Source organism: Erpetoichthys calabaricus, chromosome 6 (assembly GCF_900747795.2).
Source record: "Erpetoichthys calabaricus chromosome 6, fErpCal1.3, whole genome shotgun sequence".
NCBI lineage: Eukaryota > Metazoa > Chordata > Cladistia > Polypteriformes > Polypteridae > Erpetoichthys > Erpetoichthys calabaricus.
In genome coordinates, this window is record NC_041399.2 from 194,767,229 (window position 1) to 194,839,317 (window position 72,089).

Genomic DNA, 72,089 nt, shown 5'->3' on the forward strand with positions numbered 1-72,089 from the left:
GTGCTCTTCAGAGTATGGCAGCAGGACCAAACAGCTCCAGTTCATTATAGTCTTTCTCGATTGCTTAAATGCATTTTCTGAAATGCTCAAAAGTCTTAGTGCAGTTCTTAAGTCTACAAAGGCAGTAATGACAACACTTCATCACTGGTGCAAAAGAGCTGGGGGTCCTTCATACCAGCAGGAATAGAAATTTATGGTGTCTCACTGTGACTGTCAACGCTTCTTTTTCTTTGCTTTCTTTAGTAAGTCTACTGTGTATTTGTTTATTATAATACTTCTTGAACTTCTGTAAAAAGCTACATCTCTACCTTGGGACTAATGAAGTGCTATCTATCTATCTATCTATCTATCTATCATACAGTCAGTCATCTTCCAACCCGCTATATCCTAACACAGGGTCACGGGGGTCTGCTGGAGCCAATCCCAGCCAACACAGGGAGCAAGGCGAGAACAAATCCCAGGCAGGGTGCCAGCCCACCACAGTCTACCATACAGTGTCTTTGATATCTATCTATTGTGGAAAGCAGCCTGGATACAGACAGACGGACATTGTTCATTCACCCACAACACGTTTATTTACAAAGTCCATTATTTACAGTGCACACACAACCCCCCAAACTCCCCCAAAGGTCCAGGCCTCACAAATGCCTCACTATTCATGGCCGCTTCCTTTTCTCCTCCAAGACTTTGTCTTCCTTCGCTCCCAACTCCAGCCATCGAATGGATGGAGGTGTTAGTGTCTTTGATATTGTCTATCTCATCTATCTATTATGTAGTGTCTTTGATATCTATCTATCTATCTATCTATCTATCTATCTATTGTGATGAAATAAATAGACAGAGAGCACAGATTAAGGGTTGGGGGAATTCCCCATATAATGTTTGAGGATCCAAGTAGTCTTTGAAGACTGAAATTACGATCAAAGCGAATAAATTGGTCACTTGACAAACAAACAAAGTTCCGTGGGATTTTTATGAATATATGGCAGGAAGTGAAGTAAGGAGGAAATTAAAGGACGTTGATGGTGAGGGACAGAGATGACATCGTAATCAGAAGCCGGAAATGAGGTCATCGGTAAGGGACCAGGAGTCATCAGTTTGGGACGGAAGTGACATCGATTGAAAGGGACCCGGAAGTGGAGTCATCTAATGGAGCCTGAGCGGACGTTACCCTGGTGGACCTCCCAAGGGGCGCACTTTAATATTTGTTTTTTCTGTTGAGGAAGGGAGAAAGGAATTAGTACTCCATTCTAAACCCCCAGCTTTTGTTCTTTCAAGCTCCATTGGGCCATTTGGCTCCCCCCTACTCGCACGTGTGTGACGTTATCTATCTATCTATCTATCTGTCTGTCTGTCTGTCTGTCTGTCTGTCTGTCTATCTATCTATCTATCTATCTATTATATAGTAGCTTCTAATCTATCTATTATATAGTGTCATTCATATCTATCTATCTATCTATCTATTATATAGTAGCTTCTAATCTATCTGTTATATAGTGCCATTCATATCTATCTATCTATCTATCTATCTATCTATCTATCTATCTATCTATCTATCTATCTATCTATCTATCTATCTATCTATCTATCTATCTGTCTATTCACTATTATATAGTGCCTTTCTAATCTATCTATTATATAGTGTCATTCATATCTATCTATCTATCTATCTATCTATCTATCTATCTATCTATCTATCTATCTATCTATCTATCTATCTATCTATCTATCTATCGTAACATTATATAGTAGCTTCTAATCTATCTATTATATAGTGTCATTCATATCTATCTATCTATCTATCTATCTATAGTAACATTATATAGTAGCTTCTAATCTATCTATTATATAGTGTCATTCATATCTATCTATCTATCTATTATATAGTGCCTTTCTAATCTATCTATTATATAGTGTCATTCATATCTATCTATCTATCTATAGTAACATTATATAGTAGCTTCTAATCTATCTATTATATAGTGTCATTCATATCTATCTATCTATCTATCTATCTATCTATCTATCTATCTATCTATCTATCTATCTATCTATAGTAACATTATATAGTAGCTTCTAATCTATCTATTATATAGTGTCATTCATATCTATCTATCTATCTATCTATAGTAACATTATATAGTAGCTTCTAATCTATCTATTATATAGTGTCATTCATATCTATCTATCTATCTATCTATAGTAACATTATATAGTAGCTTCTAATCTATCTATTATATAGTGTCATTCATATCTATCTATCTATTATATAGTAGCTTCTAATCTATCTATTATATAGTGTCATTCATATCTATCTATCTATCTATCTATTATATAGTAGCTTCTAATCTATCTGTTATATAGTGCCATTCATATCTATCTATCTATCTATCTATCTATCTATCTATCTATCTATCTATCTATCTATCTATCTATCTATCTATCTATCTATCTGTCTATTCACTATTATATAGTGCCTTTCTAATCTATCTATTATATAGTGTCATTCATATCTATCTATCTATCTATCTATCTATCTATCTATCTATCTATCTATCTATCTATCTATCTATCTATCTATCTATCTATCTATCTATCTATTCACTATTATATAGTAGCTTTCTAATCTATGTGTTATATAGTGCCATTCATATCTATCTATCTATTGTGAAGCCCAGGGGTGCGTACAGCCACCCTAACCCGACACAGACAGGCAGAGACACAAGTTTTCCACACTGCACACATTCATCTAAGTCTTGGCCCTTAACAGAAATAGTTTTAGTGTTTTCACAAATCAGAAAAACATGACACGTTGTGTAAAGTGTGTAAAAAGTGTAAATTAATCTAACATGCTTTAATTTGAGTTGTTCATCAGAAATGTAATGATTTTCTTCATGAGGTAGACATACAGTACATAATAAACAAGAATAGTTGCTTCATATATTTCAAATATTAAAACGTGTGCTGCAATTTAAACATAAACATCTAAATATTATCAGTTGTAATAGAAGTGTGTCATTTTTCACCCTCTGATAGACGTACATCGATAGATAAATCTCTAGCAAAGGATCACAAGTCACATCAGATCCATAATCATTGACTGTCTAAAATGATCCCCCCACATCCTCATGATTAAAATTTGTCATTTTGAACCTTCTGGAAGTGGCTGTTATAGGGACCACTGGTAAAGAATCAAATATCAAAAATATTATCAAATTCATGATCAGCAATCTCAAAATAGCTTTAAACGACACTTCACGAGCTTATGAGGGGGAGACCCACAAATTCCTAAAATTGTTAAAAAAAAAAACTTATTAAATTAACAGCAATTCCCTTTTAGTCACCATCAAAACTCAAGGGGAGTACTTGAGATGAAATACACAACAAGCAAACCTTGTGTCTCACCTTAGGATAAATTATGTCCATTAATTCAGAGATGGACTCTGCACCTTTATCATCCTAACCAGAAATAATGAGGTTTATGAAAATCCATATTTTGCAATTTGTGTATTTATGGAACTTTTCCCAAATAGCTAAAAGCAGTAAATAAAAAGACTTGGGATAAAGAGATGTAATGGTAATCACAACAGAGAGAAGACCCACTTTATCAGACTTTTGTTAGTCCTTTACATGCAATGCAAACAGCTCAGTGCTAGTAACATTATGACTTTATCGCTCTTATTTTTTAAATATTCATTTATATGGCATGCCTCACATACACTAGAACCCTGCTAAAAGAATGCAAGTGAACCTTTCACAGGAGCTAACGGTTTAGGACCCCCTGCTTCTGTGAAGGATGCTGTATCTTAGGGCTCCTTTATTGTGTGAAAAACCACACGCTGAAAGCAAGCAGCCTAAATAATTCTTCAGAAACAAAAAGACCTTTCTCTTGTGGGAATTTAATTCTTTGTTTGACCTAATGGAGTAAAGCAGTGGATCTCTTGTGCACTGAAAAAAAAATGCTTGATAGGCATTTATGTCGGCCAATACAAATAGATTAACGAGCTAAAGATCTTGCAAATGGCACTTAATTTGATTATGCACAATTCCCGCCGTCTTTGGAAAATGGGATTAGAGGGGATGTTTTAATCAAGGGATGAAGATTAATACACGGACTGATGATGCTGGCAGGATGGTTGCAATGGCTTTAATTTATAGTTTGTGTTGCCATATAGTCAATGTGTCTTTAATTTCTTCTATTTCTTGAGACCCCCTGACCCTCCCCCATCTCTTTATTATCACAAAGTTTAATGGAAATCAAATAATAAGAGACCATTCCTTTGGCTTTTTTCATTGTTAATAGCCTAAGTGTTAATTTAGCCCAGAGAGTTTATTTAATGCCCGTCACGATAAATGAGAGCACAGCAGAGCCTAATTATGGAAAACAAAGTGTTTCTTTCTGTAATCCATGGTCACCAGGCTTCCAAACATTCCTTAAGTGTGCTCATCCACAAAAAGAAAGATTTTTTTTTCGTCTAAAAAATAAATAAATTGCTACCCGTTGTATTAATGTCACCCTCATCATCTGGTTTCAGGTTTAGTCTACCAGTTGCCTCCCAGCAGACAAGTTACACAATAACCGAATGTTGTCCTGTGTGACCACGAGGGGGCATTGCAGCACCCCAGACACAACCTCTCAGACAGAAGTCCCTGTACAATAGAAAGGTTTATTTTGATAAATACCTTACAAAGAAGGCATTTAAATGACAAATAAGACAACTTCAATGCAATTCTTTTCCTTCGCTACTCTTCCCTTCTTCCACCCGACTCGAGGTCGCCGGGATGAGGTCGAGTGGTTTCTTTTATGTTGGGCCCAGGAGTACTTCCAGGTCAATCAACAGGGTCCAGCTGCAGTCAGGACAGTTTTAGGCCCTTGGACAGATTCAGCGATCTGAGACATTCTGAGGCCTGTAAGGTGACGCCCCTGTCAGCTGCATCTCTTTTGACTCCACCCACTTTCCACGCCCCCTGACCCCTGTGTTTGCGGTAAAGTTTTGTGTTTAAAGTACTGTTATAGTAATGGTGGCAAACTGAACGCACGTGCAAAAAAATATCTTCCTATATAATACGCTACCATGGCTGTCCGTTTGTCTGTCCAGCATTTTAAATCACCTGTAGCTTGCAAACTGTTTGAACAATTGACCTGAAAATTGGTATACATATACTAATCTCCAAGGTTATTCCTCTTTTTATTTTATTTTATTGTAGAATCAACTCTCGGTTGCAGGGCGGCCGTGCAGCGCATGCGTATGGGTGCCGTTCTCATTCCTACCACCTTCGCCATCACTTCCTCTACCTCTTCATATCTTAAATCATTTTTGAGTCAGATTGAAGACTTAAGTGCCAGCCTAAGTGAAAAATTAAAGAAAACGTACTAAGTAATTGCAACACAAACACTGACTTAATCAGTTTTAATGTGAAAAGATGCCGACGAAGGAAGAGAAGAAGCGGGCCGCTAGGGTGGAGAAAAGAAGAAGAGCTGCTCAGGAAACAGCAAGCACATCAACCTCTGAGAAAGCGAATGCTAAACGTACAGAGAACGAGGATGTCAAGTGTATTCATCATGCAGTGTGCCGTTACTGGTTTATTATAAATAAAACTGTTGTGCTAATGTAATAAACATCTCTTCATAATTGCTGTGAGGTTGTGAGCCGTCATCCCCAATGGGTGCACAATGCCGCTCGGCTAACAAAGAAGGTCTCAGCTGGGCAACTCAAATGACTACTTTATACTTCTTCGTGCTTCTGAGTGTGAGTGCATCAATCCTTTCGAGCACAGGCTCTGGCACAATTAATGCATCGTTAATATAAATATTCAAAATTTGTACACCAGTAACAATACAGTACTAATGATATAACACAGAGAGTACCACAAGACTGTACTCCTAAACGTTTTTACATATTTTGACTGTTTACACAAATTCTATGACTTATTCAATTCAGAGTCTATAAGAATATGTAGTGTTAATTGTAGTTGAGTGCAGCCTATAATTTATTTTTCTTCGTCTTCTTCCTTAGCATTTCCCATTTTTATTTGGGGTCAGCCTTCTGAATGCCAGTGTAGATCCTTAGCCACAGAGCCACTACTCCGTTGAGTGCAGCATACAACTAACGTAGTAAAAGTGCAGCCTTGTGAATGAGACATGGCAAACGCAGATATAAAATGTATATTATAAAATACAAAAAGTTTTCTTCAATCTGTTTCTAATATATGACGCCAGAACAACTGCTTCTGATGCAGAACTGAGAGATCTCGATAGTTTAGAAGTTTAATAAATGCTGAATCCACATTTGAGTGCAGGAACTAAAGCTTAACATACATCTGACTTCATACATGTGTTAATTCACCTATTGATTTTGTGAGCTCACTGAGTACAAAACAATATTGAGAGGTGTTATGGCACATCCTGGCAGGACCGGGTCGAGAGAGGAACCACACCTGAATGAAACTCACACGCAGACAAAAAAAATAAACCCATTCCCTTACTGAACAGAACATAACAGAGCATCCTCCACTGTCATGGACAGGGCGTCAGTCCACCACAGCTAACTGCTTAATCCAATATGAGGGTCTCGAGGGGCCACAACCCATCCAGACATCACTTACTGCCAAGCAGGAATCGGCTTGTCCTGACCACGGCAACTCCATGCTGTCCATACACGCTCAGGAGCAGGCCAAGTCAGACAGACCTGCCAAATCACCTAATATAGAGGGCCTGTACAAACCTCCTTAGAAGCTTTCATGTTTTATTTTTATACAGTGGACTTAATTTAGCTTTTTTGACAGAAAATGACTCAACAAGTGTAAATGGATCTCAGCAAAGTTAACTGCCAAAAATATAAACCACAAAATATTTGATGGCATAAGTGTTCACCCCTTTAAATCATCACCGGTGCTGCCAATTGACTTTAGACGTCCCCTTAGAACACAGCCTGAGTCTTCAATTGAGTGTAGTTTGAATGCTTCTTATCTGGAAATGTCAGCTTGTAGCGAGTCAGTATGGTGGCCTAACCCACAAAATGAAGACAAAGAACACTCCAAGCTACTCCTTGACAAGGCAATTGACAAGCACAAGACAGGAGATGGAGACAAGAAAATATCCAAGTAATGGAATATCCCATGGAGTCCAGTTAAATTGATCATCATGGAAGCGGAGAAAGAACAAGAAGCAGGAAAGGCTTTTGTGCTGGACTGTATTTGGTGCTTTATGGAGTGTGCTGTGGGGAGCAGAGAAAAAGTGATTCCTCACGTGAATAAACGTGTGCAGTGTGGCAAACTCGTGTCTCTGCTTGTCTGTGTCAGTTAGGGCAGCTGTACGCGACACTGGGCTTCACAATAGATAGATAGATAGATAGATAGATAGATAGATAGATAGATAGATAGATAGATAGATAGATAGATAGATAGATAGATAGATAGATAGATAGTAGGCAAGATTAAAAATTTATAGTTATATATATTACAGTTATATCCATCCATCCATTATCCAACCCACTATATCCTAACTACAGGGTCATGGGGGTCTGCAGCAGCCAACACAGGGCGCAAGGCAGGAAACAAACCCCAGGCAGGGCACCAGCCCACCGCAGGGCACACATACACACCAACACACACACCAAGCACACACTAGGGACAATTTAGAATTGCCAATGCACCTAACCTGCATGTCTTTGGACTGTGGGAGGAAACCGGAGCACCCAGAGGAAACCCATGCTGACACGGGGAGAACTTTATTTGACCCCTGGGGAAATTTACCCATCTACATGAATACTGAGAGAACATGCAAACAGTCATTGACCAAGCTGGGGCTGAACTCCAGTCTCAGAAGCTGTAAAGCAGCCATGCTATCCAATGCTCAACTGTAACACCAAAAAGGAATCTAGACCCACATAGTGCACTACATAGTCACTGAGGGCTTGACTGCATTTGGAATGGGACACTAATCCACTACAGTAGACCCCTGAAGTCACTCACCCCATGCTCGCATGTAGAGAGTGTGACTAGTGAAGGAACTGAACCCAAATCCCAGGAGCCTCCAGGCAGCACCACTGAGCACCATGCCACCCATATAGTGTTTAATGAACTGCACTGTATGTTACCTTTCCACATGTCTAGTATCTTCAGTCAGAGAATGCAATGTGTCGAGCATTTCAAAGTCCATTAAGAGAGAAAAAAATAACCGTGCACAGCTGAAGAATGCCACCATCTAGACTGAGATTTCATTGGAAAAGCAATATGCTGTCATTAGTGTTATGAAGGCCCCTGCCTGATTGTTTCTTTAAATATAGAGTGTCATTTAATTAGTGCTTTATGTAGGCTGAAATGATTGTAATAGCATTTAGTATAATTATTTTTTATGAGTTCAATCCAAAAGCTTGATGAAATGTTCCCAGGACGTGCCGTGTGGCTGAAAGTTGCTGTTTTATTATTCTTTAACAGACTCTCGAGCTTATCCTGAATTTAAAAAAAAAAGCCACACGAAGAGTCCAGATGTGGGTGTCTCAGATTCGAGAGGAAAGCTGCTGAGTTGTCAATGATTTGACCTCCACACTCCGTTTCCGAAGACTGCCCACCGCATCGCGTCCGTGTTTAATCGCGTTTGCCCAGCTGGCACTCTTATTCAGGATGCATTCAAGCTTGAGGCCATCAATGCATTGGAATGCCTGGTGACAAAATATATGGTTGAACCCAAGTCTTGTCACTGTTTCTGTCTTTTCCAAATAGGATACAATGTGCCATCTAGAATCCCCCAAATCCCACAGAGTCCTCTGGAGGTAGCCATTCTGTGGTGGGGCACGTGTACACGATTGGCACTAGTCACCTTTGTAAAGATGTATTTTAAGGAGGTTAAATGAGTCACCCAGCGTATCAGTGTCTGCGCGGGAGGATGAAATCAGAAGCCTATTGCTTTTCGGCCGCTGGACACTCGTGAAGTAAATTAAGCTTTTTCAATGCTTTTGCTGAAATGCTGAGGTATACAAATGTACTCGGTCGGAAAACACAATGGAGCGGATATGTGTGTGTGTGTGCGTGTGTGTGTGTGTGTGTTTGTGGCGGTGTGGTAGTGGTGGTGGGGGGGTCTATTTATAGCACTGGGGCCCCTAGAGGATGCCTTGACAGCAGAGGCCTGTCTGTCATTGCAGTGTATCTGTGCTATATCAGCTTCACTTATTATTACTGTAATATGTCTCTTTATGAAGCAAGAACCAGCTGTCGTCTGTAAGCATTGTATCTTGGGGTACGGTGCCAACACAGATATTATAATACTCACTACTAACCTTATTTGTTTTAGAAATATTTATGCAAAAACTGTGATGCCTCCTAGGAGGAATGCGTCCATTTTATGCACTCACTGATCTTCAAAGTGGGTGACGTGGAAAGCAGAGCGCACCATCAGGAACTTCTATTGAGCAAGATATGAAAAAATAAGCTCCAAAGTAAAAAATAATGAAAGGAATGGATTAAGTGCACAAAATTAAAACCAAATGGATAAGGCATCAAGGACATGACTGTTGGCACGGCTCACATGGGACTGCTTCTTCTGTTTCTTCTACCGCAATTTGAACGCCACCCAATCCATACACGATATATTGACTCCCAGTTTGGTCACCATGCTACAACAAAGGCATAGCAGCGCTGCAGAGGAGAGCAACCAAGTGCATTTCAGGACTTACGGACTCTGACAGGCTCAGAGAATTAAAACGGTTTAGTCTCGTGCAGAGGAGACTGCATGGTGACCTAATCCACATCTTCAAAACTCTCAAAGGTATTGACTACGTAGATCCAGCAGAATTCTTTCAACTTCACAGTGGCTCACATACTCAAGGACACCAGTGGAAATTATGGAGAAGTGCATTTAAGCCAGGAAGTACTCCTTTACGCAAAGAATTGTGGGAATGTGGAACAAATTACTGAGGCATGTAGTGTAAGTTGAATCCTTGACGACCTTTACGAAGAATCTGGATGAGATATGAGGACAGCTTAGCTATTAGCTAAACAAACAGGCTTGGTAGACTGAATGGTCTCCTCTCGTTTGTCAAATTTCTGATGTTCATACCTGTTTGTTCAACAGACATTATCATCTACACATTGTTAAGGAGTAACGTTTGACTTTTTTGAAAGAGAGATCACAGTCACGTGTGTTTTAGAGGGTAGCAGCTGATTGCCAGAGATATCACAGACATGTGCTTTTCTCTCCCATCAGAGCGGAACACGATCAGATACAGTTCCAATGTTTGATATCCGAGCATACCAACCTTCTGCTTGGCCAGAATTACATTTTTTTTTTTTTTTTTTACTGATTTTCAAACTTTGCCCTGTTTCACTACTACGTGGGTGAAGCCATGGGGGACAGCTAGTCTGTAATAGGTGTGAAATAAAAAAATGCAGGAATTAGTAAGAGGCCTAAGAGAAGGTCTATGGATGTGATGAGAGGGAACGTGCAGGTGATGGGTGTAACAGAACAAGATGCAGAGGACAGAAAGATATGGAAGAAGATGATCCGCTGTGGAAGTTCTGATTGGTCAGTTTGGCTTTGGTGTGATTGGTTAGTGTGGCATTGGTGATGCAATCAAAAAAGGAAGTGCAAGTGCGAGACACACGAAGAGGAGTAAAGCCACACTGAGAAGACGGGAAGCGTACAGTAAAAGCAGACAGGAGATGAGCAAGGTGCCTTGAAAATAACGACAGAGTCTGAGAAGCTGGCTTTATGGGAAGGTGCTCAACAAGAAGGAGCGCCGGTCAAGAGAAGTTCGGACAGAAAAGGGGGTACAGAGGAAAGGCACAGAAGGTACATGTAGGGCAAGAGAGAGCAAATATTTTAAAATGCATTCTATTATCACTCTTCAATGGGTAACATTGCTAGTTAATAAATACATAGAAAAATATATAAAATTATTATGCCCTTATTATCTAAAAATGAAAAAAGCTCAACTGACAGTAAAACATGGCCTTCTGACCCTGTCTAGATGTCTGCTTATTGTCTACCACATGTCATGCTGTGCCCCTTTTATACCAATTGAATCTTTAGTTGCTGACCAACAGTACAGATAGTGTAGTGTTGATACCGTAGCTCAGGTCTCTAGCACTTTCTTGATCCATTATTGTACCAATGACTCTGATTTAAACTGACACCAGGCTGAGACACCCAACCCGACAAAAATAAAAAATCTCAAACGCCCACATCATGATACAAAAGGTATATTCAGACATTGCTATTTGTTTCTCTTGTCTGCTTTGTGTCTCTATCTCTATTAGTCTGCTTTTACCTTGCCCTTCACAATTCTTTTCTCCAGACTTGTGTCTTGATCCGTGGCTTTTGCTAACAAGTGCAGCTCTTTAGGTTGTTGACCACATCCCTTCTGTTTCACATCCTCTTTAAACTTCACTACAGACAGCTATAGCTGCTCATCTTATTCGTGCAGACTGTTGGAGACCCGTGGAGATCCATGAGGGACTGAACTGTTGACCCCACTCAGCCTGAAATGTTCCTCTCTTCCTATCTCTTCTCTTTGTCTCCTGCCTATTATCCAATTTGTAATTCCATTTTCAGAAGTTACCGCTTACTCCAATAGCTGCTAGCTTCAAGACAATATCAAAGGCATTCTGGATCTTACTGTTATCATATCCAATTGTTTGGCACTTTTTACTGAGTGTTTAAGTTCCTTTTCCAAGTGTCATTTCCCATTTTGGGATGTGTGAACCTCACTACTAAGATTGTTGCCCCCTTGACCCAGTCTCAGATAAGTGGTAGAAAATGAATGAATGAATGAATTTCCCATCACGTTTTTTTGAGACACTGAATCTGATTTTTGTATTTATTTTGTTTTTAGAAATCTTTATCAGTTTTTAAAAATGACTTTGAATCTTTTCTGTCTCCAATTTGTTTTTTCGATGGTGCCATCATCATGATGCATGTTGCATGTTGCTATGGAGCACAATTCCAAAAGTCACACTCTTGACCTCACCACACACCACCATAAAAATCAGTATATTGCATTCTTCATTATCTGAGTTTACAAATATTGTGTGTGTGTGTGTGTGTGTGTGCATTGTCAGATAATGAGCATAGGCAGAGATTTGACATAACCAGTAATGATAAAGGCGTACATTTGGAAAGATGAGGAAGTTCTAACAAGAAAGCAACATATTGAAATGAAAATATAAAAATTGACTACAGTAATCAAACTCCAGTAGTGTAAACATGTGTGAATATTTTGAAAAAAAAATAAGGAGAAAAGTAAAAAGCAATAATGCTAAATGCAGGGAATCCAAAAACATAAAAATAGATGAATAAACAGCAACTAGCCGCGTGTGGTATTTGGGACAAAAACCAACCCAAAGACTCCCTGGCAGATTTACTTTATTTGTGAACTTGGAGAGGCGTCCGCGAACTCTTAAGGATGACCCAAAGCAGAGGACATGGACCTACCTTGTGCTTGCTACCCCACTGGCTTTCATAAGAAGACACTGGTGATACCATATCTTAGCCATATCTCTGGTATATGAGTCCTATTAACTCTTTGAGGGCTGAATATTTGTTCCAAAAAAAAACCATAGTTTTCTCAAAAGCAATGGTTTCACACAAAAATCAACATAAAATGTCTGTTGCTGCATGCTGTAGCTGCCAGTTTGCCAAGAATGTGAGGCAGGCTTGCGGCCAGGCTGTCTTTGCATGGCTGGGGCATGGTCACAGTGCATTGCAATAAAAGGAATTTCCTGAGAAAGCAAGGCCAGCCACAGGAGACGGAGTCCCAATACTGAATCTTAAGGAAAAGTCGAAAACAGAGCACAGATTCAAAAAAACAACAGGAAATCACAAAAAAGCACAATAAACACAAGTAACACTCCACGGCTTGTGCATTCAAAATGAAGGCCCTTCAGGATGTAAGGAGGAGGTTGGTTCCTGTCGGTGATTGGCAGGTGGCCCCACCCCTTAAGGAACCACCCACAAAAACAATGGGACACAAAGAATAATGTTCATAATAAACACAAGAAACATTCATAGAAATAAATAGCACAAAATTGGACAAAACAGATAGGAAACACAAGTTTGAACCCCAGCCAGGGGAGAAATCCTGGCTGAAAGCGTAGCTTGTTATCCTTAGAAGGACCTCAAGAAACACTAGTTAGTGACCGAGTGACTGTGGCAAGCTCATCCTTTTTATTTGCTCCCCTGCAGCTGGTCCTGAAGCCCTTATTGGAATAGGGAACGGCACACTGCTGCTGCTGACTCAGCACTCATGTAATCCCAGTCGATGGGAGAGTCCACACTGTGTGCTTTGCGCAGAGGACTTGTGGTAACTTGCAGTCATGAATCACACAGTCACACTTCAATTAGTCTTTTTGAGTAACAACTGAATCCTTGTTAGCGCCAAGAACAACAAAAGAGTAAAACCATCACACATCTGCATGTCTCCACTGCAACTCGAATCACATCCTGCCATTTTACTGCCCCAAACTACTTCTGGTACTTGGTAGGGAGGGTGTCCATAATGGCTCGTATCTCCACATGTTACGATTTGCTTTATTTCTTAATATACAGTAATAAAAGACTGAAGAGGGATGACATTTCATCAGGTGGTCACCAAGAAGTAATGGATGGTAGAACTGCTCAAAAATATAAGATTCTCCAAAAAAAAAAAAAAAAAAAAGAAAAAAGATTTGAGATTTTTGTTTTTTCCAGCCACTTTTATCTGAAATATTCTTCCAAAGAAATCTGGAGTTCATTTGATGACAAAAATATAAAAGGACCAAAATGGTTCAGAAGAAACTTGTAAACTTTTAAAGTTATCTTCAAAATCCTATCAAAAGGGAACTTTTTGGGTCACTTCAATATTAAAAACAAAAAAATCACAATATTTCTTATGTTATACCCAGGGTTTGTTTCCTGGATTATATACAGTAGTTTTGTCTTTTGTAATGTTCTTTTGAATTTTGAATTATCTGTTTTTTAAGAAACGTTTTAACTCTTTCAGGGCCGATGTCGACTTTTGTCAAAGTTCAGGAGTAGAGGACGGTAACTGCAACAAAACTCATCCTTATGTTTTAGTTCAACTCTCTTTGCTAGAAAGAAAGTTACCTAGCTTTGTTGATTGAACCTCGATTCGCTACATGTGCATGAGTAGCGAAGAGCAAACAACTTCTAAAATGGCGATGAAATCTGGCGAGTGACCAAAGCAAATGTGCAGAGCAAAATACTCCATGGACGTTTAATGTAATTTCGTTGAACAGGACTTTGACTTGTCGGACTCTGAGTTGGATGCAAGTGATCTGGAGATGGATATCAAAAACAAAAGTGAGGTACCAGCATCATCTCATCAGTCTCCAGCTGATTATGGTGCTGAACACGTTCGTGTAACTGATGCACCTACAACAGCGTTTGCCTGGGAGGACCACCACTTATGATGATAAGAGGTACAAACCATATTGCGTCACACTGCGACTGCCACCCACCTACTGTGCAAAGACAGCCAGGCAGCTGGCCCACCGTGCATTCCTGCTGACCACTGAGGTGCCCCCCCACAGCCACTGCCACCAGAGATGCCAAACATGTGCCAACAACAGCCACAGCACATAGCAACAGATGTTTTATGTTGACTTATGTGTGAAACCATTGCTTTGTGTGCTTTTCAGAAAACTGAGTTTTTTGCAAAAAATATTCAGCCCTCAAAGAGTTAAAGTATTCATATGTTTTTTTAATTAATATTTTATAGTTAGGCATTGTGTGTTTACTCTGTTTGCTTTATGCTCTTTTTATCTGTGAATGGTACCGTAGGAGGCAGGGCCACCCTTACATCACTGTTGTAATATGCTCAAGTCAGGTCCTGTTTAAAGTGTTGGTTTTTATCTTCTTTGTGCTCTTTTAGTTGTCATTCATTATTCTCTGTATAATGATGTATTTTTAGATTTTTTTTAGTCGTGTCTTTTATGTTAATTTTATTTAACCTTTTGCTAATTTAGTTACTATGAGTGAGAACATTATCTGTCATGTTCCTTTTATTTTGACCTGATGAAAGCCCAGCTTGATTGCTGGTTTTCAATTCTTGACTTACAGCTTTCTCCCAGTCCTTCACAAAACAAAACACATGTGCACTCTACTCGGAAAGATGCGTCTACTAAATGTGCATCGTTCTTTGTTATGTGCATGTTTCTGTTTGATTTCCGATGTACTTCTCAGTTTGTATGCAGTGCATCCGGAAAGTATTCACAGCGCATCACTTTTTCCACCTTTTGTTATGTTACAGCCTTATTCCAAAATGGATTAAATTCATTTTTTTCCTCAGAATTCTACACACAACACCCCATAATGACAACATGAAAAAAGTTTACTTGAGGTTTTTGCAAATTTATTAAAAATAAAAAAACTGAGAAATCCCATGTACATAAGTATTCACAGCCTTTACTCAATACTTTGTCGATGCACCTTTGGCAGCAATTCCAGCCTCAAGTCTTTTTGAATATGATGCCACAAGCTTGGCACATCTATCCTTGGCCAGTTTCGCCCATTCCTCTTTGCAGTACCTCTCAAGCTCCATCAGGTTGGATGGGAAGTGTCGGTGCACAGCCATTTTAAGATCTCTCCAGAGATGTTCAATCGGATTCAAGTCTGGGCTCTGGCTGGGCCACTCAAGGACATTCACAGAGTTGTCCTGAAGCCACTCCTTTGATATCTTGGCTGTGTGCTTAGGGTCGTTGTCCTGCTGAAAGATGAACCGTCGCCCCAGTCTGAGGTCAAGAGTGCTCTGGAGCAGGTTTTCATCCAGGATGTCTCTGTACATTGCTGCAGTCATCTTTCCCTTTATCCTGACTAGTCTCCCAGTCCCTGCTGCTGAAAAACATCCCCACAGCATGATGCTGCCACCACCATGCTTCACTGTAGGGATGGTGCCAGGTTTCCTCCAAACGTGACGCCTGGCATTCACACCAAAGAGTTCAATCTTTGTCTCATCAGACCAGAGAATTTTCTTTCTCATGGTCTGAGAGTCCTTCAGGTGCCTTTTGGCAAACTCCAGGTGGGCTGCCATGTGCCTTTTACTAAGGAGTGGCTTCCATCTGTCCACTCTACCATACAGGCCTGATTGGTGGATTGCTGCAGAGATGGTTGTCCTTCTGGAAGGTTCTCCTCTCTCCACAGAGGACCTCTGGAGTTCTGACAGAGTGACCATCAGGTTCTTGGTCACCTCCCTGACTAAGGCCCTTCTCCTCCGATCGCTCAGTTTAGATGGTCGGCCAGCTCTAGGAAGAGTCCTGGTGGTTTCAAACTTCTTCCACTTACGGATGATGGAGGCCACTGTACTCATTGGGACCTTCAAAGCAGCAGAAATTTTTTTGTAACCTTCCCCAGATTTGTGCCTCGAGACAATCCTGTCTCGGAGGTCTACAGACAATTCCTTTGACTTCATGCTTGGTTTGTGCTCTGACATGAACTGTCAACTGTGGGACCTTATATAGACAGGTGTGTGCCTTTCCAAATCATGTCCAATCAACTGAATTTACCACAGGTGGACTCCAATTAAGCTGCAGAAACATCTCAAGGATGATCAGGGGAAACAGGAGGCACCTGAGCTCAATTTCGAGCTTCACGGCAAAGACTGTGAATACTTATGTACATCCATCCATCCATCCATTTTCCAACCCACTGAATCCGAACACAGGGTCACGGGGGTCTGCTGGAGCCAATCCCAGCCAACACAGGGCACAAGGCAGGAACCAATCCCGGGCAGGGTGCCAACCCACGGCAGGACACACACAAACACACCCACACACCAAGCACACACTATTGCCAATTTAGAATTGCCAATACTTAACGTACATGTGCTTTCTCAATTTTTTTATTTTAAATAAATTTGCAAAAACCTCAAGTAAACTTTTTTCACGTTGATATTATGGGGTGTTGTGTGTAGAATTCTGAGGAAAAAAATGAATTTAATCCATTTTGGAATAAGGCTATAACATAACAAAATGTGGAAAAAGTGATGCGCTGTGAATACTTTCCGGATGCACTGTATTTTGTTGCTCAGTACAGCACCTTGTGATGACTGCTAATTGCACTACACAATATAGATAGAAAGATTGATTGATTGATATTATGATTAGTTTTTAAACTTTCAAAATTGATTAAAGACAGTGCACTTCCAGTTACTTTTCATGAAAAATAAAAATACTTTTTAAAAATGGTAAACTGGACTATATGTGTTCTGTGGTCTACAGAAAATGCCCTCTGAATTAACATGTTTCTTTGAAAAATTGACCCGTCCCTGCTTATTATAACACTGCCCACCCATCCTCCCCCCTACAACCGAGGCCATCAGACCGCATAGTCCTCACAGAAACAGATATTTGGGCTGACAGCTCTCACTAATTCAATGCTCATCACTCTGCAATATCACTCGCCTTGCAGTCTTCTATTTTAGTTAATTGCCTCTACCGAGAACCATTAAGTCACTCACAAGCTCAGCAGTCAGGTTGTGGCACAACTCTAAGGTCGTGGGGATAAAGGTTACAGATCAGTGGCAAAGCATTTTTAGCAAGAAGCCCTTGTTAGCCCGAGCAACGGCAGCAGACGTCGCCTTCAGCATTTAGAGATTAGGGAGGCCTCTTTGACAAGCAGATTGAGGGTGACAAGAGGGTCTGCGATTACTGTCTAAATGTGGGAATCCTGTACAAATAAAGCAAAGCCTTGCACCTAACTGGTTTTGTCAGACAGTTGCCTTCTACTCATTGCCATAGAGAGGAAGAGCTGTAGACAGGATGGAAGCACAAGTCGAAGAGGACATGTTGTTACTGTTATCCTTCATATTGAACTGGCAATGTGTGCTAGAGTTACTAGCATTGTGGCAGAAGCACAGAGTAACTTGTGAGTGGCTATGCATACATATGTATGGCTATACCGTACTTGTGTGGTCTTTACATTGACTCCTATCACTTTATTTCACTTTTTGGTGTGGCTGCATACATCTTTCTGCCACAGTGGCTTCTATTGCCTAAGGAGCAAGCCTGTAAACCAGCTATCTATCTGTCCATCCATCCATCATTACATCTGCAGGGTCAATAATAAAAAAGATTTGTTCATTGAGTTAGAAGACCATATCAGATAACACTTTATTTGAGGCCACTGTCTATGATTAATCAGCATGTTCTTTTGGTACTCAGGTTTTCCTCAGACATCCCAAAGATGAACACCTTGGGCAGTTTGGGAACTCTATATACATGGCCCACTAAAGTGTTCACTCTCGCTCTATAAAAATGCAGCTCCCAAACCTTCCCCACACATATCTGTCTGTAAAATAAAATGTATTATGGTCATCTAAGTAACAGCAGGTCAACCTATTTGTGTGCCAACCCAGCTGTTCCCGCTTACTTGCAGAATATTCAGTTAAAAATAACGCACAATGGCATTCAACAAACCTTCACACAAAACATGGTTGCCCAGTAGCTACTGGGCTAAGCAAAAGTTTTAACAAGTTTCTTTTAGCCTGGCTGTGACTCCGCTTGGCTCGGCTCAGCTCAGTTAGGTTCTCCTCTCCTCTCCTTGGGTCACTTAAGCCATAAGTGATGCCTCCCTCCAGTCAGTCTCGTTTTTAAAGCCCAGGGACTGGAAGGGGTGGAGTTAGTTGCCCTCACTCTTCAGTCTCTCTATTCTGTAGAACAAAAACAAGACCAGATTGTTAGCAGAGGCAGTGCCCCCTTTCGGCTTGTGGTGGTATTACACACCTGTGGAGAACTTGGAAGGTGATCCTCTCACACATATTCGTGACAGTATGGTAAAATTGGGACATCTCTACATAAAACATTTTGCAAATCACAAAACGCAAGATGATATTCAACTGTTTACTTTAACTCCTTAGGGGCCATTTTCAGCAACATATTTGTCAGGGGTACAGCTCAATAAGAGAAGTTTGGAATAAACCATCTGCACCACTCCACTAAACAAAAAAAAAAAAAGAAATCTTAATTGTTTTTTAGCAATGGAGCAAAAGCAACTACTTTTTCAACCTGTGTTTTGATTATTCCATCACCTACAATGTACCTCCTTTCTACCTAGTACAGTTTTCTCAGGGTTAATTACCAAGTAAGCTACTTGTATTCTTTTTAAAATGTCTCGCAAATGAAGAAAGTGTCCTTCCTACAATTTTCAAAAATACCACATCATTAATGATGCTCAGGCATAAGCTTCAGGTCACCTCAGTACTTGTTCCTTGAGGAGCTAAAACCTTGCACTAGCCTTGGTAATCCAAAAGGCAACACAATGCGCTGGTACAGGTCGTTTTGAGCTTTAAGGGTCATTAGAGGCTTCCATTAATACACTAATGGTACCTGCCACCAACTGTTCCAACAACTCATCCACTCAAGGCATTGAGTATGTCTCAAAAGCAGATATTTTGTTTATTTTAGAAAAGAAAATTCAAAACCTCCATTGACCATTTTCTTTGGCACTAGTACAAACAGACTATACCACTCACTGTTTGATGGATCAACAACATCTTGGTTCATCATTTGTCAAAGCTCTTCTCCAGACTTCTCCTGCAGCCTACCTGGAACTCTGCATTCCACTGTTTATATTGACCCTGAAGAGGTAAAATGGATTTCATGCATAATTAGGTTTGTACTAGTAAATATTGCTAAACATACCATCCGAAATAACCTTCAGAATATTTAAAATCTCTGTTCCTTTTCCAATAGATGATCCACCTCTGGCATACTGTAGATGATTGCTCTTCCTGACACTCAGGTAGGTACTGTTCTTCAGAATCGTCTTTGTCTGGGATTCCACAAATATATGGCTGCAGAGAAATGTAATCCTTTCTTGCCATGTCTTTCAAATATTGACATAAAAAAGTTTTTTTGTTTTGTTTTTGGTTTATTATGTATAAAAATTTCACACGTCCAGACCTCTTTTGAGCCACCACCTCCTCAATTGCAGTTGCACCTCCATTCATCGTAATTGCCTGTCCTTCCCTTGTCCATCTCTTCAGGTTCCTTTCCTGGAGTTCAAGGCTCTCTTGCATATTTTCAGGGTGGTGCCATATTACCTGTAAATACATGTAGACCCACTTCAATGCTTCACTGTTCATTCATTGATCCCACCACTGCCACCAAAATGTGACAAAATAAGTCCCAGAGAAAATGGACACTGGGACACTAACAACAAGTAATGGACCAAGGATCAGTGGCACAGTATTAAGAGGCAGACTCCAGACGTCTGGTGGAAGATGGCTCTGCAAATGGAGTGGATGATTTAATCGACATTTATGACCATTTTAATACCATTTTATTGAGCACATCTCTCTCATTTAAAATTGTCCAAAATGTTTCCAGGGCAAGATCCAACCTATGAACGTTGCAATCGAGCTCCAGCTTCACTAGACCTCATGTTTTGGGTCTGCACCAAATTAATATCATTCTGGACCAAAATTTTTAAATGCTTATCAGACAGCCTTGGCGTCACAATCTCTCCTGGCCCACTAGAAGCTGTGTTTGGTGGACCCCCAGATGGGCTTAAAGTGGAGAAGGACAAACAAACTGTAATTGCCTCACTACACTATTGGCATGTGGACATATCTTGCTCAACTGGAAGAATCCTAATCCACCTCCGTTAAGTCAGTGGGTAACTGATGTTATATACTATTTGAAATTGGAAAAAAACACATTCCCTCTTAAAGGATCTGTACAAAACTTTTTTAAAACCTGGCAGGATGTAGTCAATAACATTTTAGAATAAGCATTTAAATTGAAGAGAAGGACTTCTTTCCCTCTATACTACTCTGTAAAGTTTTACTCTGGCTGTTGGCCTCTCTCTCTTTCTCATGGGTGGAAGTTGAATTTAGATTTGTTAAGTTTGACTTGATTGTATGGAATATTACATGCTTTAAAGAAATTCAATAAAAGTTAAAAAATTAAAAAATAAATAACATTTATGACCACCTCACTGTTGAGAAGACTTTACTTAGACTTAGTTCTTCCCGTGCATTTCCACACATTGGGTGACAAGTATCCGCCAACGAGGTCAATCCTCAGAGATAGCATTCATATTTTGCAAACTGATGTCGATGTTCTTGAGATCTTCATGCAGGGTTCTTCTCCAGGTGAGCTTTGGTCGTCCAACATTCCTTAACCCCACCCCCCCCGGGGGAACCCAGTACATCGCGAACTTCGGGTGCCGATTTTCTGGTAGGCGGAGAACATGCCCTGCAAGGTGCATTCGGCGCTCGGTGACAATCGCTTCCAGTCGGCGAGTGTTTGCTCTTCTTAGAACTTCATCGTTTGTGATGCGGTCGTGATAGGAGATTCGAAGAATTTTTCTCAGGCTCCGTTGTTGGAATGTGTTCAGCTTTCCGGCGACCCACTTCATATGTTTCCATGTCTCGTTAGCATAGATGGTCGTCAGAATAACAATGGTGTTGAGGAGGTGTATCTTGATGGGTGTGCTGACCGATGCCGATGCCGAAATTTGGCGGAGGCATTGGAAGACTGCTGAGGCCTTGCCAATTCTATTGAGAAGAACAGGCAGATTATTATCAATCGTGATGTATCAAAATGGAAGTGTATGAATGGCCCCAGTTTCATTCTGTAGTCGAAAAAGTCCATGTCCCATGCTGTGCTGGTGCTGTGGGAATTCGAGGCACTGCTACAACCCACGGGGGCTGCTGTCTTGCACTCTGGGGAAGATAATGCCCTGTGCACACTCTCTCCTCCGGTCCTTTTATCTCATGGGCATCCCGGCTACGTGGGGCTGCTGGCCGTTCCTTACAATGTATATACAGTCTACATTTCGAGGGGTGTATTTACTTTTTCACATGACTGTTAATGTTACAAGGTTAATTGGTAATCTCAGTGGAGAATTCTACAAAAAAAATAATAATAATAATACCCACACTGGTTTGCATTTGCCATTCCTGTTTGGTTTCACTCCCAGCTCTCCATTGCTAAAGCCTTTACTAATTATTGCTCATGACTATGTCTTCTAACATGACCTTTGTGCTACAATGCGCCTGTCCTGCCAGGGTGATGTCTTTTCTGGCAGAGCTGTGCCATTTATAGCTTGCTTTTCAGACCACCTCAGGCTGGTCAGCGGTACTCTCCGTCATTTCTGTGCAGTTTGCAGATGAGCCGTGTCGTCATGTTTTGAGCTGACAAGTGCCATCAAGTTCTCCACAGCTTTCCCTCTGGAGCCTTTCCACTTTGCTGTACGCTCACTTCATGACAAGCTGTATGTTTTGCTGCTGTCTAAACTGAACAGTGCGTCAGTGGGCTTGTGTAATGTCCCTGGTGTGTACAGAGTGCTCCAGACACATGGTGTTTGTGAACAAGGCTGGTGTGCGGTTTCATGCCAAGACCGTCAGGCATTTGGCAGCATGGGAAAAAGAGAGAGAGAGAGGAGCGCGAGTCTCCACGTTTAACTCCACCTCACTTGTTGGCCTGAGACCGCCAAGTTCGTGAAGCAATAGGCCTTGTCACCTACATCATACTTAGCAGCTACTGTTTCAGTGAGCTAGGGGGCGTTAACAGCGACAGGTCCATGCAACTTGGTGGTGTCAGAGCAGATCTGGATTTTCTTTATTTTGGTGAAATTTTATTAAATCCTCATTTAACATTAAAAAGAAATACTTAGGCCTCTTTAATCACCTTATAACTTTCAATATATAAAGCTAAAGGACTGTTAGAATTACTGTTCATGTTTATTTATGTCAGGATGTCTGGGCGCCCCAATGACCAGATATATATGCAGCATGTAAACGACAAGCTGAGGGCACTTAGTAAGGGTCATAAATATCTGCTTTTACCCAGGCAGTTTTCTTTCTTATGGATAGACACTTCATTTTTGTTTTCTTGTACAAGTAAAACAATTAATGATTTGTGAAAAATAAAAAATGAGTAGACGTGTTGTGATTTGGAGTTAGGATTATGATGAAAAAGGGCTGAGGCCTCAAAATAAACCTATAAACAGTCCAGGACCCACCCTTGCCTGCCCAGGAAAGGTTTCACCAAAGGTACCCTGACCTGCCAACTCCACAGGCAGGCTTTTAAACTTCAAAATATTCACGAATATCCAAAATATATCTAAAATATCCAACAAAAGAGGGGATAACCATAAAACCCTGGCTTGTAAACAATACAAGAAAAGGAGGAGCATTTATTCGCAAAAAAAATTTAAAAATTAGTAAAATAATCAGAATATCAAAAAGGAGACAAAATTATTATTATTATTATTAAATTGCAATCTACAGCAACCAAGTCCTAATATAAATTCAGAAAACAAAAACAAACAAAGAAGCATAATCCAGAAATCTAACAAAGCAAAAGAAAGGTGAAACTCACTACAACGAACTCTGAAAACTCTCCTGAGGGCATGCAATGAATGGTAAGGTTGTATCTTTCCACGCCTGGCTTTAAAGGCTGGGTGAAGTCCCTCAGAAATGAGGTAAGGGTGGTCCCACCTACGGGGATTCACCTACAAAGTACAAGGAACTTAGTAGAACATAATTACACACATCAATACTAAATAACAAATAAATAGAATAATGAATTATTATTATTATTATTATTATTATTATTAAAATTAGCATAAAATGCATAATTAGACAAATAATAAATGGACAGAAATAATATTAACAGAAATCACTGAAACCAATGAACAATGGACACTAAAGACACAGAAAATAAATTTTAATTTTTGCCAGGGGAAGAACTCTGGGTAAAGCAAAAAAAACATGAAGTTTGTTAGGGCAGTTTTTCTTCCTAAAATAATATTATGGTAACAGCACCACCTCTTAAATTCAAGGTATTTTATCGTTACACCTCATAAGCTAAAGAAATCCATCCATCCATCCATTTTCCAACCCGCTGAATCCGAACAAAGGTCACGGGGGTCTGCTGGAGCCAATCCCAGCCAACACAGGGCACAAGGCAGGAACCAATCCCGGGCAGGGTGCCAACCCACCGCAGAAGCTAAAGAAATAATGGAGATAATCTTGGGCGGTCTTATGAAGGGCACATGGGCTTATCAAGTGAAATTGATTCCACAAAAGAAAAAAAGATGGCCTCAGTATACTTGTATATTTATTTGTACTTCTCGCACATAGCAGTTATTTTTATTTCCTCATATCTGTTTTTGAACAGAGGGGGCATCTTAATTTTGAGGGCATCTTAAAGGATAAGTTGGGTATTTTTCAAATTGAAGTTATTTCTTCACAAACATGTTATATATGCCTTTGCCATGCAAAATTTTGTTCTGAGGTTAAACACTTTCAAAAAATTAAAAAAATATCTACATCTTGCCCACTCTAGTGCTTTACAATGGAGGGTGTGGGGCACAGAGAAAAGCTTAAAGACTTAACAAATATCTCCATTTTTCAAGCCAAGACAGCACACATTGGGTACAGCTTAAGGGCTCAGGTGATGGTAATCTCCCTCCTGGAACATAGAATGGCGCTAATTACTAACACCTTTTCACTTCCTCCTTCTGCAGAACGGAAGATTGATGGCTTTACCATTCTTGACATCACTTCCGGTGTCCATTCGCCTGGACCCGCCTCTTCCTAGCAGACGTCCATCTTGAGGCAGTCAATATTTAGACTTGCGTCTGTCAAGATGATTCCCTTTCTCAAACCGCATTTTCTTTTTCAGTGTTATGGGGTCTGCCTGTAGGTTCCTCGTCACTTTATGATTTTTCTTAATGTATATATATATTGTGATGGATGCCCCTGGAATGGAAAGATGGGGGAAGGCACCTACTTGCCAACACTGCTTCCCCTAAAACGCTAGATGGCAGCTCCAACAAATGTTGCACAGCACACCTTTATTTTCACTCTCCATAAAAGCACAATATCCACAACAAAACACAGCAGCTTTGTTCTTCTTCCTCCCGACTCTGGCTGTTGAGTAGTGACGATTGGCCCCTTTTATAGGACACCCGGAAGGACTCCAGGTGTCCAGCGACCGTCTTCCGGCAGCACTTCCTGGTGTGATGGAAGTTCTGCCAAACAGGGCCCTGTAAACATCTAGGCGGCCCCTGGTTGTGTCCACGGGCCCCAGCAGGGTTGAGCTTCCATGCTCCAAATCCATGGCCCCACTGTAAGCCAAGGGGGCTGCCCTCTATCGGTCTGGGGGAAAAAATGTCCTGAAAAAGCTCTCTCCCCTGAATGCCTGGCCGGATAAGGGCTTTGGGCTGTCTGCCACACTATATACATATACACAACATATGTAGATATCTTCTTATATAATACACTACCATGGCTGTCCGTTTGTCTGTCCAGGATTTTAAATCACCTGTAGCTTGCAAACCGTTTGACCTATTGACCTGAAATTTGGTACACATATACTACGTGACGTCTACTATCCGCTTTCGGGGTGCTGACTGACCTCCAAGGTTATTCCTCTTTTTATTTTTATTTTATTTTACTGTAGCACAGCAGGGTGGCCATGCGGCGTATGCATGCGGGCGCCGTTCTCATCCCTCCCACCTTCGCCATCACTTCCTCTACCTCTTCATATCTTAAATCATTCTTGAGGCAGATTGAAGACCTAAGTGGCAGCCTAAGTGAAAAATTAAGGAAAACTTACTAAGTAATTACAACACAAACACTGACTCAATCAGTTTTAATGCGAAAAAAGAGAAGAAGCGGGCCGCTAGGGTGGAGAAAAGAAGAGCTGCTCAGGAAGCAGCAAGTGCATCAACGTCTGAGTAAATGAATGGTAAACGTACAGAGAAAGAGTCTGAAAACTATGAATGCTCAAATCAAGTGTATTCACTGCACGTTATTGTGCAGAGCTCCGTTACTGGTATGTATATATTGTCATGCATGACCACCAGAGGTTCATCTTCCAAGTTTCTCCCAGGAACGTAATACCACCATGTGCCGAGCGGGGGCGCTGCTGCTTACTTTTCATCCTCCAGAACTGAGAGACCACACAGTGAAGGCCACTGAGTCAGTCCCTTCTGACCCCTGGACCATAAAAGCCAAGCTACCTGGAAGGAGGTGCCACTTTTTGACACAAAAGCTGGAGAAATGGAGTTTCTTTTTGTCATAATGACAACCCTCGATAGGCAGTATTATCTGCTAAGACTGCCAGAGGGCGACATTTCTTTCTGTAATCGCACTATCGAGCACAGTTTTCCTTTAGATTATTGAAGTACATGAGGACAGCCAGGTTGGAGTCCCAACATTTATTGTTGTCATCAATCCTTTATTGCCTCAGACAACCACTATTTATATGGGAGCTTGTTGCGCTCATAGCACGTTGCCACACCCACCACATGACAGACCACCTGGATTGGGACCCGAGTGCAGCAGGTGACACCTCAGCAACACACTGGAACAGTGTGAGGTTTTTTACTAAATATATATATATTCTCTTCCATATATATAGATATATATATATATATATATATATATATATATATATACAGTAATCCCTCCTCCATCGCGGGGGTTGCGTTCCAGAGCCACCCGCGAAATAAGAAAATCCACGAAGTAGAAACCATATGTTTATATGGTTATTTTTATATTGTCATGCTTGGGTCACAGATTTGCGCAGAAACACAGGAGGTTGTAGAGAGACAGGAACGTTATTCAAACACTGCAAACAAACATTTGTCTCTTTTTCAAAAGTTTAAACTGTGCTCCATGACAAGACAGAGATGACAGTTTTGTCTCACAATTAAAAGAATGCAAACATATCTTCCTCTTCAAAGGAGTGCGCGTCAGGAGCACAGAATGTCACATAGATAGAGAAAACAATCTCTAGCAAACCAATCAATAGGGCTGTTTGCTTTTAAGTATGCGAAGCACCGTGGCACAAAGCTGTTGAAGGCGGCAGCTCACACCCCCTCTCCGTCAGGAGCAGGGGGAGAGAGAGAGAGAGAGAGATAGAGAGAGACAGAGTTTGTTTTTCAGTCAAAAATCAATACGTGCCCTTTGAGCTTTTAAGTATGTGAAGCACTGTGCAGCATGTCGTTTCAGGAAGCAGCTGCACAAAAGATAGCAACGTGAAACTAATCTTTCAGCATTTTTAGACGAGCGTCCGTATCGTCTAGGTGTGCGAACAGCCCCCCTGCTCAATCCCCATATGTCAGGATCACAGATAGTCAGCACAAGAGAGAGAAAAGTAAGCAATCTAGCTTCTCAGCCATCTGCCAATAGCGTCCCTTGTATGAAATCAACTGGGCAAACCAACTGAGGAAGCATGTACCAGAAATTAAAAGACCCATTGTCCGCAGAAATCCGTGAACCAGCAAAAAATCCGCGATATATATTTAAATATGCTTACATATAAAATCCGCGATGGAGTGAAGCCGCGAAAGGCGAAGCGCGATATAGCGAGGGATCACTGTATATGTATATATACACACACCTCTGAATTACATTTTTATTTGTCAGTACTTAATGTACAGGAATTTGACTTGAACTGCTTATAACAGAACACAACATCACATAAAAATAACATATATAGCATAAATTAAAAAGAAAAACTATATAGTGTGATGGAAGGCCAGGGGCCTTGCCCAGTCGGGAAGCCCTTCTGTTCAAAGGACTGGGGGAGAGAACATGTTCACAGCAATACCTCCCCTAGAACACAAGGGGGCAAATCCCCTGGATTGCATCGGGGCCACTGGCCTGGAGCTTGGAAGCTCAACCTTGCTAATGCCCGTGGCCTCCGCCAAGGGGTGCCTGAACATTCCCGGAGCCCTGGGCTGCAGCACATCTGCCACACTCGGAAGTGCTGCCGGATGAAGATCAGAGAGCACCTGGAGCACAGAGAGGCCGCCTCACTCCGTTCAAGGAGCCAGAGTCAGGAGGTCGAGGACAAAGCTTGCTGGGAAGGGAGTGGAGGTGGAAGAGAAAGAGAAAGAGAGAAGAAGGAAAGAGAGAGAAGGGGCTAAGCTTATTTGTTAGTGATTTGTGCACTGTGTGCTAAAAAGGGCAAGAAAAGAAATAAAAAGTGTGCTGCTTTTTCACTTGTGTGGTCTGCCTGTCTGTGTCCGGGTTCGGGGAGCAATTTGGCCCTATTATTTTCCACAATATATATATATATAGTATAGATAGATAGATAGACATGCATTAACAGGGGAAACTTCAGGACTGAGCTGGTACAGTCACTTATGCCTTTTCCCTTTTTTGTCCTCAGGTCTAGGGATCATCGAAATGAGGAGCTCTGACATCTCTTCCGTGTCCTGTCTGGAAGTCCCATCTCTTCCACCCCAAGTGCCTCATAAGAACTGCTATCAACAGAAAGAGTCGGTCAATCTGTGACTCATGTCTGTAGTCAATTGAGCATTGGAAATCTCTTTGATTCTTCACTTTTTTTTTGGCTTACAGCCTGCCAGCTAAATTGGGGTCACCTCTGGTGTTCCAGCCCTCCATGATTTGTTCATTGTTTTCTCACTCCACATACAGAAAAATCGGGAGTGGTCTCCCCTAGACTTTCTCATATACTCAGATATGGGGATGGATATTTGAGGAATAAACAATAATTATATTTTTATATTATGTAAATTAAAAAACCATCAACAAAAAATCAAATCAAATTAATAATATATTGAAGAATTATTATAAAAGTAAAGTTGAATAAACACTGCACCTGCATGTTAACGGAAATAGCTCAAAACTTGATAGAAATCTACGTTTTATACCCAATACTTATATGCAAAATTCAGTTGACCTAAGTAAAAGTGTAATGAAGTTATCATGTTTACATACACGCAGACAGACACACAGACATAATTCCAAAAATTGTATTTTTGAACTTAGGGAGGTCTAAAACGTCGAGATTCATCAAAATCCTGAGGTCGAATTTTTGGACGATTCCAATACTTTTCCTATACTTCATTGTTGTGATGTGAAATTTTGCGTACAAGTTTGATAAATATTATGTACAGTATGTCTTTATTTGTAACTTAGACAAAGCAATGTAATATTAGTGTTACATTATAGATAATAACAGCAATGGTTTGATGGTTTAAGGATCCCTTCCCCTCTTTTAGGAATGAGTCTCTTTGTAATTTTACGACAGGTTTGGGGGACGTGCCTCAGACAAATTTGACCAATATTTCTCTGCTGGAGTCTCTCAGTCAACCCCCACAAGAAAGCCAGGCTGCGTAACTGTCAAGCTTTACCTTAACACATGGTTTTGGGGGCAGGTGTGAAGGTATTCTGTCCCCTCATTGGTCTGAAGTATGGCTGTTTGGAATTGGCTTGTATCAAAAGCCTTTAAGTACCCTAATGCCCTATTGGCTGTAGGGGTTGGACAGAAAACCTATAAATTTGCTTGCTTTACCTTTCCCTATCTCTCTTACCAAACTGATGAAAGACCATCTCACACACCATGAACTGAAAAGGACAACACAATGAAGAGCACAGCTCGGCAGCCATATTGAGACAGGCATGCGGCCTGTTCTGAAGAAAGTTGAACACAAATGAAGACTTAACTAGAGACATTTAAGTAACTAACAAGTCTGTGTGCCGCCTGAAATTACACATCACCATTTATCAGGTTGTATGGTCACCAATAATCAAATGTACTTTGCATATTGTTATTATTTATGAATATTATCAATAATACATTATTTAAATTGTAACTTAACTCCTGCTTGTCTTCTACTACACCTGATTGCCTGAGGTTATGGATATAGAAGGGAAGGTGGGGAGAAGTTATATACTATAATACCTTATAAACTGTAGTAAGTCTGTGAGATTTGAGGCATTCTGACAAAGGCTACATATTAATAATACAAAAGGGGATAGTAGAGTAAAATATTACTCTACCTGAGACAAAACAATATACGAGAAAGTAAAAAGTATACTGAAGAGTTCCTTTAAACCCACCAGCAGCCTGTCATGGAATCCACAGGTCCTTTTGATCTTCACAGAACCTGTAAGATGGCATCAGTTAAGACCAGCACCTGAGGATGGCACACTGCTATGACCGGCACAGGAGTTTACTTTTTATTTTTTATTAGTAGTAGTATAGTATTATATGAGAGTCCCTGCTGGATCCCCAATCTTTCCTGATATCTCTGTTTTGTCTTTATTACAATATATACAGGTACCTGTAATATACAGTATGGAGGGAAACTAAACATAAAAGCCAGTCACTTGCATAACAAGAAAAAAAAATCACAAATTGTTTTTTTTTAATTAGAGATTGCAATTTTCTTAAAGGTACTTTAAAAAAAGTTGTTCTTTGGAAAGTGGCAGGTGCAAAGCCTGTTAACTATGTGAAGTTTCCTTCCCCTCCACAAATAACATTTCCATGAATATTTTGCATGTTTTGAGAAGCTTAGACACTTAAAGCCAAGCATGATGGCTCCTGACACTTTTATATAACGAGCTCTGTTTTTGCTTTGTTTCAATATTTGACATTACTTCATTAAATCTAAATGAGACTTTACCTGCCAGATGGCGGGAGACTCGCAGCTGAAATGCAGCAGAGCACCTTGCAGCAGGCATGAGCAGCACAGGGAAACAGCAGGACCCCCGCAAGTCACAGCTGTTGCCGAAACCTTGAGACAAGAGCTGTTAACCGTTTCCTGATTGGCTCCACTCTGGCGGGTGTGAAAATGGGTTGACAGATGGTGATGGCAGCTTCGTGGGCCGACTCCTTTCTGGAAACTTCTTTCGCTTCTTCAGAGGTGCATCCTGGACTTTTTAGCTTATGATTCCTTTAGGAGGAGAGATGGAGACGGATTCAGTGGCATGGAGTTTTTCAATGCCTTACACAGTACCCAATAAGTGGGGTGGGGTGTGGTGTGGTGGGGGGGAATCAAACTGGTACAACAATAACGAGCACAAATACTTTTCAAAAACATTTCATTGTTTCTTTGCAGAAGAAGATTGGCATGGAACTAAGGGTTGTCTGACACACCGAATTTACAATTCATATTGAGTTTGTCGACCTTCTCACCCACTGTTAGGGTTCAACAATTTTTTGTATTGTCGTGATGGCCTGATGTCATACCATGCCATGATTTCATCTTAACATCTCTTAATAATGAGATGGGCTTGACCTTCTGTATCTTTAATTGTATTGAAGCAGACTAAACTAATGTTTGGAAAAAAATGTGGCCATTACCAGACATACACACAATTACTGGACACACTTAACTGAACTCGATGGTCTTTTTCCATCTTGAATTTTCTACCATTTAGATATCAACATGAATCATTGTCAAGCATGCAAGATTAGGAAATGCCTAACAGGGACTGGGAATATTGAATATTATGAAGAAGGATTTGAATGTGGCGGCACCACTAACTTGTTTTTCTTTTGATGCAAAAAGGAAGGAGGACAATCTAGAGGTGGAGTGGTGGCTCTGAGGCTAGGGATCTGCACTGGCAATCGGAAGGTTGCCGGTTCGAATCCAGTAAATGCCAATAGGGACTCTGCTCTGTTGGGCCCTTGAGCAAGGCCCTTAACCTGCAATTGCTGAGCGCTTTGAGTAGTGAGAAAAGCGCTATATAAATGCAAAAAATTGTTATTAGAGGACCACTGATATAATTTTCACCAGGAACACCAATTGACCTTGCATGGGCATGGCAGGGTCATGACATCCAGTGGCTGTGGGGCATCTGTTGGTGAGGAGAGAGTCACTGACCTTGACTTTGCTGATGACGCTGTGATGTTTGTAGAGTCAATGCAGGCTCTTGAGAGACTGAGAGAGGAGTTTGAGTGCCTGGGCTTGTGAGTGTCCTGATAAAAACCAAGGGCTAGGCCTTTAATGACCCCTTGGGCACAGTCATCAACAGTGTGTCTGTCTGTGGAGAGAGTTGTTGACCTCATTGAGAAGTTTACTTACCTTGAGAGCGACATTCATGTCTCTGGTGACTCTTCCTATGAAGTCAGTAGACGGATTGGGAGAACATGGGGGTTCATGAGGTTGCTGGAAAGGGGTGTGTGGTGCTCCTAATATCTTTGCAAAAGGATGAAGGTCCAGGTATTTCGAATCCTGGTGCTTCCTATTTTTCTACACAGTTGCGAGACATGGACTTTATCCAGTGACCTGAGACGAGGAATGGACTACTTTGGTACTGTGTCTCTTCAGAGAATCCTTAGTTACGCTGGTTTGACTTTGTGCCGAATGACCAGTTGCTCTTGGAGTTGGAAATGAGACACATTACATGCATTGTCCCTGTGTGGATAGCGCTTTGAGTATTGAGAAAAGCGCTATATAAATGTAATGAATTATTATTATTATTATTGTGAGGGAGCGTCAGTTACAGAACTACAGCCATGTGGAGCAATTCCCTGAGAGTGATCCGGCTTGCAGGATTCTCTTGTTGAGGACCCTAAGCGGCTGGACCAGGCCAAGGTTACGCCCACATAACACCTGGTTGCGGCAGATAGATAGTCATTTATGGATGGTGGGACTGGACCGCATGTCTGCTTTGGCAGTTGCCAACTGGGACCCCGAGCTGTTTCGTCATGTGGTGTGTGCAGTAACACACTGCACTAATGCATTTTCCCCAACCTGACCGGACCTGACCTGACCTGTGCACTTCTACTCAACTATATAAACCTGGCTTGAACAGGAAGTCTTTGTCACTTTGTACCCAACCAGCTCTGAAAACGTCAAGAGTGATGTATCTTCCTTTCCTTTCTCAAATTCATCCAACACCACCTTGGACATAAATAGTGTCACACACGTGCGCATGGGAGGCAGCTAAAGTGCTCGAGGGAAGGAAGTTCTGAGGCATGCTGGGATGTGGCAGAGTGCACTGATTCTTTTTTTCCCTTGCCTGTAGACCATTCCCGGGAGATCTCACCTGGCTCTCATGACGTCACTTCCGGGACCGAGCCAATGGAAGAAGACCTTACCGGCTCCGGCCCCTGTGATGTCACCTCCGGGCTTGAACCAATGACCGATGATCCTGAGCCAGACCCATACGACCTCACTTCCTGTCTTCCCCTTTAAAAGTCTAACCGTTTCCCCTATGTGTCAGTCTTGTTTTGGACTCTGTATTATGCACAACTGTGTTCTTTATTTGAAGAAACAACTTAGCAGCCAGGATACCATATTATACAGGTGGCTGCCCCAACCCTTTATCAGTGTGATGTCTCATTATTGTGACAATAGTTTGATCAAGGGATCCATCCATCCATTTTCCAACCTGCTGAATTCGAACACAGGGTCACGGGAGTCTGCTGGAGCCAATCCCAGCCAACACAGGGCAGAAGGCAGGAACCAATCCCGGGCAGGACGCCAACCCACCGCAGGACACACACATACACCAAGCACCCACAGTAGGGCCAATTTAGGATCGCCAATCCACCTAACCTGCATGTCTTTGGACTGTGGGAGGAAATTGGAGCACCCGAAGGAAACCCACGCAGACATGGGGAGAACATGCAAACTCCACGCAAGGAGGACCCAGGAAGCGAACCCAGGTCTCCTTACTGCGAGGCAGCAGCGCTACCACTGCGCCATCGTGCTGCTTGACCAAGGGATGTTATGCTCAAATTATATATTGCTCTATTTAGACAGTATCTGGAGTATTGTGTGCAGTTCCAGTCACCACAGTGCCAAGAAGGTCATGGTAGCACTTGAAGCTGTGCAGTGGAGAGCAGCCATGTTCATCCCTGGACTTAAGGACATGTCCCACTCTGACAAACTCAGAGAATTATACCTGTTTAGTCTAAAGCAGAGGAGACTGCGTGTGGACCCAAACCAGGTCCTCAAAATCCTCAAAGGCATTGATAACGTACAGTAGATCCAGCAACATTCTTTCAGCTTAAGTGTAAATCACATACTTGGTGACATCAGTGGAAATTAAGGGGAAGAGCATTTATGACTGAAGCCAGGAAGTGGCTTGTCCAGTTCTGGAACAAATTACCGAGACATGAAGTTGAAGGAGAAACCTTAACAACCTTTAAGAAGAACCTGGATGAGATATTGGGCCAGCTTAGCTATTAGCTAAACAAACTGGCTTGTTTGTCACATTTCTTATGTTTTTGTGGATGGGGCTACCCATTCGTACCCCAGATATTTTTTTTGTGATCTCTCATTATTTTACATCATGTGCAATTTTTCTTCAGATCTTTAGTTTTGCAGAATTGATAGTTGATTGGAAGATAAAGCAATTAGTGAAGTCAAAGACTATAAACGTAAGGCTTAAATAGACCCACAGTTTTACAAAAGTGTTTCACCAGGCAAGGTACAACGTTAAATTAATTGGAAGCTTGAAAGAAAACATTAAAATTGCTACAATTTAAATCTGAATGGCATGTGATCCAAGTCTCAACACTTCCAAAAACAAAGTCCCGAATTTTACAAGTGATGGCACTTAATTCTGCAGTTATTGAGAGTTAACAGGATTTAATTTGTATGTCTTTTGATTTAGGAGACAAGATAAAACAAATTGAATGAAGTCTTCTGGAACTAAAGTGTCTGGAGTGAAAAAAGTGCTGTATTTAAAATGATTTGATTTAAGAGTCTTAAGTGGATCATTTTAGAAAACGATTAAATTAAAAAAGATTTGATCCAACGTTTTTACGGTTTCTCCTGTTCGATTCAGCACTTTTTGGAACTGAACATTTTAAATGAAAATGTGTTGTCGCTGGGATGCAAAAGCATGGGGAAATAAAACCCAGATTTGCAATTTCAAGTGAAAAATATATCATCTGGCTTAAGAAAGTATAAAGTAGCTGGAGGAATTGCTGGGTATTCATTATTGCACACTCTGTAGATTACTTGGTTTAAGTCCAAGTTCATATTAGTGGTTCATTCATCAAGTTCAGGATCACAAGGTGCTTCTGTCTGTCTCAGGTGGGGTGCCAGCCTGTTTTAGGGCACACTCATGCAGATACCTGTGCTCAGTCATGCTGGGCCAATTAATCAGACCTGCACATTTGTGGCATATGAGCCGAAAGCAAGAGTGTTCAAGTCCATGCAGACCTCAAGAGAACATGGAAACTGAACAAGTTTGGAATTAAAGAGCAGAAGCCGCCATGACAATTATGCCACCATACCACCCTATACCTGTAGTGTATGTGTGAGCAGTTGTCAGGTACCGGTGGTATTTTCTGGGTCATCCTGTCTTATCACATGTTTAATTACTGAGTGAACCACAGAGCTCACATTGGAAACATTCCACTTAAGGTTTCGGCTTTCCAATAGACATTGTCACATACGTGCGCTTAGGAGACAGTCAACAAGCCATGAGGTGAGCAAAATATCGCAAGATGAATGATTTATGGCACTAATGCCTCTCTCTCTCTTTCATCAGAACCAAAGAAGACAAATAAAGATTCCATTCACTCACCTTCACCTCTTCCGCATTCACAAAATGGCCACTCAACGTCACCTCCGCTTCCAACTCCCAATGATGACATCACTTCCGGTCTCTCAATAATGATGTCACTTCTGGCTCACTTTCGTCTCCCTCATGATGACATCACTTCCAGTTCCTTCCTGATGATGTCATTCTGTCCAGCAGTTGTGACGTCATTTTCTGTCACATCACATCCAACAGCCATTTTCTGTGTAAATAACACCATTTTTCCATTGTGTATTATCAAATGCTTTGGTTTTTGGATCACTTTCATTGCTATTTTCATGACGTCCGCTGGACATTATACGGGGCAATTCCCCAATTCTTTTTGACTTTGTGGATCTCGTTTATTCTTTATTACAACATGAACTGAGTGGTCTTAAGTTATAATGGCCCAAGGCTGCTTGTCCCCAAATTGGCTGTTTGCTTTCAAGGTGATCAAGTATCACTCTTTTTGCACCTTTCATTCTTCCAACTCTACTTGCCCACTTCCAGTTTTTGGTGTTGTTTTTTTTCTTGCTTCTAGCAGACATCCCGTGTTATTAATGATAAAAATCTCACAAGGAGTTACACAGATGTTTCATTTAGTAGGTGTGGCGTCCAAGGGGTGCTGCAGGCTCCCCGAATACCTGACACAGACAGGTTCTGAACACCAGTGTTGCCACAAACAAAGGTTTTATTTTGTTTTTCATGGGAAACTCTTTGGAAGTGTTTCCCACCTCAGCCACAGTCACAAAGCACAGCAAAAACACTCCATAATAACAAAGCACTTTGCAACTCTTCTTTCTCTCTGCCTCTTCTGCTCCTCCTAGCAAGCTTCATCTTCTTCCTCCCAACTCTGGCTCCCTGAGTTAAGACAGCAGGCTTCTTTTATGTAACACCCGGGGGGTACTTCTAGTGTCCCATAAGAGTGGTCTGGAAGCACTTCCAGGTGAGGTGGTAATGTGATAAAGTAGGGCTTCCTAGTCCCTGCAGCACCCCCAGAACCCAACAGGTCTGAGCCAACAAACTCCAATTCCCAGTGTGCCCTGTAGGAATCCGTGGTACTGTAGCAACCCAGGGAGCTACCGCCTAGTTATCTGGGGGATATATTGCCCTCTCTCCCCCAGTCCTTCCATTCCACAGGATAAGAGCTCTGTTTATGGTGTTAAGAACTGCATACTCGATCCTCTAATAGAGTATGGTGCAAAATCCAAGACTGAGTTAGGGTTTGTCATGGCCAATTTAATTTGTGCATCAAGACAAAAGAAAAGTGCAGAGTAATTACATGAATGAGACAAAGGTCTTATTTTGGGACAATTCAAAAAGAGTCATCTGGACAGAGAAAGCGTTAATTCACTAAAAATTGAGGAACTGCCAGCCAGAATAGCTCAATGTTGAAGTTCAAAGCACAGGCAGTAGGGCCTCATCTTTTGGCCTGATCAGATTATAAATTTATGATGTGCACTGAAATGGTTCTCAACTGAGTGTGGGTGGAATGAGAAGTCATGGGCACCTCCTGGAACAAATTACAAAGTCATATGTCCTTTTGGAATTGTCACCTTCCAGAACATTTTGTTTAGAGTTATTATTATCAAGTGTACAGAGTACAGTGAGTGCATTACTTGCATGTACAGTACATGTAACTTTCAGGTAAATTCATGGCTAATGCTAGCACGGTGTTCTATAAGTTGAAGGCCTAAGGTTCAGAATCTCTTTGAGAAAAAGTGCATTTATACCTAGAAATTGTAGTCAATTTGCAATATTACCTCATGAGAAAATAGCATAGCCAGAGTTTTTAATGATAAGGTTTATAATGCCCATAATGATCATAACTGTCACTAGAAGGTCCCACCTTAGGTTCAGAAATACGAGGCAGTAACAGCAGATCCTGCCAACCTCACTACTCTATAGACACAGTTATACAGTGGTTAGGTTTTGCTCCCTCACAGCTGTATAACAGCCCTGGCCCAGGCACATTCTGCCTGGCGTTTCATGCTCTTCCCATGTTTGTCAGACTCTCCGTTCCTTCCAAATTTTTGGTTACCGTAAATACACCTGGTATAAGTGCACAATTGAGTGTACTACTGGCAACCTAGAAACCTGACAATGGAAGGAAGTTTCTTTGGATGAGAGTGGTGCTGTGACTCAAGATTCTATACTTGGAAGCAGACTTTTTATCCCCAACGAGATGTGTAAATAGAAGAGCAAGAGCACTATTCTGTTTCGTTTTGGGACCAAAGTGTGAAAAAGAAATGAAAAGAGAAGAAATAATAAGAGAATAATTAGCATGATTAGAGTATTTGGAGTAATTAGAATGATTAGAGAAAAAAAGGGGGGGAGGAATATCCCTAACATTTATAAATTATCAATTATAAAATTGATCCTACTCTGTTGGGCCCTTGAAAATTGCTCAAAAAGGTCATGTGAAAAAGACAATTTCCCCTTGGGATTAGCAAAGCATGTCCAAATATACTGCTATGATAGGGGTTAAGGTTAGGGTTAGGGAACATATATTTAGGGTTAGGGTTAGGGAACATATATTTGTTGGTACTGATTTGGGAAAAAACAAATTATACAGCCAAAAGTTAACTAAACCAATTGTGCCAAAGGTGCCAGAACATAACCAAAACAGTACAAAGGTATTAAAATATATAAATGGAAGGGAGAACAATGAGAAATTTAGAAGAAATGGAAACAGCTAGTGAAGTGTACGGTGAAAGAGGTGCCAGTTATAAGAGCAAAATTCTTTATAAATGAGGAATCAGAAGTTGTCTGGGAGCAAACAGCACATAAGGAACCTACAAATAAGCAAAAAGACATAGCATGGCAGGCAGAGGTGCTACGAACAAGTGTGGCCCGCTGTAAGAAGCCACTGGGACAAGACAGAAAATGTCCAAGGAGAGAGTGCAGAGAAGGCCTTACCCATGGTTTGGCAGTGTGAAATGACACAAGAGCTATGACACAAGATGGAGTAACAAATAACTAGAGGCATGGGTTTGTATAGCATTGAAAAGTCAACAGGAGTCAACAATGGGTGATATTAAACATAGGAAAAGAAGCTCTGCGGTTTGCAAGAAATGAAATTATGAAAAACAAGAAGATTTTGATGATTAGATGAATATTACAAAAATGTGTGAAAGATGTAAACTAATATGTGATGAGAAAGGAGAGGAAACATGGGCTATCATGGAAGGACTTGAGACAAATTTCTAAACAAGTGGTTAAACAATAATGAACTTCAACATGAGGGAAGAGTTCGAGATATAAATGTAAATTGTATGTGAAGAAAAAGATGATGGAAACATGGTGAGGGAGTGTGTGGTGTTGGTGGTTATCACACTGCAACCAAGAATGATGTGGAAATCAGTCCATAACTAACAGAATCATTGTAAACAGCAACACTTAACAAAGTGAAACGACACCAATGGTGTAAAGTGTTGTGTCTTAAGTAATGGAGTTTAGACAACAAAAAAAATATGGGCACATCTGACATTCCATCTATGGTTGTCTCTGTACTGGATCTGCTGGGTGGCAGCAGCATTTAAAAAGGAATGGAATCAGGAGACAGAATGTGATTTTTAAGAACAGTAAACATCAATATTGGGAAGACAGACCTCTAATAAAGAAGTGCAGGACACAAAGCAAAATTGTAAATGAAAGAAAATGGCAGAGGAGTCGAAAACCACAATAATTTCACACAACAAGAGCCAAAATATAAGACAAAAGTCTAGTCCATCAACAAAAGAATAAATTGCCAAAAATCAGATTGAAACACAAATGAGAAGGCTGGTCTATTCTTTGCTGTATCCACACACTTGGACAGACCACGAAGTGCATAACGCTGACCTTTCTACCTTTGACCTGGTGATGTCATGCACCTCATACTTCCAGTTGTCCTTACCTAGCAATTGCTTGGCAACCAGACCAAAACAATGCACAGAGTGGACGCACCACAAACATATTCATGTTTAAATGCTATTACGAATATATCTACACAAAAAATAAATTAACCCATTGTGTTCCTTGGCATCCTAAACCCCCAAAATGCAGTGTTGTGCATGAACTCATTCAAAATAGCGCGTTCATTGAACAAGCTCATTTTTCTAAGAACGGTAAACTTAACGTAACGTATTTGCAAGTGAAGAACTTGAACGTGATCTAGTTCCATTTTATGTGACATTCTGGATCTGGTTTAGGCCTAAATGTTTGGCCTTACCCTGTAATGTAGGGGTGGAGCCGAATATGGTATTTGGATAAACACAAATAGTGGATTTTTCTGAATTTGTACGAATTTTTTCCCATTTATTTGTATTCAGAAACAATAAGGTAAAATCAAATAGGCCCTGTGTGTGTCTGCCTGCTTGTGCTTTAGCTGCAACCCGCTGACATGAACATGTGGTGAAACTCATGCAATATGTGGCATGAATTTTGCCCGGCAGTATAATTTGACCAGCAGCGTAATAGGTTAGTTCACCTACAAGCTGGTTCCACAGTCACCATTTGTGTCACACAGTTGGAAATGGAGCGGTAATTTATATGTATACTTGCGTCTATTTAATTTCTTTTTTGACTGGGAGGATATTAGCATATATGGTTATACGTGTTTGTTTCTGGGTATAACTCAATAAAGTGTATTTAAATTAAAAAGTCTTCATAATTATTGTATTTTATTCAAGAACACCGTAAAAGCCTAATATAAGACATGCAAAATTGAAAAAAGTAAACTCATGGGTCATTTATTCTCACTCCTTAAAAATTTCAAAATGAACTGAACATGAACTAGTTAGAAATTGAAATGGTGAACTATGAACGTGAACTTATTCATTTTAATCTGTGTGAACTGAACTTTGAACTACCGTATATACTCACATAAAATGGGGTCTTGAAACCCCAAAAATCGATCCTAAAATCAGACTCCGACTTATACTGCCTGTTCAAAAATACGACAATTAATTTTTTATTTTTTTTACATCTTCTTGCCTCCTCCAATCTCGCATCAGTTTCTCAGACACATTGAATTTTGTTGCAGCAGCATAGTCACCAATTTCTTTCGCTACTTCAACGATGTTTAATTTAAAACCAGCTTCATATTTTCTTCTGATCAAAATGCTCCATCGTTGATAAGGGATGCTCTTATAATAAACGTGTATAAGGGTGTGAGATACAAAAAACACAAATACAGTGCAAACGTCGCTTCACGTATTACTGTGCAGTCACTTAGGCACAATACATAGAGAAAAAAGGCTGTGTGCTCCATGGTTAGTCTCTCAGGTGGGCATTAGCATATCATAATCCCTTGTACCAAAAGCGTGAGTTTTCTGCATTTGACTTATACGACTGACATTATAAAATGGCAGAAATTATACAGTAAAATCAAGTCCTGACTTATCTACGGGAGAACTTAATCAGCGAGTATATACGGTAGTTGTTGTGATGTGTGAATTTGCACAACTCTGCCAAAATTATGCCTTGGCCATATTTATAGGACGAGGAATGCCTGTAAAAAGTTTAAATACAACTCAGGGATTGACAGGCCATATGTGGTGCCTGGTGTATAGACTGGATCTTCCCACAACCAGTAAACCTGTACATCTTTAGGAAACAGGAGGAAGCTAAGGATCCTGGGAAGACTATGCAAACTCCAAACTGATAGTAATCAAATTAGGAATTTAAAGTCAGAAGTGTAGATGCAGCAGCATTAACAACTGTGTCACCATGCTGCCCTCCTATTGAATCAGCCAAGCAAATTAAAAAACAAATTTTAAAAAATCAAATTTCTTCGGTGGTATAGAGCAGGGGTTTTCAAACTCAGTCCTGGGGGCCCACTGTGGCTTCAGGTTTTTGCTTCAACCCGATTCATAATCAGTGACAACTGATAACACTGATCTCAATTAATTAGCTGGTACTTTTTCCTCTTCTCTTAGGGGGATGTACAGGACTGCAGTAACTACAGGGGAATAAAACTGATGAGCCACAGCATGAAGTTATGGGAAGGAGTAGTGGAAGCTAGGTTAAGAAGTGAGGTGAGGATTAGTGAGCAGTAGTATGGTTTCATGCCAAGAAAGAGCACCACAGATTTGATGTTTACTTTGAGGATGTTGATGGAGAAGTTTAGAGAAGGCCAGAAGGAGTTGAATTGCGTCTTTGTGGACCTGGAGAAAGCATGTGACAGGGTGCCTCGAGAGGAGCTGTGGTATTGTATGAGGAAGTCGGGAGTGGCAAAGAAGTATGTAAGAGTTGTACAGGATATGTACGAGGGAAGTGTGACAGTGGTGAGGTCTGTGGTAGGAGTGATGGATGCATTCAAGTTGGAGGATCGGCTCTTTCTTATTTGCAATGGTGATGGACAGGTTGACAGACAAGATTAGACAGGAGTCCCCGTAGACTATGATGTTTGCTGATGACATTGTGATCTGTAGCAATAGTAGGGAGCAGGTTGAGGAGACCCTGGAGAGGTGGAGATATGCTCTAGAGAGGAGAGGAATGAAGGCCAGTAGGAGCAAGACAGAATACATGTGTGTGAATGAGAGGGAGGTCAGTGGAATGGTGAGGATGCAGGGAGTAGAGTTGGCGAAGGTGGATGAGTTTAAATACTTGGGATCAACAGTACAGAGTAATGGGGATTGTGGAAGAGAAGTGAAAAAGAGCATGCAGGCAGGGTGGCATGGGTGGAGAAGAGTGTCAGGAGTGATTTGTGACAGACGGGTATCAGCAAGAGTGAAAGGAAAGGTCTACAGGACGGTAGTGAGACCAGCTATGTTTATATGGGTTGGAGACGATGGCACTGACCAGAAAGCAGGAGACAGAGCTGGAGGTGCAGAGTTAAAGATGCTAAGATTTGCATTGGGTGTGACGAGGATGGATAGGATTAGAAATGAGGACATTAGAGGGTCAGCTCAGGTTGGATGGTTGGGAGACAAAGTCAGAGAGGTGAGATTGCGTTGGTTTGAACATGTGCAGAGGAGAGATGCTGGGTACATTGGGAGAAGGATACTAAGGGTAGAGCTGCCAGGGAAGAGGAAAAGAGGAAGGCCTAAATGAAGGGTTATGGATGTGGTGAGAGATGTCATGAAGGTGATGGGTGTAACAGAGCAAGATGCAGAGGACAGAAAGATATGGAAGAAGATGATCCGCTGTGGCAACCCCTAACGGGAGCAGCCAAAAGAAGAAGAAGAAGAAGAAAGCAGAACGGCATGATTTGTACATTTATAAGACATTTAGAAATATTTCTGCTTTTGCTTAACTCTCTTTTGTTAATTTCATTATATTTTGCCCTTTCTCTGTGCAGTTTTTCCCCCTTCGTTGTATCTTATTAATGACAATTAAAAACAAGCAGAGCAGACACTCAGGCAAACGACACTGAATCATGAAAGGCTGCAACTACTTTAGCGTTAGGCCCACTAATTAGAAAACAATGGACTAATTAAACAATTAGAACACCCGGAAAAATAGAATGAACATTAAGATGAAAATATTGTTAAAAAGAAAAAAGATACATTATTCCCATATAATTGCTTAGTACATTTTAATATTTTTTTTTTTTTACCAAACTTAGTTTTTTCATTTCTATATTGTTCCCAAAACACAGAATCTGGGAAATGAGAGTTCACTTAATTAGCCCAGGATTCCAATTAAAAAACAGAAGCTGGTTGGAACAAAAACCCGCAGTCACAGGGGTTCCCCAGGACTGACGTTGAGGGCCGCTGGTATACAGATTGTGTAAGACCTCCAGGACTCATAATGAATGGGCACTATCAGCACTCCTTTACATTATCAGGCCTGGAGGGTGCAGTAGCCACAAGTTCAGGGCTGTCTTAAACCCACCAGGTTTACGTATAGGCCGTGTAAGACTGCGATTTGTGGTGGGCCAAAGCAACAGAAGTCACAAGGAGCAAACGTTGGAAAGATAGTGGAGGATTCTATAGCAGCAAATCCCTGCTGACTTATTGACATGCAAATCATTCACAACCACAACACAAAAACACATCATTTCCATATAAGAGTAAGCAAAACTAACAAGGCAGAGGTCTTCTCCTGAGTTACCTGGCTTCTCACAGCATGCCTCGCAGACCTGATCTCACACAACCTCTGCACCAGGTGTCATCTCCGCTGCTGAGTGTAAAATTGCTTAAAAGCTGTCACATCAGGGACCCAGCAGGAGGGAGGCAATGTCACATATTTTTAACATCTGTTCCATTTCAGTTTTAAAACACGCCAAATCACATTTCCCCTCCTCTGCCTGATGGCCATGGCTGAAGGGGATCCAGAAATGGTGTGGGGGTTTGATTTGACGGTAATGAGCGCAAACCTTCAGTTTCTCCCCTCTAAAAACACCAAGAGGGACAATTCCCTAGCATGTGGAGGAAGAGCAAGATGAGGTGTATGCCAGGGCACATCATGAACACAGGGCAACGTAGCATAATATTTTCAAGTCTTCTTTGTGTGTCCAATCTAAAACAGGGTCACGGGAGGGCCGGAGCTCATAGAGTGAAAAGTAGGAAACAATCCGGGACTGGTTTGCCAGCATTTAAATAAAAATGGAGTTAGGAGACGGAATGTGATCTTTAAGAACAGCAAACATCAATATTGGGAAGACAGACCTCTAATAAAGAAGCGCAGGACGTGAAAGAAAGAAAATGCCAGAGGAGTCAAAAACCAAAATAATTTCACACAACAAGAGCTGAAACTTAAGAGAAAAGCCGTAGTCCATCAACAAAAGAATACATTGCCAAAAATCAGATTGAAACACAAATGAGAAGGCTGGTCTCTTCTTTGCTATATCCACACACTTGGACAGACCAAGAAGTGCACAACGCTGTCCTTTTTACCTTTCACCTGGTGATGTCATGCACCTTACACTTCCAGTAGACCTTACCTAGCAATTGCTTTGCAACCAGACCAAAACAATGCACAGAGTTGAAGTGCCACAAACATATTTATGTTTAAATGTTATTACGAATGTGTCTAACCTTCAGTTTCTCCCCTCTAAAAACACCAAGAGGGACAATTGCATGTATGGAAGGAGAGCAAAAGGATGAGGTGTATGCCAGGGCACATCATGAACACAGGGCAGTATAACCTAACCCAACCTAACCTAACCTAACCTAACATAACATAACATAACATAACATAACATAACATAACATCCATCTATCCATTATCCAACACGCTATATCCTAATTACAGGGTCACGGGGGTCTGCTGGATAACATAACACAACCTACCCTAACCTAACCTAACATAACTAACATAACATAACATCCATTATCCAACCCGCTACATCCTAATTACAGGGTCAGGGGGTCTGCTGGATAACATAACATAACATAACATTGTAACGGTTACTACATATTTTATTCACTTTTATCTGTTTCTGCCACTTGCTCTCTTTGGAATAGATGTCCGAGGGAATGAGTGTCTTGGAAGATATCTCTTTAAGGGGAGCAGGGGGCCAAACCACGCCTGTGGGTCCTGTATAAATGCACTGGTGTATGTCGTAAGAAGGAGAGCCGACTTCAAAAGGGAAGGAGGCACACATTTTAAAAGAAGGATTGCTTGTGAAGGAGCTGGGAAGGTGGATTAGCAAGGAAGCGATCTGTAAGGCAAGAAATGCTCCATAACCAGAATGGTTCAGGAGCATGGAAAAAAGAGAGTGCTGGCTAACCAGGAAAGGTCAACGGAGCGCACGGCTTTGCCTTGTATTTGTGATGCTTGCGTCTTCCATGGAGGGACGTTAACGCCATTATACCCAGGTGAGGCGGACTTCAGCATTCAATAAAGGAGTCGTCACCAAGCAGGTGAGAATGCTTCTTTTATATCTAACAAGTCAGGGGGATACTTTGGTTAGTACGCTGGATTTATCGGCGGACTTCCTAAGCCTGTTGGATTCAAAGCTAAGTCAAACTCGATATAAAAGGGACTGGGGAACAAGTGGGGAATGTGTATGTCTAATTTATATTTGTATGTATAAGTATATATATATATATGTATGTGCTGTGAATATTTTTGTGCTGTCTGTGAATGGTCATATTTCTTTTTTTTTTCCTTCCTTTTCTGTTTCGCTGTTTTCTGGGGAGTGCATTATAGAGGAGTTCAAGGGGTTGGTCATATTAATTAGAGTCTGTTTATTTGTTCCAGATTTGGGTAGGATTGGTTAAAGGTTGTTTATAGTTTTGTTTGGTTGTTTATAATATATATTCTTGTTTGTTTAATTATCTTAATTGTTTGGGTGGTTATTTACCTTTTTTTAAATACATAAAGGACATCTCTATCAAAGGGGATCAAATTGGGGCTAATTAGTTTTTCCTAAGAGTAGGAGATTCGCTTGCAGGCCAGGCTAGTGCAGCAGCTGAATCTCAGGGACAATGAGGCTGCAGTGCTGCAGGGGGTGGTCATAAGCTGGCTGCTCAACAAATGTACGTCACGGACTGATCATCTCCGGCGTACTGGCAAATTGCACTGGGAATCGACTTTAACCGGTTCTGGCGGTTTAAGGGTTAAAAATTCAGAGACCTTGTGGGATGCATCTATCCCTAGGAAATAGGATACGGCACAGAGAAACACCCTGCACAACAAGAGGCATTTGGCACAAACTTTTGTGATTAAACTCTTTCATCATCAGAGTGCTCAGCCAATTATCTGCAGGTCACCTAAAAGGTTCCAGAACCCCAAGTGGAGAAAGAGACAAAAATAACAGATTATGTTTTTGAATTGAAGACAGGACATTTTACCAATAAATTAAAAAAATATATATGAAAAATTCAAAAGCTCAATGCCATGTGAACAGGCTTCCTGTTTGTGGACTACTTTCATTTTCTTGAGGAATTTGTTTACCAATATTTTAGCTAAAAATGCATGAGTATTACAACATGAGTCACATGAGATTGTTTAATGTGGCATAATTAACGTGAGTAACGTGAAATAAATGAAGCAAACAGGATGCAATTGACCACAATTTAGAGTGCCACAGTAAAGGGTCTTAACACTTATATGAATGAGAGATTTCATGTTTTTGATCTCCTATGTAATAAAAAACTAAGGTCTGTGTGTCCAGCCCTTCAGAGCATCCTGATTGGTCAGTTTGGCTTTAGTGTGATTGGTCAGTTTAGCTTTGGTGATGTGAAGAAAGAGGAACTGTGAGTGTGAAACACACGAGAAGAAGTGAAGGTGCATGCTGAGTAAGTTGCCTTCAAGGATGGAAAGTAAAAAACCGGAAAGGAGGCGAGAGAGGTGCCTCGAAAATAATGACAGAATCTGAGAAGCTGGCTTTAAGGAAATGAGTTTGAGAGAAGAAGTGCTGGTGAAGAAATGTTCACACACACATGCAAATACAGCAGGTTCACACTGTACAACATCCGCAAGATCAGACCTTATCTGATGGAATATGTAGCACAACGTTTAGTCCCCGCTTTGGTCTTGTCGCATCTGGACTACTGCAACTGACTTCTGACAGTAGTACCTGCATGTGCTATCAAGCCACTTCAGATGGTCCAGAATGCAGCAGTCCATCTTGTATCTTACCAGCTGAGACGGGCACATGTCACTCCTCTCTTTAGGTCGCTACATTGGCCCCCTGTAGCAGCACTCATCAAGTTCAAATCCCTGATGATTGTCTACAGAGTCGTCAATGGGTCAGCGCCTGCGTATTTGGAAACTGTGGTGAGGTGCTGTACTCCTCCTCACCCATTCAGGTCTGTCAGTGAACAGCGTCTGGTGATGCCACTTCTGCGTGATATCAAGTCTCAATCCTGACTCTTTTCCTGTGTAGTTCCTAGTCGGTGGAACGAGCTGCTCACCTCCATCCTTACTGCTGACTCCCTCAATGTATTTAAGAAGCGACTGAAAACTCGTCTAATGTGATATTGTATATTGTTGGTTAATTTGTTGTCAGATTAAGTTTAATCACTTTTTCGATTGTAATCCATGATTAGTTATTGCATCTTCTCACTTGTGGCAATGAACTTTTGTTGCCTGTCCTACTACATTTACTGAACAAACAGGCCCAGGCCTAATGTTACTCAATTATGTTTACCTCTTTTGTAAGTCGCTTTGTACGTATAAGCAAATAAATCTAAATGTGCCGAAAGTACACGCAGGGCAAGAGATAGCAAGTACTTTTAGTTCTCCTCTTACTTGTCTTTGACAGGAGCCATGAGTAATTTTTAATAAATTTGCAAACCTTTCTGAAAACATGTTTTTGTTTTGCCATTATTGGTTGTTGAGTGTAGATTATTGAGTAACAATGGCAAATGTATGCATTTAACATTGAATCTACAACACAATAAAGTGTGCAGAAAGTAAAGGCGTCGGGAATACGTTCTGAATCCCCTGCACATGTTACATCTAAAAACTTGAAGTATCATTAAGACTTGACTAATGATTGGCTGGTATGAGTGCCGAACAACTCTGATTTGCTGCAAGTCTGTTGATGTTTATTAACCATTTCAGGGAGGTTGTTGACTTATGTCGACTCATAGGGTTGAGGCGGAGGTCGACATCAGAGGGTGGTAATTTGCTGTAAATGTCGACAAAACCTGTGGTCATGCTAGAGTTCGACTCTCTTTACTAGCAGTGTGCTGCTTGCAGAATGTGTCACAGTGGTGCCGCTGTGCCAGGGTGTCTGCCGCTGCAATATGTGACCACTACAGTATGCAGCAACAGACGCCTGGTACACCATCACCAGTGTAACGCATACTGCAAGCAGTGTGATGTGGCAATGCACGCCATTGGCTGCTTCATACGTTACTGTACCTTGCTGTGTAACGGGTTTAATAATACGTGTAGAGGCTCCTGGAACATAAAACCCAGTGATATTTGTCATAAAAAATATTCAGCCTTGGACCAAGCCGAAAAAAATAATAATTAGCCTTCAAAGAGTTAAAATAAAACCTACTGAGAAGATTAATATCAGTTTTACATGGACCGCGGTAGGAATGGAAATCAAATCAGGGCCTCTAAAGCTATGAGGGGGCCACACCACACGCTGCACTTCTGCCTGCTCATCCTTTCCTTTTTCTTAACCTGCTTTTTTCTGTTTTGGGATCATAGGAAGCCATTGTCAATCACCTTTGCATTGACGGAAGTTGAAAAACAACTGTGGCTGAGTTAGAACTGGTAGTGGTATAGGAGGTGAGATTGGTAAAAAAACAAAATATTTATTGATGAATTACAGCATTCTAAACATTGTCGCCTTCTATATACTCCTCCTCCTGATCTCTACACCGCTCCATTTGTATCTTTCATTGATTGAAACAGTGCTGGAAGTCTTCTTGCTTGAGGCTCTTCAACAGGCTTGCCGTTTCTGTCTTCACTTCATCCACTGAAGAAAAATGTTTTCCCTTCAGGTCACTTTTGCTTTTCGGGAACAAGTAAAAATCACAGGGAACTAAATCGGGTGAATAGGGAGGATGATCGAGGACAGGAATGTTCTTATCAGTCAAAAACCGCTTAACAGAAAAAGCATTGTGCACGGGAGTGTTGTCTTGTCTTGTCTCGCTGTTCGATTTTTTCATCTGACATTATTGCGGCAACTCATGTAGCGATTGTTGTGCAAATACTGACTGGGCTATTCATAGGATACACCTAGCCGGTGGGTGGTTTGGGAGGACGTGTAGGAGGGGATATAGTTCTATGATTCATGTCCAGCCGACCTGCAGACGGTTTTCCAGGAAAGCCCCAAACCCAGTCCGGTTATTTTTGTGTTTCACCTCGTACTTTGAAATATGTGTATTATAGTGTAATTGTACTGTATATGTCTTATTGTTAAGCAGAAGGCAGTTGTCGTTTGTTTTTTTTTTCCTGTTTGTGATGGACTGGCAATTCAGTCCTGGATTGTTTAATACTTTGCACTTCAGGAGCTCCAGCCCTCCCGTGATCCTGTTTTAGACTGGACACACAAAGAAGATTTGAAAATGTTATGATATGTTAGGTTAGATTAGGTTAGGTTGTAGTGAGTTCTTCTTAATGTAAGATGAGGATCCCGGCGGTCAAGCGTCAGCGTTGCCCTCTGTGTGCTTGTGTGCAGCCAGTTCAAGTGCAGTTGGCTCGGTGATTTACTGAATTTCATCAATGGCATCAGTTGCACCTTGTGTATGTAATAATAGATTGTTGCAGTAGTTTTTTTAATAGTTTTTACTGTTCATTGGCACTATGTAAAATGATCAGTGTTGCAGTAATTGTGATGCTCTTTGTATGAAAAAAATGTGTTCCATTAAAATTTCACTATTTCTTTGTGAATTGTGATGTTTCCTTAAAAAGTGCAGCAAAAAAGTATTTGGCATCCAGGGGTTCATTAACCTCCAGGTATGTGGCAGTTTAAGGGTTAACTAACCTTTAATTATAATATGAATTATATGCTGATTTAAAGAAAATATCTATATACTTAGACAAAATACATCAAAACATAAAGCAGAGTCCCATAGCCATTTCTGTATGTGTGAAAAATCTGTGAGTGAAACAACAACTTTATAAAACAAAAGTTGATCTATTAAATGAGTTCAGTAAAGCTTGTTGGAACAACCTGCACCAAAAAGCAGTTTTGTTGTCATTTTTGCACAAAATGTTTGCAGCCAGAAAGTGGTGATTTTCCTTTCGGCACAGGAAGGAAGGAAAAGAGGAGCAGAACTCTTTGCAGGCCCACCACTGATCCTGAATGTAATTCTGGGTATAGCTGGAGGTGACCCCAAGACTCTGGGTAAGCACTTCGAGATTGGTGAAACTGAGAGCTTGGGAGATGCGTGAAGGAAATCAGTAATCTGGTGAAAGATAAATGCACCAGGGGTTTGAGAAACAGAGAGAGAGAAACTCAAGGTGAAGGGAGCACGTGTTACATGGAGCAAAATACCTAAAATCTAGAAAGGTGGATGAAGCATATATGATGGAGAAACACCTGTCTTACTCACACAAGGCCTCTGTGCCCTAATTATCTGGTAGGGTGGCCCATCAAAAAGTATTCAGAGTGTAGGTTAGGTCTCTCCTCCTGCTTGTCTTTCTACCATTTTTTCCTTTCTCTGGCCTGTCCTCCTCCTACCAGTTGAGGGTTGCTTTCTGGGTTCTCCTCAGTGCATCTGGAACAGACAAGGAAAATGAATCAGAGAGAGAGGAGTTATTTCACATGTGCAGTAAATAGAAACCTTCTGAGCATTTTGAACAAAATAGGCCACTATAAAAATTCTAAGGGTCATTAAAAATGTATAAATTGTGCATAGATAGATAGATAGATAGATAGATAGATAGATAGATAGATAGATAGATAGATAGATAGATAGATAGATAGTGTCACACACATGCGCATGGGGGACAGTTTACATGCTCAAATAGTGTTATTTGTCAGCCAGACCTGGGGTTGGCACTCACACCCGATCCTCTGCAGCCCAGCCGAAGACTCTGCATCTCAATGACATCACCATCAGTCCATCCACTGTTGACATCACCTCCAGTCAACCCTGATGACATCATTTCCGGTACCCAGAATTCCCCTTCCTGCCACATCAGTTCCTGTTCCGACCACCTTGACTCCACCTCTTCTTCCTACCCACCATATTTATAGAGCAGTCTGAACTTGTTAGTCACTTCAGTTGTGAACTCTGCTTCTGTAAAGACATATTTCTTTTCTTTGCTGATTTTCAGTGTACAGGGTGGCCATCCCAAATCTTTTTTTGTCTGCTGTGTAATTTTTTATCACAATAGATACATAATGAAAGGCACCATATATGATAGATAGATAGATACCATTTGTCACACTACTCTTCTCAATAGATTATCTTCAATTGGCATTACCCACACTCCACTAGATTGGTTCAGATCCTACCTCTCAGGCCGCACTCAGTTTGTTCAGCTTAAAATTTTCACATCCCAACCCACCGCTGTTACTTCAGGTGGGCTCTGTCCTGGGGCCCTTCCTTTTCATTATTTACCTCCTTCCCCTTGGCAATATCTTTCGTAAATATACCATTAGCTTCCACTGTTATGCTGATGACACCCAGCTCTGTCTCACTAGCAAACCTACTGCTTCCTTTCCACCTTCCTCACTTATTGATTGCATAGCAGAAATCAAATCCTGGTTTTCTTCAAATTTTCTTAGATTAAATAGTGATAAAACCGAGGTTCTCCTCATTGGTACAAAATCAAAATTATCCAAAACTGATCATTTTTAATTTGTTATTGATAATTCCTCTGTCTCCCCTTCCCCACAGGTGTCATCCTTGACAGTACTTTATCCTTTCAGTCCCACATCAATAACATCTCCCGGTCTGCGTATTTCCACTTGCGTTAATGGTATTCGCCCCTCCCTCATTCCCCATACTACCGCTATCCTTGTTCATAGCCTTGTCACTTCTCATCTGGATTATTGCAATTTCCTTTTCTTTGGCCTTTCTCGCACATCTCTTTATAAGCTTCAGCTGGTCCAGAATTCAGCTGCCCACATCATTACTAGAACCCCCTCTGTTCACCATCTCACTCCCGTCTTGCAGCAGCTTCATTGGCTTCCAGTTAAGTTCCGCATTCAATTCAAAATTCTACTGTTATCTTTGAAGGCTATCCACAACCTCGCCCCTCCATATCTATCTGACCTCCTCCATGTTGCCATTCCCTCCCGCACCCTTAGATCCTCTTCCTCCATCCACTTGACCGTCCCCTTCGTCCGTCTTACCACCATGGCATTCAGTTGCTCTGCTCCCCAGCTCTGGAACCCACTACCATCTGAGCATAGAAATATTGAATGATTTCCATCCATCCATCCATTTTCCAACCCGCTGAATCCGAACACAGGGTCACGGGGGTCTGCTGGAGCCAATCCCAGCCAACACAGGGCACAAGGCAGGAACCAATCCCGGGCAGGGTGCCAACCCACCGCAGGACACACACAAACACACCCACACACCATGCATACACTAGGGCCAATTTAGAATCGCCAATCCACCTAACCAGCATGTCTTTGGACTGTGGGAGGAAACCGGAGTGCCCGGAGGAAACCCACGCAGACACGTGGAGAACATGCAAACTCCACGCAGGGAGGACCCGGGAAGCGAACCCAGGTCCCCATGTCTCCTAACTGCGAGGCAGCAGCGCTACCCACTACGCCACCGTGCCGCTTGAATGATTTTCACTTTTCAAATCTAAACTTAAAACTCATTTGTTTAAGACTGCTTTTTCTTTTTTGATTGATTACAATTGCTCTGTCTGATTTTAATTTTTGTATTTTAGTTTTGTTTATAATGTTTGCTTTATCTAATGTTCGGTGTCCTTGAGTGTTTAGAAATGCAGCTACAAATAAATAAAATGTATTATTATTAGATAGATAGATAGATAGATAGATAGATAGATAGATAGATAGATAGATAGATAGATAGATAGATAGATAGATAGATAGATAGATGTTAAATAATATAAAATAAGATTCTGATTCTCAGTCCTGCTTAATACAATTCAGTATCACAGATCCCAGAGGCATCAGGGCAATACTGGATACTGGACAGAAATGCTTCCCATTCCATGGCCCACTCATTCACACAGGATAAACAGTTAGCCTACGTGTGTTTGTGTATGTGTGAGGAAAATCCACAAACACAAGAGGGAAACATGCAAAAATCTACATCAATAACAACTGAGCCCAGGATTTGAACCCAATGCTTTCAGTCAGAGAGGAAGCAGTGCTACACTATAGGGCCAAACGTTTGTGGACACCTCTCCTGTTTTGTCTTGATAGAGTTCTAAATTACTCTGATTTCCCCTTTTGTATTATTAATGTGTAAGCCTTTGTAAGAATGCCTCCCATCCCATAGACTTACCACTGTTTATAAGGTGTTGTACTTTATAACTTCTCCCCACCTGCCCTTCTACATCTCTAACCTCAGGCAATTACACAGAATAAAAGACAAGCAGGAATAAGATTACAACTTCAAATAATGTATTATTCATAATATTCATAAAATAATAACAATAAGCAAAGTACATTTGAATATTGGCAACCATACAACCTGATAAATGCTGATGTGTAGTTTCAGGCAGCACACAGATTTGTTAGTTACTAAAATGTCTCTAGTTAAATCTTCATTTTTAGTCAGCTTTCTTCAGAACAGGCCACGTGCCCGTCTCAATATGGCTGCCGAGTTGTGCTTCTCAGTGTGCTCTTCTTTCCAGTTCATGGTGTATGAGATGCACCTTCATCATGATGGTGTGAGACAGAGAGAGAGAAAGAGAGAGAGATAGGGAGGGGTAAAGCAACCAAATTTATACATTCTTTGTCCAAATCCTTACACCAATAGGGCGTCGTACTACAGAATGGCCTCTGATTCAAACCAATCCCAAACAGCATGAGTCAGAGGGGACAGCTTTGGTCAAGCCCGATATGGGGAGACAGGATGTGCCAGCCCTCTGCTTTCGCACCTTCAAGGCTTGGTAATTATCCTTCCACAGGTTCACATCCAGAAACCTTTTTAATTCCTCTATATCAGGGGTGTCCAACTCCGGTCCTAGTGGGCCGCAGTGGCTGCAGGTTTTCATTCTAACCATCTTCTTAATTAGTGAGCCATTTTGGCTGCTGATTAACTTGTTTTGCCCTCGTTGGAATTGACGTGACTCAGACCTCTTAGTTGTTTCTTTTTCCTTAATGAGCAGCCAAACAATAATGAGACACAAAACGAGCCGCCACACGACCAGCTAACCTGAAAATAAAGAAAGGTGAAGGTCTCAGTCATGTTGATCTGCTCAGGTCACCAAAACATCTTGACGGTGGTCTTAGAAAAAACAGAAAATAAACAGTCTGCTGTGGCGGAATGAGAGCAGCAATAAGTCCTGATATCCAATTAACAGCAAGAATTGGCTTCTCATTAAGAAACTGGTTGGAGTGAAATTGGCTGGAGTTTGAAATCCCAGTTTGTAACAATCGCCCAATACGGGAATGCGATTACTACACTTTACCATCCGAGAGGGTAGTGGACGATATTTGAAGGATAAAATAGCATTAACATATTCGGTCCTCAGCTCCTCTTGTCCCCTATGTGCGCCCTTAAATAACTGGCAAAAAAAAAAATCAGAAGAAAGTGGGACCAGTAAATCTATTGAAATCCACTGATTACATTTACTCGCCCGGTGCCTGAGTGCTCATTTGTGAACACCTTTCCCCAGACGCCCTCCCCAGCAGCCAAATCTTAACCCCCAGTTTGACAGGGACATATATAGAAATAAAAAAGAGAAAACAAAAAGAAAGATTTAATGTAGTCCATAAACATGGGGAAAAAACCTGCAGTACAGTTCTTACTGTAGGATGGAGTGAGGAAAACAAAAACAGTCCTACGGAGAAAATGGCTATCCCGAAGAAACTCAATCACGAGTCCGACTCACCAAACTGGAGCACCCGGAGAACACCAGCCCCTGGCCTCTTCTCGGGGATTCGTCACACTGATTCAATTTCAGGGTGGCCACCCACAAATAGCAGACGTCCCTGGTTGAAGTCTGATCCTGACGATTCTTAAAGCGCAGATAGTCGCCTCGTCACCTCCTTGCCTTCTGCCTTTTTTTTCCTCCTCTCCTCGATCCGCTGTTCCCTTTAAAAAGAAAAGTTTCCCGTCGAAACATCCTTTCCCCGCTTGGTTGTTATGGTAACATGACGCCGAAAACTGGCACCTGGAATATTCACCGGGCGGGATCCTCCCAGCACTTGGTTGTCCACAAAAGTGCCTGAAGGGCTACTCATAGACACCCTCCCAGCCACATTATAAAGTGATGGACAGTCCAGAAGGCCAACCCACCTGACAAGTTATGTAGTCTTGCTACAAGTTTAGCTGGTCATCTGTTGGCTTGTTTTACATCTCATTTCTGTTTGGCTGCCATTTACTGAAGAAACAAATCCATTCATGGGTGGCACGGTGGTGCAGTGGGTGGCGCTGCTGCCTCGCAGGTAGGAGACCTGGGTTCGCTTTGCATGTTCTCCCCGTGTCTGTGTGGGTTTCCTCCGGGTACTCCGGTTTCCTCTCACAGTCCAAAGACATGCACGTTAGGTGCATTGGCAGTCCTAAATTGTCCCTAGTGTGTGCTTGGTGTGTGGGTGTGTGTGTGTGTGCGTGCGTGCCCTGCGGTGGGCTGGCGCCCTGCCCGGGGTTTGTTTCCTGCCTTGCGCCCTATGTTGGCCAGGATTGGCTCCAGCATACCCCTGTGACCCTGTAGTTAGGATATAGCAGGTTGGATAATGGATGGATGGACAAATCCATTCAGAGGACCGAATCCTTAAAAACAGGGCTATTAAAATGAAGGGAAAAGGAGTTCATTAGCAGTGAAAACTACTCGCTGATTAAGAAAAGGGTTAGAATGAAAACCTGCAGCCACTGCGGCCCACCAGGACCAGAGGTGGACACCCCTGCTTTATATAGTTTAAGTTCAATTGAGTGACCATGGCAGTGCAGATCTGCGGGCCTCACTAAACCATTCAATCTGTAGTAGTGACAGGCAGTGTGTGTACAAAGGGTAAGGCCCTGATCAGCATGAGCTTATGACCCGCACTTGGAGAACAACTGCAAGCCCCATTTCCATCATAAATGGGGATCAATAGCTGACCCACACCTCTCGGCACTGGGTAGACACACGCTGATCCATTTAGTGTAGTGTGTGTGCATCCCGTGGGTTACACTTTTATAATAGCGGATGACCAAATTCGCAGAAACGCGATCTGTGAATAGTAAGGATTTGCTGTAGAGAACCATATCAAACAACAGATGGGATAGGAGATAACACAACAGGCCAAAATAACAACAACAACAACATTTATTTATATAGCACATTTTCATACAAAAAGTAGCTCAAAGTGCTTTACATAATGGAGAGAAGAAAAATAAAAGACAAAATAAGAAATTAAAATTAAAGTAAAAAAATAGTAAAATAAGTCTGCTTGTTTTTCCCTGGACAGTTTTATTGTACTGTTGTCTTCTGAATCAGATCACAGTAGCACGTCTTAGTGAATGTCTCCATGCTCAAGTCATTTTCAAATGGAGCTTTGATTTCTTAAGCCAATTTGCAGGTGGGCTAGCATGATGGATGGTAAGTTTAAGTCACTCCACCCTGAATTTGTATGTTTTAGTGGTGTGTTTAGACATTACCTACAATGACCTGACAACCCACCCGGTGCCTTTTACAAGTGAAAATAAGCCACTCGCTTCCCCTTACCCAAAACAGATTAAGACAAACGGGAGGTGGATGGATAAAACTAGATAGATAGATAGATAGATAGATAGATAGATAGATAGATAGATAGATAGATAGATAGATAGATAGATAGATAGATAGATAGATAGATAGATACTTTATTAATCCCAAGGGGAAATTAAAAAAAAAAAAACCAAGACAAGTATGCCTATTATAATCCATGATTGGCACCCTGGTGCCCTGCCAGTTCATTTCATGCCTCATTCTTTCCACTATTTTTTTTTTCTCTACTGAGTTTATACATTTCCTCAAGATTTCAGAAAATTTCCCTCTGAAAATAATTTACTGCAGCAAGTCTCATGTATCGTGTTAAACATGTTAATCAAGAATGCATGTAAAACTAAATGGGAATCCAATAGTCAACAGAACAATGCCCCTCACTGTATTCTCACAGAATGACCCTGTAGGTGGTCCAGGAAAAGATTAGCCTTCAAACCACAAACATGTACAGCTGTGCCATTAAGTTTTTAGTTAAGCTGCACCCAGCTGGACGCTCCTCCTTTGTGGCCTGTGTGTGTGCGGGTGTCTACTGGCATTTGTCAAACTCCAAACAGCCTGCAAGTCATTGAAGGAAGGCAGCATGCATCGCTTAGCCCGTACTGCGCTGGCAAGTGACAGCTGGACGTCTGGATGCTCTTCCCAAACCCTGACATTGACTCAGATATGCCTGGCAAAAAAGCAATAATGTAGCTCAGTCTCGCAATCTGTCGACAGGCGACAGAGGTGGACCCACTGATGTTTAGCTCTTGAGGCTGCTCTGCCAGTGTAATCCGAGCGTGGACGTGCATCTTCTTATCTGGGAGACTCATCACAAATGGCATCACGGGGCTGCTTCATAAAGAGAAACAGCATTGGGATCCAAGATATTGTGGTGTGCAGCCCAGATGACTAGGGGGTTTGCAGGTACATAAGGGTGGCATAGGGCAAGGGCAGTGAAGGAAGAATGTTTGAGGGTATGATCAGAGGGCGATAAGCCATATAACTGTTACCACGCATGCATGTCAGGGGATCTCCTCACAGGATTGATTGATTGAGGTATGTGATACCCCACCAGGGCGAAAGGGGGCGTTGGTGCTAACATTCTCTTCTCCTTCTCTCCCAGCTGCTCTGAGTAACCGCCCAGTGAGGGCACTTAGCCCCGCCCCTTCTAGTTCACACAGTATAAGAAGCCCAGTTGCCAGAAGGAGGCGTCTTCTGCACTCAGAATGACCCACCGGACGGAGCTCCTTTAATTAACCCCTTTATTCTACAGCAATACAGCAATTGTTTTACCCGAGAGGCTATTTACATTGTCGCCAAGAGGTGTGATTTTTGTTTGGACTGTTGTCATTAAATGAGGCGACCTGGTGAGTATCCCAACTTTTGATTTGTGTGGTGACCTGTCATTCTTGCACTCAGCCATTCACTGTAGTGAATGTCAGAAAGGATTACAGCCAAGTAGCCAACAGAGGCAGGAAGAAACGTGCAAACTCCACTTCACTCCGGTGGTCAGGAACATGAGATCAGGGGTCTTAAACTTGATTTGGGAGGGCCGAGTTTGTGACAGTAGGTTTGATTCCCAGCTGTTTTATTAATTAATAGACAATCACTTCTGCTAATAGAACACACTGGTGCATTGATTTCGATTGATTCATTTTTGAACAACAACAACATTTATTTATATAGCACATTTTCATACAAATGATGTAGCTCAAAGTGCTGAAGAAAGAGTGAAAAGACAAAAAAAATAAGAAAACAGAATTAGGGAACACTAATTAACACAGAATAAAAGTAAGGTCTGATGGCCAGGGAGGGCAGAAAAAAACTCCAGACGGCTGGAGAAAAAAAATAAAATCTGCAGGGGTTCCGAGGCCATGAGACCACCCAGCAACCCTCTAGGCATTCTACCTAACATCAATGACCTCACAATCAGTCCACATGGTATTCAGGGTTCACATGGAAGAACTTGATGATGACGGTCATGTGGACTTCTGGCCTTTAATCCATTAATGTAGGATGACTGAAGATTCTGAAACGTAAGTTACTTTTTTTTTCCTTTGTTAGCTGTTAGTTAATAATAAGTAATCGAAAAACAACTGGATCACGGGTTTCAGACTCAGATCCTGGAGGGACACAATTAATTGAAGTTTTGTCTGTGACCAGTTTTATATTTAGAAGATGAGTTTTGCTGTTAATATATGTTAGTTTATTTATAGAGCTGTGAGAAAGTATTTGCCCCTTCCTAATATCCTCTTTTTGCATATTTTATATGATGAATGACTTTTAGGCAAAAAACATTCCACCTTTATAAAAGGAGAAGTGTCTGTGTGTGTGTCTGTGTATCTGTGTGTGTCTGTCCAGTTGCTGGGCCTGTGTTATATGCCATTTGGCAGAGGATTCATAAAGGCAGTGTTAATGTTTGTCATGCATCATCTGTTGGAATGAGACATGCAATGCATTTTATTACTACATGTATTGCAAAATACATTCGATTAGGTGGTGCATTGCAAACATTAGCGCTGCATACATCCAACAGTGAGTAACTGCAGAAAAGGCAGAAATCTGCTTGTCCACCTACAGTAAATTAAAGGATAAGTATCTGTGTGTGTGTCTGTGTATCTGTGTGTCTGTCCAGTTGCTATGTCTCTGTTATATGCTATTTCAAATGGGATTCATAACAGATGTCCTAATGTATGTGATGCGCTCTCTGTTGGAATGAAAAGTGCTATGCAATTTACTACTACATGAAGTACAAAATACATTCCATTAGATGGTGGATTGTAATCATTGACATTGAATACATCTAACAGAAAGTAACTACCGGACAGACAGAAATCAGCTTATCCATTTAAATAAAAGAACAAGTGTCTGTGTGTGTGCCTGTGTATCTGTGTACCCATCTAGTCAGTATGTCTCTGTTATATGCCATTTGGTATGGAATTCATAAAAGAATTCCTAATGTTTGTGATGTGCCATCTGTTAGAATAAAAAATGCAATGCAATTTATCACTGCATGCATTACGAAATACATTCCATTAGAAGCTGTATTGCCAATATTAACGCTGAACCCATCCAACAGAGAGTAACTGCCGGACCAACAGAAATCAGTTTATCTGCCTTAATAAAAGGATAAGAATGTGTGTGTGTGTGTCTGTGTCTGTGTATCTGTGTGTGTCTGTCCAGTTGCTATGTCTCTGTTATATGCTATTTCAAATGGGATTCATAACAGATGTCCTAATGTTTGTGATGCGCTCTCTGTTGGAATGAAAAGTGCTATGCAATTTACTACTACATGAAGTACAACATACATTCCATTAGATGGTGGATTGTAATCATTGACATTGAATACATCTAACAGAAAGTAACTACCGGACAGACAGAAATCAGCTTATCCATTTAAATAAAAGGACAAGTGTCTGTGTGTGTGCCTGTGTATCTGTGTACCCATCTAGTCAGTATGTCTCTGTTATATGCCATTTGGTATGGAATTCATAAAAGAATTCCTAATGTTTGTGATGTGCCATCTGTTAGAATAAAAAATGCAATGCAATTTATTACTGCATGCATTACGAAATACATTCCATTAGAAGCTGTATTGCCAATATTAACGCTGAACCCATCCAACAGAGAGTAACTGCCGGACCAACAGAAATCAGCTTATCTGCCTTAATAAAAGGATAAGAATCTGTGTGTGTGTGTCTGTGTCTGTGTATCTGTGTGTGTCTGTCCAGTTGCTATGTCTCTGTTATATGCCATTTGGTAAAAACAATGCTAATGTTTGTGATGCACCCTCTATTGAAATGAAAGATAAAATGCATTTTATTATTACATGCATTACAAAATACGTTCCATTAGCTGGTGCATGGCAAACGTTAATGCTGAATACGTCCAACAGAGAGTGACTGCCGGGCAGACAGAAATCAGCTTATCCGCCATAATCAAAGTGTCTGTGTGTGTGTCTGTCCGGTTGGTAGGGTTAGGAAGAAAATTTAAAAAATGGGCAAAACATTTAGAAGAAGAGTGAAAAAAATCATAACTAATAAAAATAACAAATACTGGTTTAAAATAAAACAAATATTCTTATTGGCCCTTTTTTATGTCCAGTGTTATATGCCAGCAACAGCAGCGTGCTAGCTTGGACCAAAACCTCACAAAGGAGAGAAACCTCTAAACTCTGCCTTATAATCAAAAGGGCAAGGTAATATTTTGAAAATTCAAAATGTTTTTTAAAAAAAGAAGACAAAAAAAGAGCAAAGGCAATGCCTAAAAGGCAATTTAAGAAACCAAGTATCAATAGCCAAATTCCAAGGGCAAATCCAATAAACAGGCAAGCAAATCCAGAAACCAGCAAAACAAGAAATAGTAATACACACAAAAAAGACTCCAATACCAAGTTAAGGAACTACTCTGAGTTTCACTTCTGACCAAGAATATAAAGCCAGAAAAAGTACCGAGCAGCAGCAATGACGTCAAGGTGGTCCCGCCTCCTTGGGCTCCAATCACAAAGCACACAGAAAAGCAGCACATTTAAAATTATAATACACCATTAACAAATAATAAAGAAAACTAACAGAAATATCAGGAAAACATGAAGAATAATAGATCACATATAACAAAAATAGCAAAGAAAAAGAAAATAAATACAAAAAAAAGAAAAAAAAAGCTGACAGTAACACAAGAAGAGACAATGCAGTGTTATAGCAATGATGATGGTGGTGATGTCATTAACAGCAATAATAAAACAGTATAGTATATATATATATATATATATAAAATCTTCTTTAATACGCTACCGTGGCTGTTCATTTGTCTATCCAGGATTTTAAATCATCTGTAGCTTGCAAACCGTTTCACCTATTGACTTGAAATTTGGTACACATATACTATGCGACATCTACTATCCGCTTTCGGGGTGATGATTTTATTACTCTTTTCATTTTTATTTTATTTTATTGTAGAATCAACTCTCAGCAGCGCGCAGCAGGGCGGCTGTGCAGGGCATGCGTACGGGCGCCGTTCTCATTCCCTACCACCTTCGCTAATCATTCTTGAGGCAGATTGAAGACTTTAGTGCCAGATTAAGTTAAAAATGAAAGAAAACGTACTAAGTAATTGCAACACAAAAGCTAACTTAATCAGTTTTAACACAAAAAGATGCCGACGAAAGAAGAGAAGCAGCGGGCCGCTAAGGTGGAGTAAAGAAGAGCTGCTCAGGAAGCAGCAAGTGCATCAACCTCTGAGCAAACGAATGGTAAACGTACAGAGAAAGAGGATGAAAACTAGGAATGCTCAAGTCAAGTGGATTCACTGCACGTTATTGTGCAGTGCGCCATTACTGGTGTATATATAACACAACAACATTTATTTATATAGTACATTTTCATACAAATAATGTAGCTCAAAGTGCCTTACATGATGAAGAAAGAGGAAAAAAAGAATTATAAAAAGAGGACACTAATTAACATAGAATAAAAGTAAGGTCCGATGGCCAGGGTGGACAGAAAAAACAAAAAAAACTCCAGACGGCTGAAGAAAAAAAAAAAAAAATCTGCAGGGGGCCACGAGACCACCCAGCCCCCTCTAGGCATTCTACCTAACATAAATGATCAGTCCTCATTGTATTCAGGGTTTTCATGGAAGGACTTGATGATGACGGTCACATGGACTTCTGGCCTTTAATCCATCAATATGGGGACATCATGGTGCTTTGATTAGGTGGTGGTTGCGCAGGTATAAAAATATTATAATATTAAATATTATATTTATATATAAATAAAGAAAATTTAAAAGACAAGAAAAACATTACAAAACATGAATACATCCTGACAAATGTCATCCAGCAGTCAGGTCAAGTGAAAAACCAAATCTGGTACAAGAAGAGCCCCCTGGCCTGTGTTAGGGTTTGTGTGTGTGTGTGTTTTTTTTTCATTTTTCAATGAGAAGAGTGGAAATTTCATCCAAAACATAAATAAAGGGCTGAGACACAAGAATAGTTTGAATCAAATGCAAAAAAAAACTCAGAACTGAAAGGGCTGATGAAAACTAACACATTTAATGGAATATTTCACTCAGAAATGATATTTTGTTTAAATATTACTTACCCCACCTGCCAAGAAAAAAATATAATCTCATGTTTTTATGCAGAAAGAAAGTAAGAACGATCAAAGATCACAGTAGGTGACCAATGCAGGATAACAGAAAATAATATCAAAGCGTTTATAAAAGCATCACATTACTTGTGTCGTGTAATTCAAATTCAAAGTTATCCATTCATTTCCCCACAATTTCCCAAATGTGTATTTTTTCTGGAAAATGCTCTCACAAACAAGGAAGAACCGCACACATCTATGTGAGCAAGTGTCTGAGTTGAAGACCCACCTCTCCCCCTCATTCATTGGTCAGGAGCCCTGTCTTCTAATCTAAAGCATTGAATTGTGGGAATGTGTTGTACTGTTTACATAGTATGCTGCTTTTTCCGGAAGTAAATGTTAATAATATTTTACTCAAAATGCATAGGTTTTGTACTCTTTGATCTTTCAGCTTGATAACGAACATAGGAGAAATGTGAGAATTTTTTTTTCCATGGATGTTTTTCATATCATTTCCTGTAGTCTGATATTTGTGACCGTTTAATTCCAATATTAGATAACATTTTTTCTCTTGTTCTGCATGAAAACATGACATCAAAAATTTTGCTCAGCCATTAGTATAACACACATGGGGTAAGTAACATTTAAACAACAGCAACAACAGCAGTTTCTTTCTTGTATAGCCCAAAATCGGACAAGGAAGGCCTGAATGGACTTTAATAGGCCCTGTATTTTGACAGCCCCCTAGCGTTGACTTCCTATGAAGATAAGAAAAAAACTCCCAAAAAAACTTTGTAGGGAAAAAAAAACAAAGAAATCAGCAAAACACTGATCTGAGAGCTGCTTTTTTACTGGCTTCTCCAGTAGTTCTGCCCCTTTGGACAGTTGAGCCCACGTACAGATATAATGTGTTTGTGATCAGTAGAACAAAGGTGTGCGTTGGGATGTTTATAGTTATAAAAAGTGTGCCTCCACAGAAAACAGAATTTCAAATGGAGGCCAACAGCTCATTCCATCAGCTCAAAGCTACACATGAAAAGAGTCTGGATTGAGATTTGATGTCAAGCAGAGCTGGCAGACCTGAGTAGTCTAGAAGGAGCATGGGACATCACAAGTGTCTCCATATATATTCATAGAAGCCCCCAGATACCACAATGGCATCCAAGACAACAGGTACTCCAGCAAAATACAAAACAATGATGAAAATGGTTAAAAATTAAAAATACCAAATGCAAAGAGTAGAAAAAGAATTTTGTTAAGATAAATAGATTCCTTCAATCAAACAAAATGGGAAAGGGATTTAATTTCAATCTTTTATCAATAAACAGAAGAGCAATAAATAATCAACCTGCTATTTTGTAATAGCAGACATAGCACTTTTGTAGTAGTATTTTTTTATAGCCAAAACCTTGACACTGCATGTTGTGTGCCACCATCTTATATAGGGGTAGTTCAGTGATATCAGAAGGTCAAGGACCTTCAGACTTGCAACAAAGTGGTCATAAAATAGCACACAAAATGGCCATGACCACATGGCAAAATGATTACAAAATGGCCCTGGATGACCTCACCATCATTATGGTAAAATAAATAAACACACTTTTCTAAATATAGTAATAATGCAGCAAAAAAAAAAAACATTGAAACTGTAATTAATTATTCACTATTAATAACAATAGTGAATTACATTTTCCAGGACACCAAGTGGAAATTAAAGGAAATTCTATTTAAAATGGAAACCACAGGGAAATTGGGACAACTTGTCTATTAGCTGACCTGAAAAGCTTGATGGATGGAATGAGATGTATTGACTCCCATTGCAAGTGTCTCCACATATTTAGGAACCCCCAGATACTGTAATGGCACCCACTACAACAGCTACTCCTACAAACGACAAAGTAATGATAAAGATTCCAAATCCAAACAAAGTGTTGAAACTTAATTTTGTTAAAAGAAGTAGATCCTTGTAACAAAAAAAGAATGGAAAAGGGATTTAATTTCATTCTTATTTCAATAAACAAAGAAGCAAAAAATAATTAACCTGTGTATTTCGTAACAGCAGACCTAGCATTGTTGTAGTAGTGTTTGTTTGTAGCTAAAACTTGGTCGCTGCATGTCGCATGCCAACATCCTATATAGGGGTAGTGCAATGATATCAGAAGGTCAAGAACCTTCAGGCTAGCAACAGGGCCTTTGCTAGAAACAACTTATCAGTGGCCATTAAACAGAATGGCAGTGACCACAATGCAAAATGATCACAAAGTTGCCCTCAATGACATCACCATTGCTAGCTTAAAATAAATAGACTCATCTAAATATTCCTACAATGTAGCAGAAAGTTCTTATGGAATCTGCAACACATATTCATAACGAAAGTGAATTATGTTTACAAGGACACCAAGTGGAAATTAAGGGAAATGGCATTTAAAATGGAAACCATGAGGCATTTAGGACAACTTGGCTATCCATATTACTAACCGAGAATGGTAAACCGGATGGCATGGACGAAGGTACACGGCGATGGGACCATGAGACGTACTGTGCAGGCGCGTACAGCGCACGTCTCATAAACCGCAAGCGAAGTCGTATCCACCACGCACGAAGGAGTCACGGCCCAAAAACGAAAGAGCTCAACTGACGTGAATGAGAAATGAAGCAACAACGCGCCCATAGCTAACGACTAACGACACAGCCACACAAAAAAGAGGACTCTGCGCTGCAGCCCAGATTCAAATGGAAGAGGCTACGGAGGCCCCACAGGTCCACAAAGATGGTACGGAAGGCGCGGGAAAGTACGAAAGGCAAAGGCGCCTACACAGCATAGTGAAACCCGACATAGTACGGAAGGCGCAGGCGTCACCGCCATATTGTGAGTGGCACTACTGTGGAGTAAAGGCGCAGGCGTCACCGCCATATTGTGAGTGACACTACTGTGGAGTGAAGGCGCAGGCGTCACCGCCATATTGTGAGTGGCACTACTGTGGAGTGAAGGCGCAGGCGTCACCGCCATATTGTGAGTGGCACCACTGCAGAGTGAAGTTAGGAATAATGTGCTGCTTGGGATTGTACAAACCGCTGAACGCTTTACACCAAATTCAAACACAATACAGCTCAACGATACAAACACGAGCCCACCTGGATAAGATCAATGAACGCAGGCGCCTACAACGCGCGTCTGAAACTGCGGAAGCAAAGCAGGCATGGGTTCAAAACAAACGAGCTCGACTGACGGATATACAAACACGAGCCCGCCTTGATACAATCAATGAACGCAGGCGCCTACAACGCGCGTCTGAAATGCCGCGACTAATGTATTTCAGTATACCCAACGCCGGGGGTAGGATAGCGAAGCGAGCAGTGGGCGGAGCCTCTTTGTTAGTTCACCTGAAACGCTTGCTGGATTGAATGTGATTCATTGGTTCCTATTGTAATGGAAACTATGAATGGTGTTGTGGATGGCATCTCCATATCTTGCAGAGAATTATGGATAAGAAGGTTGAATAGGTTAGGTGTTTAGCAACAGAACTTCAGAAGCAAGTGATGTAGAATAATTGACCTGTTAAAAGACACACTGCAGTGAATGAATTGGGAAAAAGAGAAATTGTTAGGGGAGTAAGGGGGGCTAGATAGGATGTGCTTGGGATGCTCGCTGTAGTGGTTAAGGCATGTTAAGGAGATTTATTGTGGATGGATGTGCATTTAATTGAGCTCTGCAAGACCACTGTATTCCATATTCATTAAATAATGTTTCATGAACAATTTGAGTGGCCTAAATAACTGGAAACTACACCCTCTCCACCTTCACTTTTTTTAAATATACAAGCAATGCAATCTGACTGATAGTCGCTCGGTCATTTTCAAACCCGCTTAGTCCTGGACAGAGTTGTGGGGGTCTGCTGGAGTCTATTCCAGTTAGCATGGGGCACAAGGCAGGAACAAACCATGGACAGCATGAACATGCATACTCCAAACACACAATAGGGCCAATTTAGTACCGCCAATGCACCTAACCTTCATTTCTTTGGACTGTGGGAGAAAAACAGAGCACCCAGAGGAAACCCACACTGACAGGGAGAGAACATGCAAACTCCATGCAGGTAGGGTCTGGGCTGTGAACCCTGCTCTTGTTACTGCAAGGCAGTAGTGTTGACTGATTGTGTTTTCCATTTCTCATTGTCAGCCAAGCTTTGTAGAACACTTTATTGTAAACGATACTTTTAAAAACTGGAATTGCGTGATTTCACAATGGGTGATGGGGTAGTGCAAAGGTAACCACTGCTGCAGCTGCTAGGACTGAATCCAGTGCCCATTAATGGTCTGTTGGAATGTGGATGCTCTCTCATGGTGTATGTGTTTCACTCCAGTTTTCTTCCTATAGCTTATGGAAGGCAAATAAGGGAGAGGAGAACCAAAGAAAAGTTGGGGTGCCAACTGGGTCACTCTGTTAACTGCCAGTGTCCAAAACAGAGAACAAAAATGAGCACTCGGTGGTGCAATGAAAAACAGGTGCAATATCTGCCTCTTAAGCCACAGTGGCTTCTCTTAATTATAGGTCGAGGTCTTGGAGCTCTCACATGTGGGATGTCGGTCCTCTGACTGAGGAGGAGTGGCTTATTTGAGCAGGGGCGTGGCTCAGGTACCCTCCTTGGGGACTCTCTGCGAGTATCTTGGCAGCATTCTCAGTGGACCGTCCCTCTTGTGCCTTCTCCGGCCCAGAAGTTTAAATCTCCTTCAGTCCCTGCCGTTGTCAGTCCTGGACAATCGGTTTAAACAATGGCACATCTAAATTTCCTGTGTTTAACAATTAATGAAAACACAAGTTAACAAAATGTATTGTTACCAACCATTAATGAGTACAAATCTGCTGATTAGAAACCAATATTGTCAACCATGTTAATTTCCAAGTCAGGTAAATACAAACATCCTCCAAGGAAGGAGCAGTTCTGTCATCACATCTTTGTATTGTTTGTATACTCAACCAGCCAAAAACTTCAAACCGGTGACTCCTTTGCAAGACAGCAAATACCTACATCCTGCAGACAGCCATGACAACAATCAGTAACGGGATTACCCAGGAAATTTGCCTTTTAACTTCTCACCCCCAGTCCCAACAATGGGTGCCTAATGGAACCACCCAGTGTACAGAAAATGTCCCCCTTTGACAGATGATCTGGTCAATGAAAAAAGGAGGCGGTAAAATTGTGCAATGAAAAGTAAATTATGATATTGTGAAATGAATGCAAAATGGCTCCTCTCTCCTCTCAGTCTCCCCCTTGATCCTTCCCTCCTGTGGTTTAAATAAAAATATCCCGGATGAAATTGGTGTGTCAACAGGAAATACCAGTATTGGGGTCGCAGCCTCCCTGCTTCATCCTTCCCTGTTTGTTTCCCAGGGACAACATTTATATAGACACACAACTGATTTAAACAGGATGATTCAAAAAAGACTCGACTCAGCACAAAACACACATAAAATATCTACAATCATGTAGCCCCGGAATCCTTAGCCTCATCATCAGAGGTGACCCTGCGACCACGTAGAGTCTCTTTAAAATGTGATAGTGACGGTGCAGCAGGACTGCTTTTGCACAGCATTCCTCTTCTTTTGCTGCGATTTGCAAGTTAGCACGTTAACACTTGGGGCCTCATGCATAACTACTGTGCGTAGAATTCGCACTATAACATGACGTAAGCACAAAAAGATCCAGATGCATAAATCTGTGCGAACGCCAACTTCCACGTTCTTCCACTCCATAAATCCCGGTCAGCGTAAAAAGTAACGCACATGCACGCGCCTGCTGCCCCACCCCAACTCCTCCCAGAATTCCGCCTCTTTGAATATGCAAATCAATATAAATAGCCCTTAAGCTCAGCCTTCTGTGAAAAGCCAATGGCAAAAGCAAGAGAGAAAATAGAAGAATTTCAGCGAATACCAAGTGGAGGCAAAGAAAAACGTACTATTCGTCGGTTTAAACTGGTATAATCAACAAAAGGAAGTTGATTGAGTGACATAGAGTGTCGGAGAAACTCAAAAGCTCAAGTTCACAAAGTCGCACAGTGCCCGAAATAAAAAAGAAGTTGTCAGATATCGAAGTCACTGTGAAAAGGGGAGTCGTAGCCCATCGTCTGAGTGTCATATGAAACCTTATCAGGGTACAGAGAAAAAAAAGGCACACAGTGGGGAAAAAAAGCAGGAAATGTAAAATTTAATCTCTAAATTTCCACTTCAATCACGTAGTTTATTTTGCCATTAAAGTAGAATATCATAAACTTCATCTTAAAATCATTTAATTTACTAGTTTCTCAATCCCAACGTAATTAAAGCAGCACGTTAAATGCTTTATTTTGTATTTGATCTTCTATGTGCTCTGTGTGTGTGAATCACTACGTGCTTCTTAAACGGGCTTTCTCTTCCTCTGACAGGACACAGAATCCATTACATTTGTGATATTACAGCTCTCTGAATAATTAAAATACTGAGATGTATACGTGATATCATTTTCATGATGATAGGAGTTAAAGCATGTTATTAAACATGGGAACACGTTGGCGCAGTGACTGTTCATGTCTCCTGCAAGATGCTTGATGCGCCGTGCGCGACCTTCGATGAAATACTTTATTGCAGCAGTACTGTCTCTTTCAAACGTACTAACCTCCAATTCCTGTCCTTACTTTTCTTTCTCCAAACACCCAATCGCCAAACAATCAGCTCTGTAATAAATGTTAAGACATCTGTAAGCTTAGAACACTGATTCTTCAAAACTTTTAAGGAACATTGAAATATCTTCGTAGTACATGTTTAATTATTCTATCCGTCTATCCTTCCAGTGTCGCGTCAGCACCAGCAAGAATACAACGCAATGCAGGAACAATCCCTGAACTAGCTAGCGCTGCGGCACCGTGTCCTCACATGTTTAATTATTAACAATACAGATTACTTAAATGAAGTAAAAGTTTTATCTGTATAATATAATCAACATATTTTGCTGCATTTCATCTTAAAAATGATATCATCATTATATGTAAATACGCGCTTTATAAAGTGGCTCAGGTTGTGCAATATTATAACCGTATCGCAAGTTTACAGTGAGGTGATCGTACTTATAAGTACAAACAGCTCTACAAGGAGCACTTGATGGACTGATTGAGTGTGTTTAGAGTTCTTGGGATGAAACTGTTTCTGAACCGCAAGGTCCGAACAGGAAAGGCTCTGAAGCGTTTGCCGTATGAGAGCAGTTCAAATAGTGAATGGCTGAGGCAGTGTGTGCTTGATGCTGTATACCGATATTCTCTTTCTGATCAGCTGCTGTACAGCTGTGATTCACACTCAGATACAGTGATATATATACTCTGAATGGTGCAGTGAGAGTAATATGGAAAAAGATGATCTGCTGTGGCAACACCTAACGGGAGCAGCTGACAGAAGAAGAAGAAGGTGCAGTGAGAGTAACAACACTAAAGCAGTTATGGTATTTGGAATAGTTTGACCATTCTGTGGACCATTATATCGTTACAGGTTAATTACAGTCAGATGCCTTAAACTAATAAACAATATGTGCTTAATTTCAGTGTATTTATAAAGCCGCATCAGGGATGTGGATCTAAAAAAGAAAGGGTAACCACACAGGAACAGTAGCACTGCTTTGACGCTGGGTGCCGCCAGTCTGCAAAACCGAGTGGAGAACTTGCATACAAAAGAGTATGAGCTACCGTGGAAATGTGCGTGGCTTTACGCCAAGTTTAGGTTTTAAACATCGTGATGTGAACGTGGAAACGTTCTTACGCAACATTTTTGTGCGCACGCACCGTTTATACATGAGGCCCCTGGTCACTTCTGTCCATGTTCGTGAAAATGCCCGACCCTTCCTGCCCCAAAAGAAGGCCATCGTGATTTTCTTGGCAGAGGGCTGTCATTTGAATTTGTTCTTTATTGGAGAAGGCGGATGTTTCCCAGGTCCCATCTACAGTGACAATCCACTCCAAAACACTTGGATCTTCTTGAGAAGAAGCTTTCTGTATTGCATCGGCTTCCCTCCGTTGCAGTTTACCGTGTCATTTTTATATTGTCTTTACTTTTTGATATGCCCTCATATTTAAGAGTGTGCCTTGTGATGTACAGCAGCCTCTGCCTTGGGCTCAAATCTGCCATGAACGCCTTCAGCTCCTCTGATGCTAAACTGGAGACATTTGGATAAGTGGACAAACAAAGCCTTTATTGTGAGACTTGCCGTCCATTATCAGAGAAGCAACCTGTATTTTATCTCAAACTGTCCATGGTGCACAACTTAACACGCCGGTCAAAATTATATGTTGTGGTGGACCACCGGGGCTCTTACCTGGCCGGGATGCCTTCATCATAGAAGGACAGGGGGAGAGGGCTTATTCTGGGCACTATCTCCCCCGGAATGCTAGAGGGCAGCCCCTCTTGCTTAGAGCGGGGGACATGGATTTGCAGCTTGGAAGCTCAACCCTGCTGGGTCCCTTGGCCACTCTCAGGGGGCGCCTGGACCTTTCCAGAACCCTGTTTAGTGGCATTTCCGCCACACCCGGAATTGCTACCGGAAGAAGCTCATCGGACACCTGGTGTCTTTCCGGGTGTCCTATAAAAGGAGTAGGCCAGCACTATTCGAGGGGCCAGAGTCAGGAGGAGGTGGACGAAGCTGGCCAGGAGAGGAGTGGAGGTGGAGAAGAAGAAGTAGGAAAGGCTGTTTGTCTTGGCCTGTGTTTGGTGCTTTGTGGACTGTCCTGTACGGAGCACAGAAAAAGCGCATCCTCATGTGAATAAACGTGTGCTGTGTGGCACAACTCGTGGCTCTGCCTGTCTGTGTCGGGTTACAGCGGCTGTATGTGCCCCTGGGCTTCACAGTGTCCATACAATTGAGAGATTAGAGGGGTAAAGAAAGATGTTAGGATCACACAATCACCAGGGTGGCCACATAATCAAACCAAATGGTGTGTCAAGTTTATAAGTTTTCAAATGCACTTCGAAAAATAAAGTGTTTTTCAGGAAACGATTCTTTCAGAATAAAAATCAGAAGGTGTACAGTGGAAAAAGTTTTTAGTGTTGTCAGTGCAGCAGAAGGCGCTGGGTGGGCTCAGTGTGTGCAGGCACAATATCTGTGCTGCAAGTCCAGAATGAAGACTTCCTCACTTCAGCTGGTCTGATGTTTTCAGGATGCATCATTAAAATTTTCAATTAGAGAGTTGCACCCCAGCAGCACCCACCCCTGCCCTAGATTAAGGAACAAAAAAGCTGCAGCTAAGTGCGTTGTAAGCACATTGTCAGAATGTCTTTCCTTTTAGTCTCTCGCCCTTTTTTCCTGTTGTTTTTTTTTCTCCCAAACAAAACAACAACCTTCAGGCTCATTAAAAAAAGAATAAAAAAAATCTGAATAATGCTGAAACCCAAGCGTGTGCAACCCAACCTGCGGTCATGAAGTCACTGCATTTAAATGCGCTTGTTACCGGGGATATCAAGGCCTTCAGAGGCAGCGGTGAGTCACATGCAGCGATCAATTATGCATCAAATGAGGGTTTGATTCTTTACTTTGTTTGGACTTTTTTGTTTCTGTTT